The sequence below is a fragment of the Pogona vitticeps genome, chromosome 3, assembly GCF_051106095.1.
Source record: "Pogona vitticeps strain Pit_001003342236 chromosome 3, PviZW2.1, whole genome shotgun sequence".
NCBI lineage: Eukaryota > Metazoa > Chordata > Lepidosauria > Squamata > Agamidae > Pogona > Pogona vitticeps.
This window is the reverse complement of record NC_135785.1, coordinates 70501083-70573019: the sequence shown is the minus strand read 5'-3', so window position 1 is coordinate 70573019 and position 71937 is coordinate 70501083. Positions and strand designations below refer to the sequence as shown.

General features: G+C 40.2%; 3 protein-coding genes and 1 long non-coding RNA gene across 8 annotated transcripts; 1 reads left to right on the top strand and 3 right to left on the bottom strand.

The window, feature by feature from the left end:
• Nucleotides 1–27067: 27067 nt before the first annotated feature.
• ACADSB (acyl-CoA dehydrogenase short/branched chain) lies at nt 27068–44570 on the bottom strand. Its single transcript, XM_020808745.3, has 11 exons — nt 44414–44570; nt 39807–39966; nt 38302–38402; nt 37674–37880; nt 36555–36725; nt 35109–35234; nt 34425–34517; nt 33175–33264; nt 32211–32348; nt 30703–30802; nt 27068–29533 (listed from the first exon to the last, which is right to left on the bottom strand). The coding sequence occupies exons 1-11, from the start codon at nt 44480–44482 to the stop codon at nt 29463–29465; spliced, it is 1326 nt and encodes a 441-aa protein (XP_020664404.3). The 5' UTR covers nt 44483–44570; the 3' UTR covers nt 27068–29462.
• A 368-nt stretch (nt 44571–44938) lies between these two features.
• IKZF5 (IKAROS family zinc finger 5) lies at nt 44939–57659 on the top strand. 3 transcript variants are annotated; one of them, XM_020808747.3, is made up of 6 exons: nt 44939–45067; nt 47150–47212; nt 51118–51235; nt 53801–53964; nt 54182–54361; nt 55123–57659. In XM_020808747.3, the coding sequence occupies exons 4-6, from the start codon at nt 53832–53834 to the stop codon at nt 56052–56054; spliced, it is 1245 nt and encodes a 414-aa protein (XP_020664406.1). In that variant the 5' UTR covers nt 44939–45067; nt 47150–47212; nt 51118–51235; nt 53801–53831; the 3' UTR covers nt 56055–57659. The 3 variants fall into 3 exon arrangements, with proteins under 3 accessions (XP_020664406.1, XP_020664405.1, XP_072851531.1); XM_020808746.3 differs by having other exon boundaries at nt 54179–54361; XM_072995430.2 differs by lacking the exons at nt 44939–45067; nt 47150–47212; nt 51118–51235 and adding an exon at nt 53611–53631 and having other exon boundaries at nt 54179–54361.
• Nucleotides 47405–49277, bottom strand: LOC140705947 (uncharacterized). The gene is made up of 2 exons (XR_012085583.2): nt 49078–49277; nt 47405–48330 (listed from the first exon to the last, which is right to left on the bottom strand). It is a non-coding gene; the product is annotated as an uncharacterized LOC140705947 (long non-coding RNA).
• Nucleotides 57660–59927: 2268 nt separating the features above from the next.
• PSTK (phosphoseryl-tRNA kinase) lies at nt 59928–69560 on the bottom strand. 3 transcript variants are annotated; one of them, XM_020808749.3, is made up of 7 exons: nt 69422–69560; nt 68504–68961; nt 66500–66794; nt 64406–64604; nt 63628–63703; nt 61919–62012; nt 59928–61694 (listed from the first exon to the last, which is right to left on the bottom strand). In XM_020808749.3, exons 2-7 carry the CDS (start codon nt 68723–68725, stop codon nt 61492–61494), a joined length of 1089 nt encoding a protein of 362 aa, XP_020664408.3. In that variant the 5' UTR covers nt 68726–68961; nt 69422–69560; the 3' UTR covers nt 59928–61491. The 3 variants fall into 3 exon arrangements, with proteins under 3 accessions (XP_020664408.3, XP_020664410.3, XP_078247319.1); XM_020808751.3 differs by having other exon boundaries at nt 69136–69511; XM_078391193.1 differs by lacking the exon at nt 69422–69560 and having other exon boundaries at nt 68504–69376.
• Nucleotides 69561–71937: the final 2377 nt, after the last annotated feature.

Genomic DNA, 71937 nt, shown 5'->3' with positions numbered 1-71937 from the left:
AACTCTCTTCAAATACTGCATGTTTATCACTGTCAGGGATGAAAACATTATTAATGACAGGCAAGTCGAACTGGGGAAGATGACTACCCTTTAAATTCTTTTTCAGCTGACTGGGCCAGAGCAACTCAGCTGGTTAGAGGTGGCTCCGATCGATAAGGTCAGAGTTCAGTCACTGTTCCCATCACTTCTATCATCCCCATCATTGCCAGCTAACGATGCCTGCAGGTGGAGCGTTGCAGCTTTCTACATTTATGAATTGCCTGGCTTTATTCAGAAGTCTCATCAGCCCTACAGGACTTAAGAATACACACACCACATATTGCTATAGAGACACTTGATCTGATGTGTGTCACAAGGGACAACATTGAGTTCAGTAAAGAGAAAAAAGGAAAAAAAGAAAAGAAAGCCAACACACTGTAGGAAAGGTGTTCTTGCACCTTGGAATGCAGCACAAAGAAGTGCTTTGGGAGACAGGGCATGAAATGGAAGTAGCCAAGGCATGTTTCCATGTAGAGGAACTGTGTGATTGCTCACCCTCAAGTACAAATTGTATAGGAGGTACAGATGATGATGATGATAATGATGTTTTCTATTTGTAGCCGTCGCACTTCTGCTTCGTCTCTTTTCTTCCATATATCTATATCTATATCTACATCTATATCTAACATAAATAAATAAATAAATAAATAAATAAATAAATAAATAAATAAATAAATAAATAAATAAATAAATACACAAACAAACAAACAAACAAACAAACAAACAAACAAACAAACGCATGCATGCATGCATGCCATTCAGTGATATTCTGTAGGATTTCTTCAGGTTTGTCCAGGATCAGGCTGTGATCCACACTGCTGATACAGTTGACTCCAGACTTTCCCAGATCTCAGCCTTTAAAAACACACAAACCCGGCTCCATCCAAAAAAAAAAAAAAAAAAAAAAAAAAAAATATGGCAGTGCTAGGGAGTACATGACCCTCCAGATGCGCTGTAACTACCATTTTGCTGGACTGCAACTACCACATTCTGTGCTAGCTGGGGCTGGTGGGAGTTGCAGCCAAACATTTGGAGGACCACACAACCCCTCCCCAACCTCTGTGCATATGCTTGATCTTCACTCTTGCAAGTGTGAGAAGGAAGCAGAGGGGAGGAAAGCAGAGAAGTGAGAGAAAATGCTGGAAAGGAAGGAGGTTGTCTATTATAAGACATTCATATTTCTTCCCTACCAGAGACCAGGTGTGTGCATTTGTTTAGGTAAGAGCAGATAGTGACTGTGGTGCAAAGCAGCGCTCTTTCTGCACTTCTGTGATGAGGGAATTTTACAGGAGGGACTTCATACTTGGGAGGGAAAAACAATGGCATCTGCTACTGCTGGCTATGTGATAGGAAGGAGGAGAAGAAGCAGGAGGGGTGGACGGGAGGGAGTGAATTCTGAGAGTATATGTAAAGAAGCAGGAGAGCAGACAAGATAGAGAAGGAACGCACTAGGAACGCTATCTGTCATTAGCTCTGTTGATCCCTAGAGGAGCATGGTCAGTTGTGCAATTATGGCTGCCCTTTTCCACTCTGAAGAGTTCGTTTAACTCAGAATGTCACTTTTTTTACAACGTTTGAATCCCCTAACCAAGAAGTCCCATTTCCAAGCTCTGTTCCAAATCTTGGGCTTTATGAAGAAAACACTCTCCATTTATCTGCTGCCAATAGGAACTGGCCTTACTGGCTGCACAAACTTGCAAAAGTCCAGCACAGTCAGCTCCACATTTTTCAAACAGTTGTTTTCTCTACTAAGCTTCCCATGAATTTTCGGCTATGACTATAATGGACGTTGCTTGTTTTACAGAAAGAAACTGTAGTACAACAGCCCATGCAAAGTATTTAGTTCACTTCCATCACTGGTAAGAAGTGTTGTGAGAGGCAAGGCTGCTGAGCAAAACACCAAAATGGGAGCCTTTCTTCCCCTGAAGAGCATATTGGTTCTTGTGCTCTTATGGGATGCAACATTTGAATGCTGAAGACAAGTACAGTACTTGCCAGGGATATGTGGACAGATATCAAACAAGATGGCAGGGATGCTCTGCACACCCCTGAAACAATATCAAGAGAGAGAGAGATGTATGGACAGACGGACAGCCAAATGTGATGTTCTTCTCTCCAAAGAAACTCAGAAAGGCACACAACACAAGAACAATGCATGTAACACACACAACAATAAAATATTCCATATAAATGGTAAAATGCAATAAAACCTAGCAAGAAGGTTAAGTACCCATTAGTAACCTAGTTGTCATGTGTTGTACCAGTTGTAGCTTTAAAGGTACTTCAAAGGTACTCCGATGTAGAGTGTATCTTGAGGTTACTGTTGCATGGATCAACATGGTCATATCAGCCTTCTGACGAGGAAAAAGCAAAACAATGGCGCCATCAAATGAACATGCAGCTACTGGATCTCTCCATGTTTTAGTAAGCGTCTGTGTACATTTGCCAGAGGATACTGCACAGCGTTCCGTGTCTAAATCACACTGGCCATGTGACCACGGAAAGATTGTCTTCGGACAAACGCTGGCTCTATGGCTTGTCCCAGCTCCCGCCAACCTAGCGGTTCGAAAGCGTGGAAATGCGAGTAGATAAATAGGGACCACCTCGGTGGGAAGGTAACAGCATTCCGTGTCTAAGTCGCACTGGCCATGTAACCACGGAAGATAGTCTTCGGACAAAAACTCTGGCTCTATGGCTTGGAAACGGGGATGAGCACTGCCCCCTAGAGTCGGACACAACTGGACAAAAATTGTCAAGGGGAACCTTTACCTTACTGCATAGCCTGGCCAACATAGTTCCTGGATTTGTGGTCCAAAGCGGTAACATTGTCATCTCTCTGTGTCCCCAAATGGAGCAAACCTTTCTTCCTACAGAAGATTTGGCCTAGAATTCCCATCAGCCACACCCAGCATGCCCGGTGGAAAGATATTGTGGGAGATGTAGTCCAAAACACCTCTGCCATCAAGTAAGAACAGGAGTTTGTGTAGGTAGAGTTCCTCTTTTTCCCCCTCTCTATAGGTAGGTCTAGGTTTGAAAGTGGATTATCTTGAACACTTCTCTAGTTGGAGGTGACAGCAGAAGCCATTGGAGGTAGGGAAGAAAGGAAAACATTGCCCAAACCAATTTATTACTCAAACTAGCTGCCCCCACTCATCTCTTTTTCTTCTGCAGGTTCCCAAACAAAGTTGAGCAGTGGGTTAAGATATGGGAGATCCCATGAAACCAATTAAGTGACCTTGTGTGAGCTACACTCAGGCTGACCTACAGTACATCACAGGACTGTTGTGAGAATAAAGTGGAAAGGAAAAGAGCTATATAGGATGCCATGAATTCATCAGAGAAATAAAAGTATCACCCATAAATAAATAAGTCAAAGAGTCAGCAGAGGACTGGACAGAAAGTGGAAGGCTCTCCATTAGTGAGATTGGTCCCTTTCCAGATGTTGAGACTCTACATTGGTGGTGAGATGGAGAGGAAGAGAGAGAAAGAGATAATTTGCAACACACACACACACACACACACACACACACAGAGAGAGAGAGAGACACACACACCCCTAGAGCCTGTAACACTAGAATTTTTTTTGGGAAAAGTGGGCTTTTTGCTTCTATTCTGGTGGCATTCAGCCTCTTTCATAGAGTGATTTTAATGGGATATAGGATACTGAAGGTTCAGAACCATGGATCTAGTCCAACCTGCTGCTTGGAACTCCAGCATATGCTTCAATAGTCAGTGAGATTACTCTAGAGTAGTTGTCATGTATACACATGTGCAGTTGTGCCAGGATATCTCTTCATTTCCCCTCCTCAATCTCTCCCAGTGCCCCAAGCATACCTACACAGATTAGTGACAATAACCCTGCGACTTAATTACCAGTAAAATATATATGCTGACAAAATATATCTATGTAGCAGCTTAGGAATTGCAGTAAAAGTCACATTAATTTCAAAATCATACATTTCTAGAGGAAGTCGAGTTCAGATTTATGAGAGATAATGGTTAAAAGGTGGCTGTAAATGCTTTATGAGTTCAGTAGGTTGACATGAGAGGCAACCTTGTTGGGGGGAAAAATACATTTTCATTCAGGCGGCTTAAAATAGCTTCAACAAATATTTGGTAAGATAACATAGCCTTGTGTTTTATCTTTGGGTGTTGTGTCTGAGACTTTATTTCTACCTTGTGACATTGTTTGATTATTCATGATCTAGTGGTATATGTGTGTGTGTGTGTGTGTGTGTGTGTATAAGCTTTATATTCACGGTATTATTTAATCCTAAGGGCTGAAAGAATCATTAGGACTCTGTGCTTCCCAGCATGGATCTTAATGTTGGCAACTGCAACATAAAACCAAGCCATAGACATATTTAACCCGATATCTATAATTCTGACAGTGAAATAAGCAACACAAGTGCATATGATAGTTTGTGACACACAATTTTAACTTCATTCTGTCACTTTGCTTTTGAGACATGGTTACCTGCAGGATAGGGTCATAAAATAAGGATGTACAAGAATGTGTCAAATGTAGGGCTTCCCTAAATTACACTCAGAGGCACAGATTAATACATTTAATACATTCCAGTCATGAGTGAAGTACTTACAGCAGCGCGATGGGCTCCTTCAGTGATATCATTCATGGGAATGAACTACAGCTAACACTGACAAGCTGGAAAAATGCTCCCACTTTTCAAACTGTACAAATGGCATTTGGACACAGTAACTCAAAACTGGACACTTCATTTCAAGTTTAAAGCTAGTGGCCCAGTCAAAAGCTATTACTCCATCTTCTTTATTTGTAGGCCATGGTTTTGTGCTCTTTAAGAATCAAATAAATACTGGTGTAATGGTTAGCAACTGCCACTTCAACGAAAAATACTGCTAAATTCACCAATAAGTCTTCGTTCTACACACTCAAATTTATGACACAAGAACTGGAGTCATTCCTAGTATGATGCCCAGATAGGGGTTTCTCCCCCCTCCTTTTTTTCTAAAAAAAATGCAGAAGGAGGCTAACTTTAGTGATAGGTGCTTAAACCCAATCTACTTCTTCTTTGTTTCTTTATAATACATCTTGTCTCCCTCCCACCCTTCCTCCCTCTTGCGTTCTCTCTGGCCATGAAGTAAACAATCAATACATGTGAGTGAAGGCATAGAAAGATGATCTGTTCCCCTTTAAACATTAGTCAGAAACACACCATCTCATTTGGCTAAATCCAGTAGTTAGTCTCATCTAGAGAAGCCCCATTGAATCAATTGCTAATTCAATGCTTACATAAGTCTCATTGATTCAATGGCTCTAATCTAGTTGGGACTAAACATTGGATTTAGCCCATTGTTCAGAAAACAGTTTATCTCTCTCTGGTGTTCATGTAAAGTACACATTATCATCCTGATCACAGAACTTTGAATATCCCAATGACCTAAATCTAAAAGAATATTAGCAGAGGAAAACAATGTGTTAAGAAGTGACACATCTGTGATCCTTAGGCATGCTATCTCTTGCACAATCAGTTACACACCTGGTTCTATAATCAAGTCTTCAACTGGTAGTGCAGGAGATTGTAGAACTATTTGTGCAACTGGTTGGACATGTGGAAATCAAGCAGGATGCCCCCCATGCAGGTAGGTTCAGCAGATATTTTGAGTGTTGGAGTGTCCCCTTCAATGCACTCCAGAACTAGAGGTTCACAAGAGCAATATCCTTTATGCTAAGTAAATGGCATCTTTAAATACTAGCCATTGTCTTTAATAGTATCCTAAAAGGTTGCAAACTATTAAATGGGAATAGAAAGTGAGAATCTTGCAGAATTTTAAAGACTAGCATGTTTCTCAGAGCACAAGCTTTCTTCTGATGTCTGAACTCCATGCTTATTTGAAACTCCCTTCTATTGAGCCAAACAATTACTCATATTGGATCTCGGAAAAACTACTTTTGAAACCCCCAGCCAGAAAGGGCAGTCCTTAGGTTCCTAGAGTTATAGTCCAGAAAAGTAATTTTTCCAAGCTATACTACTTGGTGGTATAATTTGAAGATAGGTTTGTTCTGGTCACATGTATTGCATAGCTTCTGTTGTTTTATATGACACAATATTTAACTATGTGTTACATTTATATCCAGCATTCCCTTTAGTGAGTCCACAGAACATATGGTTGTTCTCTTCCCCACATCATCCTTACAACAACTCTCTAAGATAGGTCAGGCTGAGAGAGAGTGATGAGCATATAGTTATGATGAGTTTCTAAGCTTATGAGATGGATCTCGTGAACAGTGGTGACTCCTGAAGCCATGAGACTTCACTACTTTTGATCTTAAACATCAAATACATAAACTGAGGGGGGTCACTCATTTTACTTATTTTCTCACATAGGTGGCATGTGTGAACAGCTCTGAGCAATTTAATATCCCTGTGACTCACTTAGCCATCTGAGAAATGGCCACAAATGGGTTCAGTGTCACAGAATTACTCCGTAGGTGAACATTAATACAGTGATAAATGGAGCAAAATGCAGGAGATGGTCCTCTTCTAACTACATTCACATCTCCACGAACAGGGGACTTTTTTTTCTCATTTTATTCCATATTTTGGTCACATGTCTTTTCTCTGGTGAGCTGTGGAAAAGGATTACTTCAAACTTATGTAATACCTAGTTTATTTGGGTGTCTGATATGTGTGTGTATACTGTATATATACAGTACTGTATACATACTCTCTCTGTGTATACATACATACATACATACATACATACATACATACATACATACATACATACATACATACATACATACATACATACATACATACATACATACATACATACATACATACATACATACATACATACATACATACATACATACATACAGTTTATAACAGTTGTTTGTGAGGAATCTTTAGAGCATTTTGCCATTCGGCAATATTGAATTGAATTGAATTTACTTTATTGTCATTGTACTTCTGTACAATGAAATTAAATGCCATCTCCAGTACACATAATGATAAAACACACTAGAACATAGCATCCATTACTTAAAACATAGCACCTTGCACATAAAAACACATCCCTCTCATTCACATCCACAACCTTCACATTCATTCATATTAATATGCAGAAAAGTACTTCAATGTTTAACACTACAGTTTGTGGTGTTGTGCGTTTGTCCTTAGCACAATGCACTAACAGTAATGAAGCCAATGTTGACCTGAGTCCATATCAAAATTTGTTCAAGAAAAAAAAGTTTGTTCCTATAAAATTCAATTCTCTGTGGTTGTAGATTTTGGCACAACTAATATAACTAGCTATACAGTCGTGAACTAGAGAGATAGTGAGGTTATAATGATTTTAGAGTATTTGTTGACCATAAAAAGAAAAGGCCCTTCAGTGGCTCTCATGTACTCAGAATTAATCAAAGACATGGTGTTGTGAAGGAGCAGGTCAATACTCAGCTATAAAAAGCCTACAGTGAGAATAGTTGGGAATAAAGGCACTTAGCTTGAAATTCACAACGTGAATTCATTGATTACAGAAGGAGGTGTCTGAAAGGGTGGCAGAATATTGCAAAATGTGTTGACATTATTACATGACCAACATCTTGTCTTCTCTTCATATTTATGCCAGTTCATTCAGATTCATCCCACTAATTTATTAGTCAGTCTAGTAGCCTATCAATTCTATATTTCAAAAATGAGGGAGATATGGGAGAACTTGGGTGTTGGTGAACCTTCAAAACATGACAAAATTGCTATTTTTCCTTTCTACTAAAGGGCATAAGGGGGGTTGTTAAGGAAATTATTTGAGAAAAATATTTCCTTCAAAAATATTTGGGGGGCATGGGGGCTCATTGTTGTTTGTTATGTGCTGTCAAATTGGAAACAACTTGCAGTGACCCTAACAGGACTTTTGAGCTAAGTGAGATATTTAAGGAGTGGTTTAACCAGTTCTATGCCCTCCCTCAAGTAGGTTTCCATGGTGGAACAAGGACTTGAACCCAGGTAACCAGAGGTTTCGTCCATCTTCCTATCTATTATACCATGCAGTCTGTATACTAACCACCTTAATTTAGTTGGCTGTGTTGTCACTAACACTTGGATTTCACACTGTAACTGCATTTTTAAAATGTAATATTTCATGGTTTGGTTTTGTAGAGAGTCTAGATTCATCGGCCCTTTTACACTAGAAACATTTCTACCTGATGACATTTTCAGAAGCAATAGACCCAGAGAAGAAATGATCCTGAACTGTTTTTTTTAAAGCACCAACACAATTCAAAGCCCTTTGTGGAATGGCTTTTTAGGGTGACATGAAAATGAAATAAACTAAAACAAACTGGAAATCAAAGAAGAAAGAAGAAAACCAGGTTTCAGATTTTACCTCTGAGAATGTAGATTGGAAAGTTTATTCTTTTAGTATGTTCTATATGCTTAATATGGTTTTAATAATATTTTGTAAGACACCCAGAATAATGGCATGTTCACTAAATGGGTGGGGTATGTTATGTATATATAAATAAATAAATAGAGTCCCTCCCAATTTTATTAGTCAGAGCTGCCCGTAACTCAGCACCTGGATTCGTGGTGGTGGACCATGCTCAGTCTAATGGGGCCTCCTGCAGGAGCCAAAAGCTAGATTCTGTTTGTGATATTTCAGTGGTCTAACAAAGGTATCACCTACGCTTGTCTTGAAAAAATAAATAAGACACTTTATTCTATGACAACGAATATGTATTAGAATTATGAGTTAATTTATAATGTGGATTGACTGCTGATTGATTGTCTGAATGTATTTTCATAAAAAGTGATATAAACTGTTTTTTTTTTAATTAGTTCATCTGGAATCCATTTGGCCTTCACTGAAGATAAAAACTGGCAACTCCTCATCAGGGCCTAAGGCTGAAATATTTCAGATCAGCTTGTCCCTGATTCTTGGGGATGAAAATGTAAGAACCTTTTGTGTACAAGGCATTCAGCCTACCACTAAGCTACACTTTCCCCAACACCCCCCTTCCTGCAATCCATCTTGGAGCAGAAGTGGTTCACCTTCATAGCAGCCTTTTTTTCATTAGAGCACGTCCAGCTTCAATTTTGATGGGAAAAGATCTTGAGGTTTGCAATAGGGTTTCTGTGGTTATATGTGCAACTAAATTCAGAAATTGATTTTGCCTTGGGGCCAGTCAACTTTGAGCTCCAGCATAAACCTGCACCCCTGCAAGCTGATACTATTAGAACACTCAGAGATGGTGAAAGTCCCCTTTTTTAACCACCCTTTTTAGCCAAGGGCCCATCTAGTCCGACTTCCTATATCTCACAATGGCCCCACCAGATGCCTCTGGGAGCACACGAAACTAGATACCTGTCTCCTGATACCCATCCCCTGCATCTGGCATTTTGAAGTACCTTTTAAGGCAGTGGTTCTCAACCTTGGGCCTCCAGATGTTCTTGGACTTCAACTCCCAGAAATCCTAGCCTGCAGAGATGGTGGTCAAGGCTTCTGGGAGTTGTAGTCCAAGCACATCTGGAGGCCCAAGGTTGAGGACCACTGCCTTAAAAGGTACTTCAAAATGCCAGATGCAGGGGATGGGTATCAGGAGACAGGTATCTAGTTTCGTGTGCTTCCAGAGGCATCTGGTGGGGCCATTGTGAGATACAGGAATTTGGACTAGATGGGCCCTTGGCCTGATCCAGCAGGGCTCTTCTTATGTTCTTATGTAATCCCTCACTCAGCATGGACACTAGTCATGGAAGTTGCAGTATACACTAAAAACAACGTTCCCCCTCTTCAAGAAGCATCAAAACAACATAATGCACAATTATTGGATCTGTGTCACTCATTGCCACTGATCCCACAGGAATTACACATATTTGCTCAGTCACTTTCTACAAGAATGAGGTCTGCTAGTTGGGTCAACATTTCAAAATTTGAAACCTGCTGTCAACATTTCCCTAGGAAAGACGTATTATGGTCCAAATGCTACAAATAATAAATGTTCCTCATACAAAGATGAGAAAGCAACTGTGCGTTTGTTACATGATAAACTGGAAAGCCCTTCAGAAGTGATATGTGTAACTATCAAAGGATAAAGATTCAAGATAAATCTGAAAAAAAAAGATAAATCTGAAAAAGAAGAGAAAATGTTAAGCCATGTTAGTTCAACCCATTTTGTAACATACTTTTCCTCTTCTCCTTACATAAGCACAGGAACAGAGAACATTGCTCTACATTGACTCCTCCATGGCTTCATCTAGCCATGCGTAATTAACACCACGTTTGGAGTATATATTGAAGCCCGAATTCCCTTTAGACCTAGCTAGCCTGGCTGGTGGTTGAGGCATGATGGGAAGAGTAGTTCATCAACATCTGGCGGGCTGAGGATGTCTCACCCTATAGAACAATGGGTGTCAGCAGCTTCACAGGGATTCAGACAGACTCTCATCTGGCAAAGATGGAGAGTGCACTTGGGAATTTTTACATGCAAATTATATGCTTTACTAATGAGTAGAAATGGGCACAAACTCAACTACAAATCAGAAAGACTAACAAATCAGGGTGGTTCATGGTTCAGTTCATGCCCACCTGTCCCCTTCCCACTGGCCCCATTGCCTTCCTACCTGGTCCTGTCTCCTCCTCCTCTTCCTTTCTCCTCCACCATCCTCATAGACAGCCGCAGTGGTAATGACTGCAGGACCAGGTAGGGAGGTGATGGGGGCAGTGGGATGGCGGTGGGCAGGCACCAGAGAAGGAGGCAGGAGGAGGTAGGTCCCTCCCTAGGCATGAACTGGAAAAATGAATTGCAAATTGGTTAGTTTTTCCATGAGATTTTGATGGTTTGTGATTTGTGCTCATCTCTACTGCTGAGTTGAACAGACCCCCCAGCAATGAATTCACATCATGGATTTGAGATAAAATGCCCTCATTCCAAAATATTTCCTCTGTTTTGCCTTTTGATGAGTATATATTGAAAAACTCATTCATGACCCCATGCCTTTAATCAATCTAGACTGTATGAAAGAACCCATAGGGCCTTATATTTTTCTCATGGAAGGAAGGAGCTCATGATAAATGGAAGGAAGGAAGGAAGGAAGGAAGGAAGGAAGGAAGGAAGGAAGGAAGGAAGGAAGGAAGGAAGGAAGGAAGGAAGGAAAGGGTGCTGTGGGCTGGGATGTGAATCACATTGCATCCATATCCAATGAATCAATCCACAGCGACTTCAAATAGGCTGCAAATCAAATTGCTCTGACTGGGCTTTTGGGTGTAGTTCCACCCTTATTTTAATGTGAGCTTTCATGAATCTTACATTTTATGGAACTTATTTTGAGATATTTATACTGTGATATAACAAACATTACTTTTTTCACTTGCAGCTCCTAAAATCTCACAGTCAACATGGCCACCAGATAGGGGTCACATGATGAGCAGTGGAGGTATCCCAGAGTGTAACAAATGTGTGATGTGCAATGAAGAAAGATTTCATGAAACTTACTTCTCAGTAAACCAGATGCAGGAGATTATTGGTTCTGAATAGAAATGAGGATATTCATATACGAATATGCCCGCACAGGTGGAAATAACGAGGGCCCACTCATGATTTTGCCGCTACTGCCAGCTCTGTGAAGGCTTCCTATCATGCCATTGTCCACAATCGATTACCCACTCCTGACAGGAGGCAGGATGACAAGCCTCTCTGCTAGGTTGGAGAATGGCTAATCTGTTGTGGAGAACAGCACGACAGGAAGCCTCCATGGAGCCGGCAGCAGCAGCGAAATTGTGAGTGTTATTTTCACCTGTGCGGGGATATTCATATTCATATATGAATACAAATACCCACATCTCTAGTCTTGAACTATAGTCACAGAATTCCACAGTGGCTATGCTTAGTGTGGAACACTGGAAGTTGTGGCACCAAAGAACAAAGATGCCTTGTCTTTGGTGTCAACATATACAGAGTTGTGGGACAACCAATCAATGAGGAAGAATGAAGCAGGGAGCAAATGTAAGGTGGCTATATGTTCTCTTTTAGGGAGGACAATTCACCATTTGAAAAACCATTCTCCTTTTTTGGTGGCCCTCCTGTCCAGTAAGTTTCCTTGGCCAAGCAGGCCAATACAATACCCTTGGTGTTTTGTTTTGTTCATAATTTGTTGTCAAGTCAATCCCAAATTATGAAGACTGTTTCCAGGATTTCTGTGATACAGAGTATTCTGAAGTGGCCTAACATTTTTTCTGTTTTTAACCTTATTGTGAGCAGTCTAGAACCCCAGTCCTAAGAGAAAGGCAGGATGTAAGCAGAACAAAAAAAAAAATCAAACAAATTTGTTGCTCCACCTCAGGCAGCAAAATATACTGGACTGCCTCTGAGAGGACTGCACTGCACAAGCCTTAAGATTTATATAGTCAATAAGAAGACACATTCCTTTTTGTGATGACATGACTAATGTGGCTAGATCAGGCTGGGCCCAGTGTACCTGCATTGTGAAATTTCACAATGCAAAATTCTATCTTTTTAATCATCTCATTAATTGCAATAATTTGTGAGCGACACAGCTATTTCTCTGTGTTGACTTTTTAACTGCAGTTAAGAGCACAACGTAATTCCGCCTTCCCTCTATCCTTTTAAAAGCATAGATCCCTTTTGTCTCCCACACCCAAAATAAAGGGCTAGTTGTCTAAAACCCTACTAACCATGGGACAGTATCTCAGTAGCTTTGATCCCAACCTCATTGAGGACAGCAATTTAACACCATCCTGTCAGGCCTTGATAATGCCTGCCTCAGAGGTAGTTTTCTCCTGCTTTCTCTTTGAATGACTCTTCTCACCTTCCCTCCTTATCTTCCTCTCTTAGGGCCTGAGGCTAGGGCAGTGATTTGGTGAGCCAAAGAAGTTCTGGCTGAGTGGCTGCATCCAGCATTTGAGAGATCAGACACAAATGAGAGGGCCATGAAAATGACGAACCACTTGCATTGCATCATATGCAGCTTTGGGATATTGTAGACGAATGAGGCAAATGCTGGATTTAGACACATCTTAGTAGTTTCCCCCAAATTCAAATCATGATTTTGAAAGAACAGCTTTGTGAAGGATTGATCAAACAAGTCAATCAAGTAACCCACCAACCATTTCCAAAACAGAGGCATTGTCTAGACATTTGTTAACCATTTACCAATAAATTAATAAATGCATTTAGGAAAAAGTAAAGCAATGTAAAAAAATAGTTGCTGGATTTCCAACAAAAGATCTAGAAATTTTTAGGTATCCAAAAGCTGTAGAAGCACCTCAGTAATTGTTGATAGTGAATTTATATTTTCATTTGTAATTTCTACAAGAGAATGGTCTAAAGAGAGGAACTCTTCAACACTTGGCATGATTATCTGATCAATCTAGGTATACAGGCTGCATCGGGATGGAGATGGGTAGTGTGTTTGCCCAGGAATCACCAGATTTTTCTATAATGTGGAGTGGGTAACATGGAACTTCTGTGTTGCATTGGGCCTTTACCCTTTTTATTGCAGCTCCTCCACTCCCAAATTGTAGTGTCAGAACAATCTGAAACCAATGTCCATGTTATAATCAGCACTTCTTTGAATGATCACTGAGGTTACAGTGGTGCCTCGACTTACGAACGTCCCTACTTACAACCATTTTGACTTACAAACAGCTCCGGTCACAAACAGCTCCTGCCCTCTTTTTAACCTAAGTCATCTTAAGTTAAAAGAAGAAAAGTTCTCCCCCTAGTGGTAGAGGACAGATTAACCGCTTCAACTTGCAACCAGTGCCTCTAGATACAACCCCCCCAAAAAACAGCCAGAACAGATGAATCGGTTTTCAATGCATTTCAATGGGAAATGCTGCTTCGACTTACGACCATCTTCTGGAACTGATTATGGTTGTAAGTCGAGGCACCACTGTATCATATATTCATTTAAGCTTTGGCATAACTAGCACAGGGCATATATTCTGCATTTGTTTTGCCAGCAATTTCACAGTTTACACTTTTTCTCTATATTCAAGCCATTCAGTGTGGGTGAGCATGCAAGGAGAGAGGAAGTAGAAGACAAAACTGCTGTTGACAGAAAGCATGTGGTACCTTAAAAATAACAGACTAACATGTTTTTGGGATCACAATCCACTTCCTTAGACATACCACTTACATTCATAATGGATTCTCATCTACTTGTAAAGATGAAATATGTTAGCTTTAAGTTATTTTTATTATGACAGACTGGCATGGCCACTTCTTCGAAAATGGCTTACAGTATTACTTGCTGCATCAGATGAAATGGAATCCCGCAAAAACTTATACTACAATAAATGTATCCATTTTAGAGATCGGCACAAACCACTGTTTCTATGGCTTGGCGTGAGTTTCCCCACCCCCCCAATGATTAGCAGAACTGTGTTTTGGCACCCCACCCCCTTCCGGCAGGCACATATTCATCAGCAGCACCTGGAGGGGGGCAGGTGCTGTGGAGTGGACACCTGTGGGATGGGGCAGGGTGCTGAACAGTAGGATCAGCTGTTCAGTAGGAAAACAAGCCATGTTGATCCACTGAACCAGTGGTTCATGCCCATCTCTAGTACATTTTAATGTGCCACAAAAACCCTTGTCTTCTCTATGTCTGCAGGGTGATTTGGAGCAGTGCAAGAGGTGGAGGGGGACAAAAGGTTAAACACCCTCTTCCTTGTTTCTTCTCTAGTGATGCCCTACTTTGCTATTTAGTTTTCCTTCTAGTGGAGTTGCATGTTTATGCAGTTAGCTCAAAGCATGGAAGTGCTACCTTTTGTTAGACTACAGAAACCCCCAGGCAGCATGGACAGTGCTATGTGAGGGATTCTGGGAGTGGTGGTCCAAAAAGTAGCTTTTCCACACTCTGGGTTGGTCTTTGTTTAGGCATCCATTCACTTCTTTAAATGTGAGTGACTTGCACCTCTTCATGCTGCTGTGCCTTGGGCCAACTCCATGCCACGAATACTGACTTAACCCTAGTAGAGGGTGAAGGGCAGTTAAGGTTATCTCATAATCTTCCCTGAGCTCAGTCCTCTGTTTGCTTTGGAGCATATTTCCTTCTGTGGAGGGACATTTCTTAACTTGATATTAATAACAGATTTAATAAATAGAGAATTAGGCTTAATTTTGGAAGGCCTCTCTTCTCTGCTCTCTGCTTTGGAAGAAACCCTGTGATAATTTCTCAACAGATAATGAAAGCCCTTCCTGTCTCCTAAACTGGTTGATTTATGTGCTGTTTGCTGTTTTTGAGAACACAAAACAATTAATTTATGTGTGAAAAGAACAGTGAATTAATCCTACGGAGCCCTGGAGCTTTTAAAGACCTGCATCGTATGTTAAGCTCGTTTAAAACTTGCATAAGAAATTAATGTAGACTCAAGCCCTTTCATTTAAAAAGTGCAGCTATAGTGGCTTTCCCTGGGATATCTGCAGGATCATTATTCAGAAAGGTTAAGGGGACTTTATTATTTTTTTTAAACCATATTCAGTATGTATTTTCCAGTAACAGCTCAACATGGTGCATTTCTACTTATTAAGAGACAGATATTTGAAAAAAGAGAGAAAAGAGAGAAAGAAAAGGAAAGAAATGGGAGAGCTTTTTATTCATCCTCCACTTAATTTCCTTGCTGCCATGCCAGTCCTGGCTTAATGAATGTAATTGCTACCTTTGATGAAAATACTATTATCAAGATCACACATTACATTGGAAAACAGTTTTTCTTTAAACACAGCTACCCGAGGTCTCTAATTATGCATGTAACAAGTGGCTCCTGAACAAAAGACCATGTTGTCTACAATTGCTAGGAATTGGAACAAGGCAAATTTGAACAAAGGACAGATTAGATGTGCTCCAAGCGGCACAAAGCCCATTCCCCTGATTAATTTCCTGGGGAAAAAAAAACTAAAACAATTCTCTCTTTAAAAAGAAACTAACCCTCAGCTCTAGAATGATCCATATGCCGTTTGTGTCAGTCTATAGGATGATAATGGCGGCAGATTTTAGCTTGTCTAATAGTTAATAATTTAAAAGAGGAAAGCTCTTTTATAAACTTCTCTTTTCATATGTAAATAAGCACTACAAGCTCTTCAGGAATAATGGACAAAGGAAAACTGACTTCTCTGCAGAAATCAGGAGCCAAAGAGCACTTTCACTATCTGTAAATCTGTATTTTTGCACGTGGAATCCAATTATTTTATCAATGCATTCCGCATACACACTCCCGTCTCCAGCTACAAAGCTACTGGTATGGATAGATAGCTTTTTAAATTTAGGAAATGTTTTGTTGCCTCTCTACAGTGAAACCTCTCAGATCCAGTAAGCATTTTGTTTTATTATACCCGTCAGTGAACATTTCCTGGTTAAAACCAACATCTCTGATTATATATTAGTTTATATTTTTTTTTCTCTCTCTCTTTAGCAAAACAAAGGAAAGAATATAGGCAATGCTGGAGAGTCAGTGCAACTAGCCATATCAGGCTACATTACGTCTATGAAGTACTTTTCTCCTTGTTATGAACATGTATTTTAAAAAAAAGTTTTCTGGTCAAATGCTTTGGACATTCTACCAGTAGCTATTTCCAGTTAGAGTAGCTTTTTTCAGCCTGGTGCTTTCAGGATGTTTTGATTTACAGCAGCTGTCACCCATTAACCATTGGCTAGGGTGTTATGGGTGAAAACATCTGGAAGACTCCTGGATAGGAAAAGCTTAAATTATTATGGGATGTAGTGGCTAGCATGCTAGATTGTAATGTTGTGGTTAGTGTGTAAGGCTCAAATGCCCTTCAAACCCAATGGTCACCATGTTATTCTGGAGTGATCACTAACTCTTGTACTTCACACCATTCCAGAGAGCAGGGAAGAAGTACAATAATGTACACTGTGCTGAGTTCCATGGAGCAAATGTGGGATAAACGTGAACCATGAAGAAGTATGCAGCTGTAGGAGAGGTTATATTATGACTTTAAAAAATTAATTGTAATCTACTGAAGCTCACACTGGAATACACTGGTTAGTCATAAAGACGAGTGGGTTGCCTCAGCAGGCTTTGGGACTGAAAATCGTGCTCTCAAACTCCATGCAGACCACACAGGGCATCGAAGCAGCTATGAGAAAAAACAAGCAAGAAGTACTCGCTTCAGGCCCCTGTACTGAAAACTACACTTGCAGGCCTCCAAGAGAATAAATAGGCCCTTTGAGGGCCTCCCCCCCCGCCCTGCCATATTTTTGGAGCCGGGGGGGATGCAGAAATGCCCTTGGTCTTCTGTTTTCATTGCTTAAGATATCACACCAGTTTAGGTTATCAAAACTAAGATGCCTAATAAATGGCAGAAATTGGAAGTAACTGGTTATAAAATAATTACATCTGATTAACTTCTTCATTGCAACAACTAAGGAATAACTATGCACTATTGAAACAAGATATACCCTCCTATGTGTTACAGTTGTTTTCATTACATTTGTATTGATAGGAGGTGTGGCCTGACTATGTTGGTGTTTTAGGCACCATAAGCCAGTGGTTTGTAGCATTCAGATTTGTTTTTTAACAAAGGCAGTATCTAACAATGGTGTTTTGCTTATGGAACAAAGGGACCATCATACCTGGGAGAGGGGAGTTTTCCTCCCTTTAGTAGCTTCTAATACACCCCCAAAAATAGCTCTGAAGGGCTAGCTGACCCTTCAAAGTCAATGTTCAGGTAGCAAAAGGGAAGAAAAGAAGGAAATGTTCACGACAACTACTGGCTTCAAAGCATTCATATCTCACTTTACCCACTTGGCTGGACCTTCCAATTGTCCCACATTTATAATCCAGGTGTAGCATACATTCGGAGATCCTCATTTCTGCAAGGAAACTGCTTGCATCCTCAAGTGGTGAAACATGAAAACTGTTTTTGTATCACTGGACAAGCACGTGTCAAAGTTATATCCAGTGAGCCTGGATAGAACCCAAGTCAAAATGGACCCTGGCATTTTTATCAGCAGAGTGTCATGCACATTGTCCCTTGGTCTACTAAGGGGTCAATATAATATTCTCATGGGCCGGAGCATAATAGGTTTTTAACCACACAACTTTCTGAAGTTGCAGTGGGAGCAGCTGAGAAAATTTCCATCACTGGCAACACTCCTACGGAGTAGGCCTTCAGGTGGGCTCTAGCGTTTTCCTGCCAGTATCACTTTAGTGCTCATGCAATTTGCCTAGAAAAACAGGGATAACTGTGTTTTCTCTGTACCAACTATAACTAGAAACATTTGTCTAGAGGGGTATTCATTGCAAACGGGCATAAAAAGAGTATTGAATTTTTAATTATTTTCTTGATTGTTGTAGTTTTTTCACTAACAAGGATGAGGATTATAGTGGATATTCTTTCTCATGTGGTCCTCCTCCCCGCAAAAAATTCGGTGGGCTATGGATATGTTCTACTTTGCTTTTGGTGAATGGGGAAGAGACGTTTGTCACTCCGTCTCTGGCAAAATATCTTGGAAAGTGTACCACTGGATTAAAATATTGCCACACAATAGGAGTGAGATCCAAGCTTTAATCGAACAACTTCAGAATTCTTTTGCGGCCTCACAGTCACAAATAACCCCTATAACAACCACTGCAACCAGCTTATGTTGGTGCCAAAAGGAGATAAACCCTTATCTTTGCTTGTGAAGAACAGTTCAGCCAACATGATTTAGGATAAATTTTAAAGATTATCTGGGGCAGAGGACTTTGTTTTAGTGAAGAAGGATTGAGCTGGCTGACCTTCAAGTATTTTTTGATGGCTATCCTAGACATTTATAAGATTGACAATTGGGGGGGGGGAGGATGTATTGCATGCAAGAGGATCCAGGATTATGGCCTTGCTTTGCCAGGCAGAGCTGCGGATGTTTGCTGGAACCCCTGGAGAGTTGGTGGCAGTCAACAGAGCTGGAAGAACAAGGAAGCACGTTTAGATCATCAAATGTGGATTGTGGGTGGGTGGAGAGAACTGCAGAATTTGTTGTTTAGTCGTGTCCGACTCTTTGTGACCCCATGGACCAGAGCACGACAGGCCCTCCTGTCTTCCACTGCCTCCCAGAGTTGTGTCAAATTCATGTGGATTGCTTCAATGACTCTGTCCAACCATCTCATCCTCTGTCATCCCCTTCTCCTCTTGCCTTCACACTTTCCCAACATCAGCATCTTTTCCAGGGAGTCTTCTCTTCTTGTGAGATGGCCAAAGTATTGGAGCCTCAGTTTCAGGATCTGTCCTTCCAGTGAGCACTCAGGGTTGATTTCCTTTAAAATGGATAGGTGCATTACAGAAGCCAAACCAGCAAAATAAAACAACACTTCAGTATATGAAAAGTCATTTCACTCCAGTGCCAAAGCCAACTGTTTACTAACTATAAGAAGAGTTAACTCTGGAAAGCAAAACATTTAATTATTCTTGCATGGGTAAATTTCCTTGACGTATTTTCCCATGTCTTTTTCTCTTAAGACACCACAGAGGTTTAGGTATCCTTTTACATATGGAAGAGCTTCTGTGCCCTCTACTGTGCGAATCAGAGATGTTCAGTCCATTTGCTGTCAAATGGATGGCCCTCTAGTGGCTGGCTTTAAAGGGGTTTGGAGAGGGAGGCTAAGGAATCTCACCGAAAAGTAAAAAGTTAGGGGTAACTCTTGTTTAGCATTTCATTCTCGTGCAGCAACTTATCATGTGAGACAGAACATGGAAATACTACATCAGAATGATCTATCAATGCAATTTCCCCAGAAACAGACAACTTCAGAATTGAAGGCAAAAGGCAATTACTGTATTATTTTTTAAAAATGTTTTTCCCCTCACTCTTTATGCACTTGAGGTACCTACCCAATTTTAGAACCAACACAAACTAAAACTGTTATGTCTTCTTTGTATTATGTAAAAAATAATGTGCTTACAGGCATATGTTTCTGAATAAGCTAGGAAGAAAAATCTAAAACAAATCTGTTTTCCTGAACAAATAATAAATTCAGACAGATATAGACTTAACCCATATCTGACCTGAATTTTCCTTTATAGGTGGAGTATAGGATTGTAACTTAGTCTCCCGTTTTACATGCTACTTTTTATATGTAGGGTTTTAAAGAAAAGTACACACTCATTCACATACACGGTTTTTCTTAAACAGATATTGATGTATATGAGCATATATATGAGCATCCATTTATGTGAGTAGTTTGAAGTGGGGCAGTCTATCCACAAGTTACCCTTTCTGTGAGACTATGCCCTTAACATAAATATTTAACTGCTGAGGGAAGGAAACAAAAGACAGTGGATTTAGGATCAAAGTTATTTCTTCAGGTATTTTTCATTTCTTCTTAAAATATCTTCCCTCCCCCCCCCACCCCGGAAGAGCCCTTCCTACAAGTGATCTACAAAGCTATCTGGAAAAAAAACAACACTGGAAAGCATCAAGCAGTCCCCAGACCCTTAAAAGAGGTTTATCCTCTATCTAGACAGCTGTGCCAGATTGGAAAGGACAGCATTGGCACCTATATAAGGATCTAGAACAGGCTGATCATCAGGTGATCACTAGAATACACTTCCACAATTGGTAGTACCTCTCTTTCAGATCTTTTCAGAGTGCTGGACTCTGTGAGGACACAGAGCAAAACCAGACCTTAACAATAACATCAATTCCTTTTCACCACTCTTCATTTCACCAATGCAACCAATCTTTTCAGGATGGTGGTGTTGGTACACATTAGTTTCATTGTTGTTGATAGTACTATTTGATTTTGTATTAGTAATACTAAAACTGGATCTATTATTGTTATAGTATGGATCACTTATGATACAGTGCAGCAACACTAGTCCTCTACCTGAAACTGATATCTTACACTTGTTGTGGGATTTTAAGCCCAAAATGATTCCTTGCTGGCATTATTGTGTCACTCAGCTTGCATGTTTTAATGCGATGTCACTGCTGTATTGGAGAGGTGTAGTCTCAGGGTTTGTTTGTTTGTTTATTTATTTATTTACTTATTTATTTAATACCCCGACTATCTGGTCATTTTGACCACTCTAGGTGGCTTACATGGTTCCTTCATGCACATATGGTGAATCACCAAAGGTACTTTCCTTTCAGAAGCAAACCACTGAACTGCTATATACAGTGGTGCCTTGCTTAACGAGCACCCCATTTAATGACAAATCTGGATAGCTATTAGGTTTTTGCAATCGCAAAAGCAATCGCATAACAATGTTTTGAATGGTAAAAAATTGCTTTGCAATGATCGGTAAGCTGTTTTGCTTACCGTTTTTCGAATAGCGATTTTTTTCCAACAGCTGGTCGGCGGTTCCAAAATGACAGCCGGAAAAAATGGCCGCCCGCTCTTTTTTGGGACAGATTCCTCGTTTACCGGGCAGCGAAAATGGCTGCCGTATGGAGGATTTTCGCTTAAAGGCAAGTTTTTACCCCATTAGAATGCACTGAAGGGGTTTCAATGTGTTTCAATGGGGTTTTAAAAATCGCATAGCAATGTTTTCGGTTAGCGCGATTTTTGCTGCACCGATTAACATCGCTATGCGAGGCACCACTGTATAATGTGACCAAACACTACATATTACTTAGAGATGACTCCTCTTAGTGTTCATGGGGGAAGAATGGATCTCATCTCCATGTTACTTGCAGCTGCCAGAATGGAAATCTCAGATGAGGACTTGGACAATTTGTCAATCAGGGCCTGTTTTCACTAGACATCATCTCATACTTTATGCACTGCATAGTTTGCTTTTAAACATGACATATAGAGGACGTACCAAAAAGGGGGGGGGAGGACAATCTGCTAGTCGCTTGGTTGTCATTTATTTGGTTTTTAACAATTAAAATTTCAGATAAAGAGTTCTTATACAGCTCAGAATAGTTCTGTATTTGTCCACCAAAGGGCTTCTGCTCAACCAACAGTCCTTTGCATTCTTCCCTGCTTTTTATCCAACTACAGTTTCATTTTTCTATGGTCTGCAGTTGGTGGTTTGTCTTTGCTACTTTTTGTGCTTAATAATTGGAGATATTAAAGGAACCTTTTGTGCAAAGATGGACATGATAAAGGACAAAAATGGTAGGGACCTCACAGAGGCAGGAGACATCAAGAAGAGGTGGCAAGAATATACAGAGGAAGTATACCAGAAAGATTTGGACATCCCAGACAACCCAGATAGTGTGGTTGCTGACCTCTCCAGACATCCTGGAGAGGGAAGTCAAGTGGACCTTAGAAAGCATGGCTAGCAACAAGGCCAGTGGAGGTGATGGCATTTCAGTGGAACTATTTAAAATCTTAAAAGATGACGCTGTTAAGTTGCTACACTCAATATGCCAGCAAGTTTGGAAAACTCAGCAGTGGCCAGAGGATTGAAAAAGATCAGTCTACATCCCAATCCCAAAGAAAGGCAGTGCCAAAGAATGCTCCAACTACCATACAATTGCACTCATTTCACACGCTAGCAAGGTTATGCTCAAAATCCTACAAGGTAGGTTTCAGCAGTATATGGACCAAGAACTCCCAGAAGTGCAAGCTGGATTTCAAAGGGGCAGAGGAACTTGAGACCAAATTGCTAACATGCGCTGGATTATGGAGAGAGCCAGAGAGTTCCAGAAAAACATCTACTTCTGCTTCATTGACTACGCAAAAGCCTTTGACTGTGTGGACCACAGCAAACTATGGCAAGTATTTAAAGAAATGGGAGTACCTGACCACCTTATCTATCTCCTGAGAAATCTATATATAGGACAAGAAGTAACAGTTAGAACTGGATATGGAACAACTGATTGGTTCAAAATTGGGAAAGGAACACAAGGCTGCATATTGTCCCCCTGATTATTTAACTTATATGCAGAGGGTCACAAAGAACCGGACACGACTTAACGACTAAACAACAACAATAACTATAGACGAATGGCAGGGAAATACCCCAGAAGAACCCTATCCCCAGCATCCACTTGCAGTGACAGTATGAAAGGAAAATATGCAGACAGAAAACCCCTAAGGGACAGTAACCTCAGATAGTGAAGAGCCCACCCCGGCTGAAACCCCACCATCCAAGACTGTGAACCGTATCACCATCTATAACTGGCCACTAAGAGAATCAAATGGCACCTGGGCTTCCAACTCAGAAATATTGCAGACGGTAACAGAAATCCTGGGTGAGGATTGGGATGCTTAAACGAACACGAAATGCTACTGTATATATCCCAGTAAGCCCAGGCAATTAAGAGGCAGAGTGCACATGATCTTTGCCAATAGTAAACAGGCCCATCATTTTTGGAGCCTGTTATACAAGTTTGAAAAAACTCTGGTATCAACGGTTCTGAAAGTGAAATCTACAATGAAACCCCCCTTGAGACAGCTGGCCATGGCAGTAATACTAATAGGGGGTATGAAAACCCTATTGATCATTAACATATACTTACCTCCTACATCTAGAAAAGCAGAAACAGAAGGAAACTGGACAGACCTTGAAAACTATACAAGAGAGCTTATCATGGAACATCCAGACACCTTGGTCCTGATTGGTGGGGATCTAAACACCCGTATGGGACCAGCTGATGGCTATCTGGGAACCAAATTTAAGATGATAGCCAATATAAGAAATGATAGTGTGGGGACCCTGAATCAGGAGAGGGCATCTAAAAATCAACATGCAAACTATGCCGGGGCCTGTCTGTACAAATCTGCCTAAAGAATGGGCCTCTCAGTTTAGAATGGCACAATCACAGATTATACCCCAGGAAAATTCACATTTATGGCAGCATCCAAAGCTAGCACAGTTGACTACATCCTGGTGTGCAGGGCTCTCTTTTCCATGGTTGAAACTCTCAAAGTACCATACTTCCTTACATGGAGGGGGGATCACTTTCCCCTACATCTAAGTTTTCACCTAAACATTAGAAACCTAAACACAGAACCAAGATATCATACTGAAATCACAGCATTAGAAAGAGTGGGCTGCTGAGTAAGATGGTCACCTAAAATGGCATAAAATTTAAAACAGCTTCTAACCTCGAAAAATCTGATTGACTTCCTTAATCCAGTAGGAAGCCAGCCAGTCCACTGGAACCCTATATATATATATATATATATATATATATATATATATATGAAATTCTCCTATAACAGCTAAATCCACACCTTGTCCATTCATATAGTAGAAACCTTCAGAAATCATATAAACAATCCAAACCTTCGTTCAATCAAAACTCAAAGGTAGCAAAACAATTAGTAAACCAGACACACCAGGAATACGTGAGAGCAGAAGACCATGTCAAAAAAGATGCCCTCCTAAAACTATTGATACATAAAAAAAGAATACAAAACAGAAGATACACCACAGCAAAAAAGAACACATGAGAGAACTACGGAGGAAGGTGATAGAAGCAGCAAAAAATAAAAATAAAAAAATCCATCCCTTTTCTGGAAACTAATTTCAGGCAGACTATCGGAGCCCAAACACTCATTATCCTCCTGTATCCCAGATAAATGGGTATCCCACTTTACAAGTATGTATGAGGATGTCATTGTGCCCCTCTCTCCACTAACGCTTGGAAGCACTTCCAAATGGCCCCCAGTAACCCCCAGATGAAATTATAGCTCGTATAGATCAGCTGAAAAATGGCAATGCCCCAGACCTTGACGGCATCCCACCAGAACTCCTAAAAGAAAATAAGACATGGTGGGGCTCCTTTCTAGCACCTCTTTTCACACATATCAGTGACACAGGTCATATCCTGATATCATGGAAAACAGCCATAGTAGTCCCATTCTACAAGAAGGGGAAAAGGGAAGACCCAGCCAACTATAGGCCAATAAGTTTGCTGCATATTATAAGCAAACTATACACAAGACACCTCCTAGATAAACTCCTGGATTGGTTCAAAGTAGAAAATATCATTGGGGCAAAACAAACAGGCTTTCGGCCAGGGAGACCCACAATAGATGAATTCCTATTTATACAACATCTTATTGAGAAATACTCGGCCATAGGAGCAGCTTCACTCTATGCCGCCTTTGTGGATTTTAAATCAGCATTCGACTCTATATCTAGAATACACCTCTGGGACAAATTAACCAACTCATCTGTAGACAAAAGACTTTTATATTTATTCAGGGCCCTACATAAAGAAATATACCTGAGAGTCAGGTGCAGCAGAGAAGGGTACCTCATGGAATCTGTGCAAATGCGCAGAGGTCTTAGGCAAGGCTGCCTACTGGCACCAACATTATTCATCTTTTATATAAATGATCTATCAAACTGGCTTAACACCACTGATCTCCATTCCCCTAAACTTGGAGACAGAACACTGCCAGTTCTACTCTATGCTGATGAAACAGTAATTCTATCCAGAACCCCCATAGAGTTGAGGAGGGCACTTAAGAAGCTCACCTCATACTGTGAAAACAAATCCCTGACTATTAACTGTCAGAAGACCAAGATAGTTGCCTTTGGACGAAGACCCAAGAATCACTCATGGCAAATAAATGTTATCGAGCAGGTGAACAACTTCAAATATCTGGGGGTAGTTCTACAGGCCTTGGGATCTAGGCTTCAGCATAGTAAACATGCGACAGATCAGGGAGAAAGATCGGCAAATAATATAATTAAATTCCATCTCTCCCAAGGAGGGTCCTTTATACCAGCAGCCCTCAAACTCTTCAAAGCAAAGGCTTTAGCTCAGCTGTTGGTATAGCTCATTCATGGGGCCACCCAGCTCTCACTTTGCATCACAAGAAATGGTTCAATCTAAATTTCTAAGAACTATACTCCAGGTCCCAAGATGTGTGTCAAATGCAAGGATAAAGCTAGAAAGAGGATGTCTTAAAGTAGGAGCCTGGATTAGGATCTAATCTATATATGTGGCTAAAGGGACAGTTAAACTCCAAAGGCCTATTTTCTTTGATATTTAACAATAATTATCAATCCAAGTGGGTCAAATCCGTCTAGGGTTACTTGGGGAAAATTGGCCTCTCGCCCCAGGCACTTATATCTTCTGGAATAGAGCAGACAAAACAGATAGTCAAACAAAGAATAGAGGACAATGAATATCAAACAGATCTCTCTAGCATTCAAAACATGGCAGTAAGGAGTTACATCAAAAACTGTATGGAACAGGCCAAATACTTAAGGTCTCTGGAAATTAAAGAAACTAGAAGAGCCTTTACGTTGTCAAGGTGTTTGGCCCTCCCCTCTGCTATACTAGAAGGAAAGTATAAAAATACTCCTTTTGCTGAAAGGTTATGTTCCTGCCACCTGAGGGAGATCAAGACCATACAGCATATGTTTTTCACCTGCCCATTGTATAATGTAGCACACAAAGAGACTATTACCCCTTTAATAGAAAGAATCCCAGGATGTTCAAACAGGTTTGAGTTCCTTCTCTTGGATATTGATATGCACATCACCTGCCAAGTTGTGAAATTCTGTGCAGCAATACTTTGATTACGGAAGTCAAATTCCAACTAGATAGTAGCTCCCAGCTGTATGCATGCTAAAATGTTCTAATGGAATATTGAAAGTTAGAAATTACAAGGTTTTATAAGGTTTTTATACATATGTGACTGGTCAAAGGACTGTAAATAAATTATTCACCCTGTTTGTTACATCATGACCCTTCTGCAAACAGAAGATACTTAACCACCCAGAGTAGACCTTTGGTCTAGATGGGTGGGGCAGAAATCCAATAAAATAAATAAATAAGACCATAAGACAAACACATGCAAAAGCAATGAATCAATGATGAAAAAATATAGCAGGGCTGGCTGTAAGAATAATTTCAAAATTCAAATTAGTGTCATACCTTTACTAGGGCAATGAAGAGGGCAGAACAGTTGAGTTGATGAAAGGTTTTTGAAATTTCCATAGTCAGAAAACATTCTCCTGCAGTATTTTTACCAGGCGGGAAAAGTTACCTGCAGGTATATTTATCAGCTGAAACCTCAGGGCCAAATTAGACATGCCATTTGTAAATTTACCTTTTTTAAAGAATAAATAGTCAGCATGGAAAATAGGTAAAAGTGACACTGTGTATGTTGGGAAAAGGGCTTGAACTCTTTATTGTCATTTATAATCATTCAGTCCCAGTAGTTTTTCCTCCAATCTCATTTCCTTTAATTCACTTTTTTTCAGATTCACAGTTCCATTTCAAAGCTTTCAAATGTGGTATGAGAATTTTTAAAAAAGCATGTTTAAAACCCAAGCCCCCAATGTGCATGCAAGTTAGATCCCCCCTTATAGATTTGCAGTATACAAACTGTGACTTTAACTTGATAAGGATCACCATGGAGACTGTAAATAAACAAATAAAAACATTTGACACAAAAAATCTGATTACAATCAGTTGTATACAGCCCACAACAAAATAATCCAGATCCAGATCAAGAATGTGATATAATGCATGTGTGATACTTGCAATAGAAATTATTTTAATTCAGAGCTGGGACTCCATACATGAAGCAGCCCATCTGCTGGTGGAGGTTATGGTGATCCAGCAGAAATTCCTTGCTAGGAGAATGGAGTAGATCAGGGCAGCAATTTCCATGAATTTTCCGTTTACCTTGCAACCTTCAGCAATGTATCACAGAGTATGATTCAGAGGGCATAATGGGTTGGGGAGGAAAGGACAGAATTGGCAAACATTGCTCCCTCGCCCTGCAGTTTGAGAGCTCTGCTCGAAGTTACTCTGAATCCAATACATAACCCCTACCCCCTCTTTAGAAAATGCTTTGTACTTTTAAAAGCTCCATCAGAGGTAGAAACCTGAGAGAGAGCTTTCCCAAATATAGAGATGCAATGAAGAGAAAAAAGCCTGCACCTCTCAATTTCTACTTGAGGTGAAAATGTTAAAGGCCCACAGCTGCTGAAAAGAAAGAGGTGGCAAAACTGATTCATGTACATTCATAGTAAATGCAGAGACATAAGGGCCAGAATCCTAGTGGACATTTATGCCTGCATAAGTTTAATTGCACCAACCACAGTGGTGAACTGCCACTACTGTAGTTATGAAGTTGCCACTAGAAGTTGCCCAACTGACACATGGCCAAAAATGCCACTGGCAACTTGGTGATTAACAGCAATTCACAGCTGCAGTTTATGTAAATATACTTATGCTCATGTAAATCCCCAGCAGGATTCTGGCCAAGCAGTATGATGATTCAAACAACTGCATAATTAATATAGGCATAGTGGTATGTATTATAGGATAAATGTGGCATAATGAAACCCGTTCAGATGTAACAGATATAAGCATTCCAATATACAAAACTGCAGCCAGCTAAGTATCATCTTAGATGGAGTTACCCTTCACTGTCAAAGAGGAAAGTATGCCTTTTCTTAGATGAGAGAAGTAAACAAATTCAGTATGTGCTTGTTCAAATCAACATCCATGGGTTTCTGGTCTGTAGCACCACTTTTGGGGGTATCTTGATGAAATGAAGACACATCCAAGTATCAAGGAGCACAGCTTCCAGGCCACAGTCTTCATGTCAATTTTAATGATAGTATCATGAAAGTTCATGTATTCCAAAGCACACTGCAAAAGCTTATGTACCAAAATCAACAGAATTATTCAAAAGCAGAGGTTTCACTGATTTCTGGTTGTAACAAGTGCATCAAAGTGCTATTTTTCCACAGAAGAATATCATAACTATTAGCAATCCTCTATAAAAGGCACTCCATCAGTCATATCATGTCTCCATCTTAGCATACCATTGAGCAAAAATATACATCCTGCCAAGTCCAATTTAGAAAATCAGTCCAGAAGACTGATTATCTATGGCATTAACCTATTTAATCTTAGAACTGCAGAGCTCGAAGGGGCCCAATGCATCACTGAGTCGAGCCCCTGTCAGAGAGGCACAGTGGGGAACTGAACTCCCAACCTCTGCCTCCACAGCCGGACACCTAAACCACTTTAATCAAGCTTAGCCCAATGGCATGCAAAGTAGTGCAGAGTATTCTGAACTTCCCTAAACTATACTTCCCTAATGTGTTTTATGTGAGTAGAAGTTTAGAAATTTCCTGGATACTCTGTTGAATACTTCTTCATCATAAATTTACATTTAACATTGTGCGTGTTTATCTGAATAAGCACCCAAAATTAACAGACACAAAGTTTCTAAGATACCATGTGGTTAAATAGAGCAGCCTTGTATATTCCACCAAGCCAGAATCAATTGAAGTTTTTTCTTCTACATATACATAACTGGGGTGTAATGCATTGTAGTAATTCTTCTTTTTTTAATCCCTCCCTCTCTCTGTGTGTACTGTGATGATGTACAAATGGTTGCAAATGGGGCTACAACTTTTTACCCTATGGCCCTTTTGTGCTAGAAAAATAGGAATAGAAGGGTAACCCACAACCCCACCAGTAAAGGCACGCTGTTTGTAACTTCATGTGAAGTACAGTAATTAAATCTTTTACATTTTAGTATTCTTGAGCAATGCATTTTGCAATGGCGTTCAACTGGATATTTGAAGTTCCTTCATAGATAGTGCCTGAAATAAACCATCAGGGAAAAATCAATCATGCGTATAAACAGTGATTAAAGAACTTTTCAGTAAACACCCAACCATGAAACCAAGATTCGATATGCAATCAAGCCACAACCAACAATTCTATAACCCATCTCCAGCTACTGGAATGGAAGTAATTTTTGTCATCAGTGATGTATTAACCACTGAGCAGAAACTTTTACCATCTGTCTGAAGTTCAAACACAGAGAAAATTTAAGGGGAATTTTTCAAAAAACATTAACCTGAATGTTATTTTCAATGGAGATATTTCATACATTAAGCTGTGAGACATTGACATAGCAATATCTGTACAGGCATGGGCTTGTATTGAGATCTAATCATACTTAGAGTAGACCCAATAATTCCACTGGAACACAAGTGAGTCATGAGTAATTTCAGGTCACATTGGTTTCAACAGTATTCAATGGATGACCGAGACAGGATCTCATGCATTATTAGTCCTATATTAGCCTATGCATCATATACTCAAGATCCCACAGTGTATTTCCTAATAGGTCCATTAGTAGACAGACATTATTATTTCAGGCACACAGATTGACATCCTTGGATGGGACCAGTTTTTCCATGAAGCAATCCTATGTAGTTGGTGTTATCACGTGAATCACATAAAGGAGCATCACTTCATCCGATCTACATTCTAGTCCTGGCATCTTAACAAAGTATGGCATGCAGTCATTTTTCCTATAGCAACTTAAGTTGGGAATGGGAAGTCAGGAATTTCCTGTGGCTAATTTTAAAAACCTGGATAGGCACCTTCTGAAAAGTAGTGGGGCTGCACATGCCTCCCCCCCCCCGCAGGACACTGAAGGGCTGCGCTAGCTCCACCACTCTCCCACTTCCAAAACATTTTTTTGTTCTTCTACATAAGACCAACATCAGATATCATTTAAGGGAAAAAGGGGGCGGGAATGGACTATGGAGCCATAGGCTTGTATATAAAAGGAGGATATAGGGCCCATGGGGGAGTTGTCCATGGGCCGTATACACTCCTTTTATATACAAAACAATCCGATTTTCAGATCCCTGTATACTTGAAACCAAGAATCAGTAGGAGACATGTGGACCATGAAAAATACTCCATCAATAACTTTCTGATCATCCGAGCTCAAACTTGAGAAACTGCTACTTACCAATCTTGCAGTCCCTGTAATATTTCTCAATAGGATAATCCTTTGTGAATCCAACTCCACCCATCCATTCAATACATTTACTAGTTGTTAGAGTTGCAACCTAAAAAAATATACAATAGGCACGACATAACTTATTTTAGGTTTAGATGTTTTGATGAGAAGAAACAAAGAAAAGTATGTCTATATCCAACTTTAGCAACAATGACACATTTTAATATTTTCACACAGTGGTCAAAGGTCTGCTGCACAGTGTTATACCACACAACTCAGATGACATCACAAGCACTGCTTTTTAGAGGAGAATTAAACGTTTCCTATTCTCTCCCTCCATCCAAGTTTCTGGAGACCCTTACAGATGTTGTTCATCCTGGGGAAGCCTTTGGGAGCCACAGAACAAGGAACAGAACTCTTTGATGCCTGAAAATCACTCCCACCAGGACCATTACATTCTATTCCTTTATGCAAATAACTTCCTTAATGAAAGCCACAGTTTTATTCACTTCATTCTCTACCAGTGCCATCAATCCAATGACTGCAGTATAAGAAGCAAGGCAGTAAATTTTAGAAGGTAGAGTTTATTTTTGCAATTTCGAGAAGCCTTCAGCACCACATATTCTGGCTGGAGCTTCTGAGAGCTGCAGTCCAAGAACACCTGGGTTACCCCAGGTTGGGAACCACTGGTGTGTATGATTGGTGTGATTCAGGATTGAGGGCAGTTGCACCTTAGGCATTCGAAGAAGCCAGACTGCCAGGCAAATAATGAAGGGTTTGAAGGCTTCTTCTTCCTCAGACAGTTGGGAAGCCTGCCTCATCTCACTGCAAACCACTGCTGAATTCTGAGATGTTCAACAGCCATCTTCAGTATAGCATGGAGCATATTTGCTGTTCAGAGCCAAAAACCTGCTTAGCATGTCTCAAGTCATCATACTGTAGAAGAGCTGTTTCAGTACATACTCTGTGAGACTAAAATCACTGTTTAGTTTTCCAGTTTGAAAATACGCTTCCTATAAAGGTAAAGGTTCCCCTTGACAATTTTTGTCCAGTTGTGTTCAACTCTAGGGGGCGGTGCTCATCCCCGTTTCCAAGCCATAGAGCCAGAGTTTTTGTCCGAAGACTATCTTCCGTGGTTACATGGCCAGTGCAACTTAGACACGGAATGCTGTTACCTTCCCACCGAGGTGGTCCCTATTTATCTACTCGCATTTCCATGCTTTCGAACCGCTAGGTTGGCGGGAGCTGGGACAAGCGACGGGCACTCACTCTGTTGTGTGGATTCGATCTTACAACTGCTGGTCTTCTGACTGTGCAGCACAGGCTTCTGCAGTTTAGCCCACAGCGCCACGCTTCCTAGTACACTTTAAATGTATGAATGATTTTCAGTTAGTACAAATCTTATTTTCACACTGGAATTGTGTTGAGTGCTTGCAGCCTTACAGAGCATCAAAATAAAAGCACAGTGCCTTTCCGAGTAGGCTTCACAAGTAACCAACACTCACAACAAGGCTTACCTCTGCTGCATAATACTTGGCCATGCTTGCCTCTTTTATTAAAGGCTTTCCAGTTTCTGCAAGTCGGGCTGCATTATAGGTCAGCAGTCGTGCAGCTTCAATCTGGATGGCCACCTGAGCAACCTGGTGTTGCATGCCCTTGTAAGAATTAAGCCCACATTAGAGGAGAACTTACAAGACACAAAACAGCCTTTCCTCCCACTGTCAAAAACACGGTTAGTTCCTGAACCTGTAACTGGCTGGCACCTCAGTCCTTCCCATGTTTATCCAGATACTGTACAGGTCAATGGGGCACACTTTCAGGGAAACAAGCAGACGATTGCAGCCTGCATGGCCCACAACAGAGTCAAACAATATCTAACCAGAAAAGGCAGAGGGAAATTATTGCTATCATTTTCATTTGTAAACACAGACTACGGCAACTACAGTGCATAAAGTGGTACAGTAGTTCCAGTTGTTAACCATATTATAGTATGGGTTTTAAATCGCCAATGATTTCTGTAGCAATCCCATCAGGATGCATGAAAGAAATGAAGGAGAAGCTGCAAGCCATTCATGCTGCAGCATGTTTTGCTATGAAAGACGCTGCCTCTTAAAATACATCTTTTATGGTAACTACTAAAAGATAACCCTTCCAGTGAGAAATGTCAGAGGACAATTGTAAAGCGACATCCTACTTGACATTGTAGCAACAACAAAGAAGACTTTCACCAATAAGCATTTTTCATTTTTGTATAAATACATTGACCAGAATTGGCTATTTATGCATCCCTGCATGTAGCCCAAACCTGTCATTTATTAATGAAGTGCTGGTTGTTTTCCTAGGACTGTGATAGGATACATGCTTAGGGAGACAAGTAGTACATTATTAATTAGCGGCAATTTGCCACTGCAACTTATGCAACTTCATTTCTCCCATATAAATTGCCAATAGGATCCTGATCATTTTACAATCAATCAATACCTGAAATTCAAATATAGGTTTTCCAAACTGGTTTCTCTGTTTTAGGTATGGGATGGTGTGGTCAAAACATCCTTGAGCTAAACCCAGCATCTGTGAACAATAAGAATGCAAACATTGTTATGGTTAATAAGAGATCTCATTCTCTATAAAGTTCAGGTGAACCTTCCAATAGATAGTGGTTCCCAACCTTTTTTGAGTCATGACCTTCTTTTATAATAGCCAACTAACCTGTGACATCCCACCCTGTCATGTTTGCATAAAGATGCATTTTTAATGGGGTAAAGTTTTTTATTTTCAGAACACAGAGGCTTCTTTCTCCCCCAAAGGGCCTGTTCCTCTTACATACACATACACACTAACTTTAATATCTGGCCCTGAAAAGTCAAGGGAGAAATTACTTAACAAGGACTACAACACATATAAGGCAACCTGAGAACTCCCCAGAAACCACTTTGATACACCCAGGTTGGGAAACACTGCTCGTATAGACTTAAAGAGTAAACATTGTTGAGCACTGTTCCCCAGTGATGTGAGCACTGCAATTCACTAGAAGTGGAAGAATGCAGCATCTTGTAGTAGAGAAACCTACAGGCTCTGTCACAGGCGAAAGGCATGGTAAAACTGGATGAACGCCACAGGTCTGCTACCCCCCTCAATTAAATAAATGAAACCACATTTGTCCAAGACAAGGGAAGGATGCGAGATGGGATGTTCGGGATCTCCAGTCCCGCCTCCCTGAACCAACCTGTTCACTTATGGGTTGCTATTCAGCACGCACGGCTGGGCATCCTGCACACTGCGCCAATCTCGGACTAAGTTCAGATGGCACTTCTCTGCCTTCTGCTCTTCTGGCCGCTCATCAGCTGGAGTGGCCAGAAGAGCAGGAAGGTGGAGAAAAGCCAGCTGGGCTTCATCCAAGTTTGGTGCAATGAGCAGGATGCTGGTCGTGTGCGATGTGACCTGTAAATGGATCAGTTGGTTCAGGGAGGCAGCACTGGGGATCCTGGCCACCTGGATCTGGGATATTTATATAAGAATACAAATATCCCATCTCTAGGCAGGATCCCCCAGAGTCTGAGAGGACTGGGAGCACACAATGTGTTATGTTCTAATGTCTTCCACTGCAGTTATGGGAGACCTTTTACTATAGTTCTGTTATGTCCTTTGGGAGCTGGGGAACAGCAGGCAGAATTCTGCACAGTCTATGCTATGGGCTGTTCCAGCCTCAAATACTGGGCACTATGACTCACCTGAGCAGCTATCCCAATTCTTCCCACATTGAGCATTTCAATTGCGCATTTATATCCCTTTCCAAACTGTCCCAGCATATTGGTCTCAGGAACCTGAGAGATGAAACAAAAAATTAGCCAATGATTCTTCGATCTATTTTTTTTTCCAAAAAATAGAAATAAAAAAGGCAAGCATGCAATTAATTCACGCTACTGCATTCAGGAAAGTAAACAAAAGCAAATATTGTGTAGCTTTTGGTTGGATAAAATACTGAATATGTATTAATTACAAAAAAACCCTCTAAAGTTATTTTCTTGTGCGATTTATTATTTTTATTTATTTATTTATTTTATTTCTATCCCGCCTATCTGGCCATACTAGACCACTCTAGGCGGCTTACAATCGGAGCAACAATAAAATTATTAAAAACATTACAAATAGACAAAAATGGAAATCAAAGAATATAAAAGAAAAATCGTCGGGGATTATCTGTTGGGAAAGCCTGCCTATACATCAGTGTTTTCAATTGTTTCTAATACCAATAAAAATATATTTAGAAGCTAAGAATAAAAAGCTAACAAAAATCCACACCTGGAATATGGCATTAATCATGCAAATTGCTTATACAACTGTATGCTCATTGACCAATACTATTATAAGAACAGAACCAAAGTCTACAGGTGGCTTGGGAAGAGTTACTCTACCTTGACATTGTCAAATGTTACAGGACATGTAGATGTTGCTCTGATTCCCAGTTTATTTTCCTTCTTCCCCACATGCACCCCTTCTGTGTCACGGTCTACTATGAAGCATGTAATGCCTTTATAACCCTAAGAAAGTGATATATATAGAAAAATTAATGTGCTGGTAAATATTTATTTCTTATCATGACAGGCAAGGAAGTATGTAATAATTTGAGCAGCAGACTTCAACTGACTTGTAACAGTGTTCAGGATAATGAGACCTTCTTATAACAGTTCAACTAGAGCAGCGATGGTGAACCTATGGCATGCGTGCCACAGCTGGCGCGTGGAGCCCTTTCTGCTGGCACGCGAGCCATAGGTCACCAGATCGCTACTCCCCCTGCCCCCCACGCAAAGCCAAATCTCAGGAGGTGGCTGCAGCTGGTGCTGGCACTTTGGCAGGCGGATACGGAGCAACTGGTGCTGGCAACAGAGGGGCCTTGAAGCACCTCCATGCCAGGATTCCCCCTTCCACCGCCACTTCTGTTCCGGGTCCACACTTCCGGTTCCGGATCCTTCGGGTCCGCTGCCGCCGCTGTTGTGGAGGCGGCACACTGCCCACTGTTCCCCCCCCCCCAAGTTTGGGCACATGAGCCCAAAAAGGTTCACCACCACTGAACTAGAGGATAGATTCCTGCCTTAGCTGTCATGTTGCAACTTGCTTCTGCAGTTGACCTCTTCTATTTATGTCTCAGGAGACCTGCCTAGAATATTCACATTAGTGAGAACCCTCTAAATTCACACACTTGGATTAATAACAGTAACAAACCAAGGTAGCAAAAGATAAAGAGAGCCTTGTAGCATCTTAAAAGATGGACAAGTTTCATCTGACATACAGTGTTGTAGACTGCAGCCCACTTGATCAGGTGGACATGAGGAAATGGGGTGCAGTCCTAGAAAAGCTATGTCAAATAAAAGCGGTTAGCCTTTAATGAGTCACCAGGCTGGTTTTGCTGCAACAGAACAACACAACTTCCTCACTGGAAAAAGCAAAAGATATCCCCTCCCCAACCCAGATTAAAATAGAGGCAAGAGAACGAAGAAGCATTCCTGATTACTTGGTATGTGACAACTCCCCTTTGAAATAACCCTTGTGGTGGTGGTTGTTCCTAGCAATGGCTGTGAATGCAGAGTCCAGTCTAAAAGCCCAACCAGCAGCATGTTCAAAAAACCAAAGAAGACAAACAGTATCTTTACAAGCAATAGTAAACATACAATTAGGAACGTATTTGTCACAGAATTAAGTATCTTACCATGTTTCAGTGTTATATTTATGTTTCTGCACATGTGCAAGAGAGAGCAACCAAGTACATTTTCCCACAAGTCTTCATATATGCCTGAAGGTTTTTAATGTTTGATCATGACTGACCTTCATGGCACCAGACAGCAACTGTTTTACCTACTTACAGCAGAAGGATTTGCATTTGCCATCACAAAAAAGACTCCAGCTTGTTCAGCAAAGCTAATCCACATCTTTGACCCATTGATGATATAATAGTCCCCTTTCTTTTCAGCATGAGTCTTCATGGAAAATGCATCACTGCCAGATCCAGGCTCTGAAATGCAGATGCTGCCCACCTGCCATTGAAGATAAAGTCATGTTAGCAGGCATTTTCACGGTATCATGTTCCTGACAACACATGCATAAAACAAAATCCAAACTGTTTAGTATACATGTCTACATTTACAGTTGACGATACACAGTGTAATGTCTCTTGATTCATACAGAAAAAGTAACCAGATGAGCCACACATAGAAACAACATCTTGGTTTGGCTAATACTTTTATTGGATTATTAAAAAATTATAAAACTGCCTAATGTGGTGTACTGGATGGAACTAGAACCTAGGATACAGTGTGATGCCTCGCATAGCGACGTTAATCTGTGCAGCAAAAATCACTGCTAAGCGATTTCATCGCTATGTGATTTAAAAAAGCCCATAGAAACGCATTAAAACTTGTTTAATGCGTTCCTATGGGCTTAAAACTCACCTTAAAGCGAAGATCCTCCATATGGCAGCCATTTTTGCTGCCTCTTATGCGAGGAATCGGCGTGAAAACACAGCAGGCGGCCAGCTGTTTAAAAATCATCGCTTTGTGATGATCGGTAAGCGAAACAGGGAACCGATCATCTCAAAGCGATAAAACCGCATAGGAAACATCGCAATGCGATCGCTTTTGCGGTCGCAAAAAGTTAATCGCTATGCGGTTTCGTCGCTAAACGGAGCACCCGTTAAGCGAGGCGCCACTGTACTTTCTTTTTACAATTGTTTCACTGTGGAGCTAACTAGGCAACAGTAAATCAATCCTTGAACATCTCACATACATTGAAAACTCTATTCAAATCCCCATATAACAAGAAGTGCAAGTAACCAATTATTTAATTAAGCTTTGCACAATACAATGTAATTTACTGTGTGGAACTATGAATAGACCTGCATAGAGTTGTGGAGTTAATTCCTTACGAATTTGAGAATACTACTAATTAAACCTGTGTTTAATAAACTTGCACCTTATTTCACCTACCAGGTTTTTTGCCATCCTGGGCAAATAGGTTCTCTTTTGTTCTTCTGTGCCATAGCTCGTAAACAATTTGGTGGAGAATGTATTCTGGAGTTCACAGGCAAGTGATACCGATGGATCAACTTTGGCTAACTCCTCAACCACCAGAATGACAGAAAAAAAAGAAGCTCCAGTTCCTCCATATTCTGGGTCAAGATCAATACTCATCAACTGAGAAAAAGAAAACAAGCTTTTGTTAGCAGGAGGGGAAAAGGTCCATATATTTTAGATCTGTACTGAAATTCAGTTGGAAGCAAAGGCTATTGATTTAAAAAAGGATACTGAAGTACCTCCCCAAATGCAGCCACAGCTGAGTAAAGTTTAACTGAATTTTTAAAGAGAGTATTTAACTGAACACGCTTTGTTTTCCTTTGCTTTGAACTATTTGACCGTTCTATGAATGGGCTCAGGTACATAGACTAACAGGGACCTTTGTGCTGCTGTAACAACAAGTCTTGGAACTCAAGTGTGTGTTTCTAAACACTTTTGCCATTTGTAATATATTCCATTAGAAGTTAAACAAAATCTTCTGTGCACAAAGACATGAAACTATACACTCTGTTCCTAAAATGTATAAAAATACTATACAAACCCCTCGTTCAAATAGCTCTTGTAGTAAAGATTCATCAAATTTTGCCTCCTCATCCATTTTTTGTACTAACGGTGCGACTCGCTCCTGAGCAAACTTTTTTACTGTAGGAAAGGAAAAAGATTGTGAAGGGAAGAGAAATCGAGTTATCGTTATTTATGGAATCATTTGCTTATGAACTGTCTTTTAGTGCTGAAAGCCTTAAAAGCTGCAGTAAAGCCAAAAATTCGACAGATGTAAATTTCAATAGCATCCCACGCAACAGCTGACTTTAATCACAGAAGCATAGAATAAAAGAGTTGGAAGGGGGCTAGAACACTATCAGCTTTGGCGCTCCCTCCCACAGAAGGCCCCACTTTACTATCCTTCCACAAGCAGGCAAAGACCTAAGTGACTGGCTGCCTGAGTGGGGTTGTATCTTAAAAGTGTTTTGGTATTGCTTATTATTTTTTGTATGGCATTTGTTTGATCCATTTTGAATTTGCACATCCACAACTGTTGCCTTTAAATACTCTCTTTAAACAATTTAAACTGCCTTAGGTCTTTTTAAAGGAGAAAGGTAGGATAAAAATATTTCAAATAGATAATTAAAATAAATAATAGAGTCCAACCAGCTGCTCAGTACAGGAGTCCAAAGTCTTCTAACTGAGTTTGACACAGGCGTCTTACATAATGGAATGTACTCCATGAATAGGATCCCTTCTACCTACACAACGCTAGAAACTGATCTGTAAAAATTTTCAAATGACATTAAATGATAAAGGAGTTGGGTTTCAAAAATGAATAACCATTATAAAGAAAGTTTGAACTCCTTGTGCATCGGAGTGAATGAGGCACATGTGGCCCTTATTGGGATAGCAGCTTGAATCATCCTTCACTACTATGCTGTCCTGGACTGACAGGGAAAAATGGCAACATCTGGAGGATTATCAAGCATACTCATTTTGTATTAGACTGAGCCATCTTTTAAATATGCAGGTGTACATGTGTTTTAAAAATAATTACCCTGCCTTTGCAAATTAACAACTAGCCAGCAGAAATGGATTCTCCATGCTATTTGGGACACAGTCAAGACTTACATTGCAGCCTAGGAAACAATGCCCAGTTCTTGTTGCTCCAGGAACTTATAACTTCTTCAAGCGTTTGCACATGTAGCATACAGACATCAACTTCACATGGATAGCTACCTATATGAGCATTTGGTCATCTTTTACTGATTGGTGTATGTGTGTGCATACAGAGAGAGAAATCAAAAAGCATTTTTCCATTTAGTTTTTGTGTGTGCAAAAATTATACTAAAAGAGAGAGAGAGAGACGCAGTAAAAGAATCAATTTTTAAAAACACACAAAATAAAAATGAAACAATTTTTTCTTAAATTGAATCTTTTACTGTTTCTCTCTCTAGTACAATTTTTCCACAACAAAAAACTAAATGGGAAAATGCATTTCGCTAACTACAAATAGTTATATTATAGCAAGTACTTTAATAATTAAATAAGATACATTACCCATTTCTTTAATCATCAACTCCTCTTCCATAAAGGTCTGAAGTGGGGCATATGTTAATCCATCTTTGGCTAGGTTTTGTAAAGCTTCTGGTTTAGAAGATTTAAAGACACAAGGGCTAGCCATCCAAGAATTTCTGTAAGGAGTCACATTCCATCTTAGCTGTAGATGAAGAACATTTTAAGAAAAGAAATATTACTGAAGAAAATAAACTTCTCCTGAAAGTTCTGGAAATACAGCAAATAGTGTATCCTGGTATGCTACAGGGAGCAAGAGCAGACTCAGGAATCCTGTTAAATCAGTGGTCCCCAACCTTGGGCCTCCAGATGTTCTTGGACTGTAACTCCCAGAAGCCTTCACCACCACCTCTGCTGGCCAGGATTTCTGGGAGTTGAAGTCCAAGAACATCTGGAGGCCCAAGGTTGGGGACCACTGTGTTAAATGATACTTCGTCCATAGGCACGGCTGCCAGATGAAGATACTGGAGAAAGAAGAAATAAAGAGGAAAACAATACTCACAAGAGCACTATAGTGCTTTATCAAAAACTTGGGGTTAAAAACAGATTGTGATCCACTCCAACACTGGAGTAAGGAAACCATGACCCAGATGTTGCTTAAATGAAACCGTTATTAATCACAGTCAAGGGTGAAAGATGATGGGACTTACCTTCCAGCATGTGAAAGGCCACACATTTTCCATTCACAAAAAATTTGGAATGGCTGCTGTTGAAAAGGCTAATGACCATGTCCGAGTCAATAAAGGAATGTACATTACATACGTATATCTGACATGAATAATTCACACCCATTAGCATCTAATGGAGTCATGGGAGAGGACTTTCTTGGTTTGAACCTCTCCTCTGGCATGCATTTGACCCGTCAAGCGATTGTTCCTCTAAAACACTGCACTTCACCACAGTCCCAGCTCATTTATTTTGAAAAATTTTGTTGGCTATCTTCATTTCCTCTCAGATTATCTTTATTAATTGTTGAGAAAAGAAATGGCTTAGGAATCACCAGATTCAAAGTCCTTCCATACCTCAGAGAGCCCTCAAAATTGGGCTTTTCATTTGTAACAGCTTAGACAGGAATCTTTACCTCCTATTGCAATCAGCGGGAGGGGAAAATGTTAAATTCACATTGGGGGGGGGGGGAAGAGAGGACTACCACGACTTTGTACCCTGACCAGCACAAGATGGATGAAGTGGTACATCTCTGCTTTACTTCTCATCTCTACCCTTGTCTCCACTTTGGATTCTACTGTTTGTAATCAACTGATAATGATGTAAACAAACTATTTCTCAGAGGGAAACAGTGTGCAGGAAATGTTTGTCTCTAGGATGAGACTTTAAATCTGATTTTTTTAATTTAGGAAGTTATCTTATTTTTCCCTGTAGTTTACATGTCCTGTGGCTAAGAACACAAGTCAGACACAAATGCTAAGTATTTATTTCAATGAATAGCTGTTAAAAAATTGGCACGGCCATAACTTTTTGACTTATTTAGACTAACCAATATATATACGCAGAGTTTGAAAATATTACTTTTGAGCTGTAGCTCCCAGTATCTTCCAGCTGACATAGGCACCAGCTATATTTATTTACAAAAGACACTCACCAAATATTATTCCAGGATTAGTTTTGAATGGTTTCAAAAGAAGATTTGCATTTTTCTGCTGTTACTTCAGCCACATAGAATCTTTCTGATTCTGAAAACTACTACAGGCAGTGATGGTGGTAGTATAATAACCAAAACAACTATAAAAGATAATCTGGAGTGGATTGGCCATGGAAATCGTAGGGGAGTGACAATGATAGACCCACTCCTTAAATATTTCTCGTATCTCAGAAACCTTATTTGGATCACCATAGGGCAATTGTAACTTGACAGCACATAACACACACACAGTTACATAATGCACCAACCAATGGTGAAGAGCCTTTTCAAAATTAAAAATGATTACTTTTTTTACCATCTTCTTTGCTTCAACATATCAAAACATGAGCTATTTACTCCCAATCAAACTATTGTTTATCACTTGTTATGTGCCATCAAGTCAGAACATACTTAAATAAAGCAAAAGTCTTCAGCACCAGCATAGCAGAGTACAGTCAAATCTTAAGGAGCTATATTGAAGACTATTACAAGAGAGGAGGAGGAAACAGAATCAATTTCTTCAACCTAACCACTGTTGATTTTGGCTTCTTTTCCATTGGCTTCTCTGCCTTACTAGAAACAGTGGCCACCAGCTGCCTCTGTCTCCAACTTTCTTGGTCAAAAGTTCCAGTTTCGTGAACATGGAACTTATAACAGAGCAGACTTCACCTCCGGTGTAGTCAAATGAAAGGGAGACAAGAACGCCTACACCTTTATCCATTGCGTAAAAGGAGGCCATTTCAGCAAGCAGAGCTTGCATGAGAGCCAAAATTCTTTCTTCTACAAATCAATTTTGGTGCAAACACGCCATCCCAGCTTTCACCTGGTCAAATTACTCATTGCTTCTCATCCTCTTCCCCTCACAACAAGTTATTACTTTCTAAAGAGATTCTGTTCCTTGCTGCCTCCTTGCTTTTTATCTTTTTGAATGTTTTGTCCAGCTCCTTTGCTTTTTTTATCTAGCTTCTCTTAATTTTTTCATTTTAATAATTTTTATCTAATTCCTGCTAAATAGCTTTTATACAGTTTTTTTTAAATGTAAGGCTTTTGGCCAAGTGTGTTTTATGTCTCCTACTACGATTTGAGATGCTGAACTAATTACTAGGGAGTTACAGTGGTGCCTCGCATTACGATGTTAATTCGTTCCAGTGAAATCACTGTAAAACGAAAACATTGTAAAGCGAAATTAAAAAGCCCATAGAAATGCATTAAAACCTGATTAATGCGTTCCTATGGGCTTGAAACTCACCGTCCAGAGAAGATCTTCCATAGTGCGGCCATTTTCGCTGCCCGTGCAGCGAGGAATCCGTCCCAGAAAAGAGCGGGGAGCCATTTTTTAAACCCGGTGGCCATTTTGAAACCGCCGATCAGCTGTAGGAAAATCGGCGTTTTGCGAGAATCGGTTCCCGAAGCAGGGAACCTATCGCCGCAAAGCGAAATTTCCCCATAGGAAACATCGTTTTGTGATCGCTTTTGCGATTTCATCGTAAAATGGAGTGCTCGTCTTGCGAGGCACCACTGTACAACAATTTCCAAGATTTCAACTTTTTATCACCAACTGGTTTTTCTAAATCTGATAAGGGTAGAGACAACAGCTGTACTGTTTACTGTTGCGTCAGACTGAAGTGAACTGCTTTGTGTCTTTTTCTGCTGAAACTGAAAATTGGACTGAAGAGCCCTTCACTAGGGGGAAGAAGTAGAGGCAGAGGACTCCTTCCAGTTGAAGTCTGCCAACCAATGCAGCCAACTCTGTCTTGACAACCTCATGGTATGGACTGAAACAATAAATGAAATTGCAACACTGGTTTTTCCAAATACATACACAACTTTAAAATCAGAGAACTTGGCAATTATAGATAGCGACTTTGTTGCAACTGTGAACACTTCTGTCTTATCTGCTGAAATTCCATCAGTGGCTGGCTCCTCCTTCGCAGCCAGCAGAAAAATTACTGCAGGAGTACAAACTCCCTTACAACCCAAGCTTCTGTTAAGTCCAAAAACAGAAATAACAAAAGGATTAATGTCATCTACCAGACAACTACTAAACACAGTGGGGGAGCACTATATTCTGACTGGGAAAACAGTGTTGGCCATTTTCCATGAACTTAAACAAATACTTCAACTGGAAAAAATCCAGGATTCATCACATGGGTGCTCAAATGAGAATCCAATTCTGCAAAACCTTACTTGCCTAGGAGACAATAATGGGGCCACTGGGGCCACCGAGTCCACGACCGGAAGGGGAGTATATACAAGTCCTGCAGCCACACAACACTTGCTAATTGACCAAATAACCCCTAAATAAATAAATAAATAAATAAATAAATAAATAAATAAATAAATAAATAAATACACACACACATTTGGTGGCCAAAGAGCAAAAGTGTGATAGACTGACTGCATGATTCTCTCACACCCAGTGCTGCCTCACTTCCAAAGTCCTTAAGCAGGTCTGAGAGTGATCATATGCCAATCCAATCCTCTCTCTCTTTTCTCTCTCCCCCCCCCCCGCTTTTCATGACAGATGCTGGGGATTAAACTTCTGCACAACACAACATTAGGGTCTCCTCTAATGGGCGGGGATCATCATCTCCCCTCTCAGCAGCAGCTGATGAATGCACTGGAGCCTCACGCTGCTCATCACGGATTCGGCACCGCCACGCCTCGGTCAGTGCACTCTGTGCCCCTCAACATGTGTTAGGGAAGAAGATCTGGGGTCCGCTGCCCCACATACTCTTTGATGTTACCTGTTAATGAGGGAAAACATGATCTGATATACAGTATTCACCAGCTGCTCCATGGTGCTTCTGACACGAGCAAAGAAAGTACAGAATCTAGCTTCGGGTAGTGTGGGCGGCATATAAATTAAATAACTAAATAATAAATAAATAAGGACGGGCCGCCCCTCTCCAAAGAGCTGAGCCCTATAAAGGAGAGCCTGCCTCCAACTCACCCTTCCTCCGCCGCGCTTCAGCAAAGCTAGCAGCGCACCCCCGGCTGTTGCTGCCGCCGCCGCCGCCATGGCTCGGACCCCCTTCTGGCCTCTCTTCTTCGCCCAATGCGAACCGGCCACCTGCGGCCCCACCTCTTCAAGGCGGCCCGCTAAACAAACCTGAAACCCTAAGGGCGGGGCTGGGGAGGACGGAGAGAGAATTCCAAGAGATACATCAAGCTCGTGTGAGGTTGCTCACTTCCGGCTCCTGTCCAACTGCGGGGCAACCATTACTGGAAAAGGGAGTCATTTCTCCCTTTTCCAGCGTCGCCTTAAGATAAAAAATCCAATTCAAAAAAAAATTATGCGATCTCTTCAGGATAGAATCCCTTAGACCTGCATTCGTGGCCGCCAACGTACGGGAGCAGTGCGGCTGCAGTTTGACAACCGGAAATGTCTATGCAAAAGCATTGTGCGCCTTTGGAGCACCTCCGCGTCGTACTCTCCTTGAAGAGCCAAGCGCTGCCCATGGAGCTCTCGCGGGACTTTGGAGGGGGAGGACGTGGGTTACGCCTGGGCTCTGGGAGACACAACAAACATGGAGGCGGCGGCGATGGCGGCGGCGGGAGCAGCTGCGGCGGTTGGGGGTGCCGGTGGCTGCCCGGTGCGGCGGAGGTGAGTCGGGGAGAGGCGGCCGCTTGAAGGGAGGGTTTTTCCTTCGTCCGAGGGGAGGGGACCGGATGGCGTTTCTCGTCGCCCCTTAACTCCTTTGCTTCTCCGCTTTTAAGTTTTAAGGGAGACCCTGGCCGAGAACCTCTTGGGTGGAGGCGGGCAGGGCCGGGACGGGCCAGTGGCGGGGTCGCCCGTGAAGAGGAAAAGACGCGTGTTGGGTCGCTGGTCGCCCTCGGAAGAGGGATCCTGTCGCTCGCCTCCCTCCCCCCCCCCGGGACGGGTGGGCTTTGGGGTCCCGGGTGAGGAGCGTGGCGGCGGCGGCGGCTTATTCTCGGGTCACAGTGGCCGCTTATAATGCCCGAGGAACGGTGAGGGGGAAAAAGCAGCGCTTCTCTCCCCCATCCTTCGGGAAAGGCACGCCTCCCTCCTGCCTCTCAGCCTCCCGACGGCCATCTAGACGGGCTGCCTTCCCGCCAATACTGGCTGTGACTGTGGAGGCCACGAGAGGCGAGGGATGCCTGGAGGGGGGTTTGGGACCTGGAGCCAGAGGCTGACGGTTCGGTTCCCCTCCTGGGCCTCCTTGACGGATCCATAGAAATCCCTTCCCCGCTCTCCAGTTCTAAGATGATGGGGAAGGGTTTTCCAAGCAGCTCCTTGCTTCCCCACAAACACTGGATTTTACTCACTGTCAGAGCGACTGCCGCTAAATGTTTTCGTACTGTTATTGTGGTCCAGAGTCTCTCTTTCTTCCTTGTGGGCTCCAGCTAATAGGGATAGTGAGGGTTAAATGATCCTGGGTGTGGAGGCAGGATGAGAATTCAAGAAAGCGGCACTAGAGAAGAAAAAATAATAATTAATTGTTATTGTTGTTATTGTTGTTATTGTAATAATAATAATAATAATAATAATAATAATAATAATAATAATAATAATAATAATAATAATAATAATAATAATAATAATAATAATAATAAGGAACGGGTGGCATGGGGTGCCCAGGGCAAAAAGGCACAGAGATCGGAAAAGGAGATGGATGAAGGGCTTACTGTAGATAGGTTTGTGTAATGTGGGGAGGGATAGAAAAATATGTGTTTGTAGTCATTTTAAAGTATACATTTTATATAGCTAAATGTAATAGGTGCAACAGGGCAAAGCAGTGGGGAGCTGAGATTATAGGACTTGGTAATCGACACACACAGTATTTCTCATCATATGCCAAATCCCACAAGTAAGAGTGCAACAAGAAAATACAAAGTATTCTTCAAGGCTTTCACTGTGTGTAGGATTGTTGAGTATTTGTAGCTGTGGGATCAGCTTTTTGTCTTTTCAGGAGATTGGGTGATTATGGTGATCAAGGTGGTTTTTTGTTATGGGTGTATTGTTGTGATAAGGGGGGGAGATGATTTTTCACTGTGATTGATGGGTGTTTTTAGCTAGTCTTTTGTGTATAGTGATCACCAGTCCATCAGTCACAGTGGCAGATCATCCCCCCCCTTATTAGAACAAAAGACCCATAACAAAAAACACCCTGATCACAGGAAGCACCCATTACATATCCTGAAAAAAAACAAACCCTGATACCACAGCTAAAAATACTCAACAATCCCACACACTATAACAGAATACAGACAGAATTCTAGCTTCTGTCCTCTGACGATGCCAGCCACGGAGACAGGCAAAATGTCAGGAAGAAAATCTCCAGAACAAGGCCAAACAGCCTGAAAAACCCACAACAACCATCGGGTCCCAGCCGTGAAAGCCTTCGAGAACACATTAAATATTAAACTGCGATTTTATGGCTTTCCTATATTGAGTTATATTGGGAATGTAATTTACAGCTGAAATGGCAAGTACCATGCTCTGCTGATTTAAGACAATATCTAATATTACCAATTCTGAGAATACAGAACGTCATTTCCCTTAAGTGGTTTAAAATGTTTTAATACTACCAGTGTATTGAAATTTTAGATTTTATGTGTAATCTCATATTTAAATGTACAGTACCTGAAGTATATGTGCACAATTTCTTATCAGCATTACATTTTCATTTAGCATGGCAATTTATGTATTTTTTTCCATCTGCAGTGTTCAGCTAATGGAACCCAAGTTAACTTAAACCTTTAAGAAGCTGAAGAGGACACAAAGAAGGTAGGCAGAACTCCCCTTTAAAAACAAAATGTCTTATTGGTCAAGGATAAGGCTAGACCCTACCTAAACCAGGGATGGCCAGGGCTTTTTTTCAGCCTCCCATAGAGCAGTACACACCCTGCATCATGATATATATTCTTTATTGCCATTTAAAGCTATTACAAGCTTCAAGTCTGTTTCATTTTTTAAATATTTTTATTTTCTTTATAAAGGTAGGGTAAGGTAAGGTAAGGGACAGCTGGGATGGGGTACCCTCGGAAGGGGTGGATTTGAACGGATACATTACAGATCAATATTTTTCATAGTAATTCTATACATTTTCTTCTAGTAATAGTTCCACATATCAGAAAGAAATATAAACAGTGAGCGAGAGGGAAAAATCAAATTCAGACAAATATATTATTATTTTGATTATTGAATATGTAACTGATAGACTTTATCAATTCTCATACATTTTCCTTTTATTTCTCATTTCCCAAGGGGTATGTTTCAGTGTCTTGAGATTCCTTCCTTCTCTTTGCTTGTCTTGCGTTGCTTTCAGAATTTTGTCTCTATATGTGGTTTTAATGAATCTAATTTGGATTTCTCTTGAGAGGTGATTTTTTTAAATAAATACTGAGGAAGTTCTTCTGGCCGCATCTATATTCCACTTAATTTCATCCTTCTCACAATCCGCCCAGTCTGATAATAAATTGGTTGTAACTTCTAAGAGGTCTTTTGAGTTTCTAGTACTCAGAATATGTGATGCATTCTTCATCTGGATTTGAGTTCTTGATGTCTCATGTTGGTTTTGTCTTGTTTCAACTTTTCCTAAGTCTTTCTGAAGTTCTCTTACTGTCTTCTCCATTTTCTTTGCTAATCTCACTTTCTTCTGTATTTCTTGATTTTGCTGCGTCACATCCTCTTTCATTTGCCCTGGTTGTAAATTTATATCTTCCTGTTGTTTGGAAAGGTCAGACATTTTAGTTTTCAGGGCTGAAGTATCAGACTTAATTTCATCAAACTCATGAGCTTCTCAAAATATTATTTTCTTAATAAAGTAGACTGAGTTTCTTGCATCAATCTTAGTGGTGTAGTTTCTGGTGCCAGACTTCCTTTCCCCACCTTAGGTTTTGCAGCTGTTTTTGTATTTCCAAAAAGAAAAGAAAAACCCTTTATATAACAGTTCTACAGTATTCTCCACTGATGTCTGCCTTTTTCCCCTCTTCCTTATATAGACTTAAATAACCTAGTACATTAGGGATATGAAAATATGGAAGGATATGAGAGCAACCAACAAACAGATCAAGCAAATAACAAATGGGGATTGCCCAATATACGCTGAATTTAAAAAAAGTCCATGTTATTAATGAAGAGAAACTTTCCTTGACCACTTCCAAACAAGGAGAATATTTCCTGAATATAATAAGTATAGCAAATATTACTCCGCTTCAAGGAAGCTGTTTATGTCTAGATTTGACAAAGAAAAAAAAGAGAGACAAGTCAGCATGTTCAGACTTCTGGGCACCTTTCCAGACTTTGAGTAGAAAAAGATAAGGTGAGATAAAGTGGAAGAGAAACTCCTTGTCTCTTCTAGTGCCACCATGGATTTTCAGGAATTTTAAAATTAAAATAAAAAACTCCCAAGAAACTATTTTTTCAAACTCCTCCCCCAACCATGCTCAGCAAAATATATAAAATCAAGAAGAAACAAAAATAGAATCCAGTCTATTTCCTTTTGTAATCCACATGGATGTTGCTTTGTTTATGAACAGCCTCGATTTTCTACTTTCATCTCTGTATCAGACGTATTGGTTTCTTCAGGCATACACACACACACATATAAACATATAAACATATAAACATAAACAAACATGCATACATACCCTCACCAAAGGCTGCTGAAAGAATTCCACAGTCCAGGGGATAAGAGGGCAGGTGCTTTTATGGATTGAGAATTCGTGGAGAACCAAGAAAAAGAGAGGAGGTGTCAATGGGCAAATTTTCAGCATGGCGGGAGGTGAAGAGCGACGTGCCCCTGGGATCTGTCCTGAGACCGGTGCTTTTCAACCTGTTCATCAGTGACCTGGGGAAAGGGATAAGCAATGAAGTGGCCAAGTTTGCAAATGACATGAAACTTTTCCAGGTAGTGAAGAACAGAAGGGATTGTGAAGAGCTCCAGAAGAATCTCTCTAAACTGGGAGACTCGGCGGAAAAATGGCAAATGTGTTTCAATCTCAGAAAATGTAAAATAATGCACATTGGGGCACAAGAAACTAGGCCTTCTCTGCAGTGGCTCCCTGTCTTTGGAACAATCTCCCCTCTGGGATCCGTTTTGCCCCTTCGCTTGGAATTTTCAAAAACCATCTTAAGACCTGGCTATTTAGACAGGCCTTCCCTCCGGGCACACTTAATTTATCTTTTGTTTCTCTATCTTGAATGATTAACTGCTGTAAATTGCTGTAAAATTGTTATTGTATATCAATTGTTCTATACTTTGCTTGTTGTGAACCGCCCAGAGTAGACAACGTCTAGATGGGCAGCATATAAGTCCAATAAATAAATAAATAAATAAATAAATAAATAAGCATCATGTGGGTGTAGGCACAATCTAAATGATTAGTATTGTGAGGCAGTTCAATAACATTCAATAATGTTCAGCAGGTCTCTAAGTGGGAACTTTGCAGACAGATAGTTCAGCAATTCATCAGGCTAAAAGTCTTGTTTAATTAACTTCTGTGTTCCTTCCCGTACTCTTGAGCTGTTTGCTTCTGAATGCTTTCAGTGTTCAGTCCTACAGCCTACTACTCCCACCTATCTTCATACATCACAATAGATTTCCAAGTGTTCAGCTTAAATGTAGTAATGAAAATAAATTTGCTTATGGTGATGTCTGTAAATCTGGAATATAGTTGTGTATCTGTTCTCCAGCCTTCTGGACTGCGTCAATTTTTCAGACCTGTACGGAGTCCTGCCAAAGAGAATGCCGAACTTCTGGGATGGGGAGGTAGCACCAGGTTCCCCCCACCTTCGCAGATGGCACTTTTCTTCGGATAAATTTTTCTCTCCTGGAAAATTTGATTAGGCTATCTCAAGCCTACAGAACTTCCATCAGCGGTTACAGTGGAGAGAGAAAGCTCTCAATTTGCAACCTCTGTTCATATTGGCCCCGCCTCCCTCCCCTCAGACTTGAAATAGCATTTTTTAGAATGTCAGTTCTGGTTTCTAGAACGGCTGTTAGGGTTGTCAGTAGACATGGAGGTATTCGTGTACAAATATGCATATCCCCGCACAGGTGGTATTAACGAGGGTTCAGCTCCCATAGGGCCAGACAGTCCACTCATCAATCCGATGTGGTCGTGGATGGCGTGATTCTATGAATGGCTCCGCAGCCCGCAATCCGCTTGCCACTCTTTGACATTGCAACAAGTCTTGTCTTCCCACCTCCTGCCAGGAGTGGCGAGTGGATTGTATGCTGCGGAGCCATTTGTAGAATTATGCTGTTTGCGTCCGCGGCAGATTGGTGAGTGGACTGTCCAGCCTTATACGAATACCCCCATCTCTAGTTGTCAGTCCCTCAAAGGCCCAAAACAACCTTCAGATGGTAAAAATAAAGCACCACTTGGGATAATAAAGGGATTTCAATAACACCTCTCATATTTTTTAATCTTTTAAAAAGAAAGATAGGGTAAAAATATTTTAAATAAATAAATGTTTGGGGCAAAATGTATGTTTACCCGTACATATACAAAGAGATGCTACAGCAGACAGAGTCCCCCTTATGAGAAGGACTCCATACATGAATGTCAGTAAATATTTAGAGCATCTTATGATAGGTGGATATGGCATCAAGCTGTTAAAAGTGTTTTTAAACTATGTACATTTTACATTTAAAACAAATATATGTCTTTCTTTTAACTCCACAGATTGTTTGGAAAAGCATTAATAAAAAGATGCATATTTCCATAAATGATGGACCTTACATTTAAAGAATGGATTTTTTATATCTGTTTCAGTTACTTGAAGCTGATTTGGTTCATTAAGGTAAAACATGCTTTTATGTGTCTTTTTAAAGGATTAATTTCTTTCCTCATACATCAGTACACTGTAATGTAGGGATTCTCAATCTGTAGAACTCCAGATGTTTTGGACATTAATCCCAAGCAGGATAACTAACGATCAGGCATTCTGGTAGCTTAAAATCCAAAACAAGTGGAGGACCAAAGGTTGGAAGATCACTACTGTAGCATGTTTGGAGGGGATGCAGAAGAGGACAGAATGCTATTTATTGATTTCATTTATACCCTACTTCTCTGCTATAAAAATAGTGCTCAAAGCAGCTTACAAACTTCTTGAATAAATAAAAATGGATAAAAATCACACTTAGCTGAAAATCATTAAAATCCAACCACACAGAATGCCCTCCTCCATGTACTTCTTTGGTGGTCCTTTGAAACCATCTGTATTTTTAAGAGGGCCTTTCCTGAATATCATAGGCTGTCTTTTAGATAACCAAGTCCCAAGTCATTTATGGATTTAATGGTTAAGACAAACACCATGAATTGGGCTTGGTACAATCATCAATAATCACGATATTGTGTACGAGTTAAGCAACCTGGCTGCTACAATGCTTGTGGGGGAAAACTGGGTTAGTACTGAGAACATTGACAGTTGATAGCGATTCAAGGAGATTGGTTGCATAGGAATTGGCTTTGGACATTATTTGATCTAGTGTCTTCATCCTGTAGTTCAAGTGAACTTTACTGTTCTTCAGATACCTTGTCTGTTATTAATCCAGTATAACTGTAACTCATAAGGGACGTGGTGGTGCTGCGGGTTAAACCGCTGAAGCCTCTGTGCTGCAAGGTCAGAAGACCTGCAGTCGTAAGATCGAATCCACGCAACGGAGTGAGCTCCCATTGCTTGTCCCAGCTCTCGCCAACCTAGTGGTTCGAAAGCTTGCAAAATGCAGAAATGCGAGTAGATAAATAGGTACCACCTTGGTGGGAAGGTAAATGGCGTTTCGTGTCTAGTCATGCTGGCCACGTGACCACAGAGGATTGTCTGCGCACAAACGCTAGCCTATGGGTTGGAAATGGAGATGAGCACCACTGCCTAGAGTCGGACACGACTGGACAAATTGTCAAGGGGAACCTTTACCTTTACTAACTGTAACCCATGCTTAAAAAGTTCAAATGTACAAACCTGCATAGTGGTGATAGTATAGGAAGTCTTTGACCATACTAGTTCTAACTCGTCATTCTTCTTAATTATACTGAGTTTAAACTCTTGATGTACACTCTGTGTTTACAAATCTAAAACTGAGAGCGATTAAATGATTATCTTTGGTACAGAATTAAAACAAAGTCATGCTAGAGGGTTTTCATCCTTTACCAATAGTGCTTCTATAAGCTGGAGACCATGTGGAGATAACAGGAGCCGTAATCACCCTTGCAGTAATGACAAGCACACATAAGTGTCTAAAAATACATGAAAAGTGTATGTTCTAAATAAACCTTATACATGATTAATGTAGCTGAATATGGTGGAAGCATAATAGGCCACCTGCTGCAAGACCAGGAATAAATGAAATCAATTTATGCATGGCAGGACCTTGCAATTTTACTGAAGCAATATAGTTACTATGTGATCTTCTTCAGTGCTTCCTTCTTTTTCCAAGTCATGGAATTTAATTTATGGAGTTTCCTAAACTTTCATATCACCCTGTGCAGTCTGCTCATTCATGGAGGGGTTTTTTTTTTTTTTTTTTTTTTTTTTGGTTTTTGGTTTGTTTGTTTGTTTCTGGTAAAAATGGATGGCTTCTCTGAAGATTGCAACTTTAGAGAAGTCCTGCCCTGCATTTATGTGTAGCAGAGGGACTGCATTTTGCTTTTTGATTATCAAACTGGCTTCTGTTGTCACATCCTTGTATCCACCCTCTACAACCTTCTGTTTTTAAAAATAAATTGTTAAGAGGAGTTGTTCTAATCCATATATTAAATTTTGGTACTGAACAGTGAATGTCTCATACTATACCCTTCAATTTTTCTCCACCTTTAAAAACTTTTTTACAAAAGAGGTAAAAAGTCTTTGGAAGCTTTGTTTAAACTTTTCTTTCTTTTATGGTTATGATAAGAGAATCATGTACTCTAGTCTGCTTGTTGTACTTTATTAGGGTTATAGTCCCTGATTCAAAGACAATTACCAGGGTGATCTACACTTAATATAAAATACTTACCCAAAACGATGTGGAAAGTGACTCCTGAAATGTTCTGATTTATAAAAACTTTCATCTGATAGATTTTTCTTTATGAATTTTATAGGAGATGGAGGTTCTGTTAAGCAGTTGGACACTGAATAGAATTGGGATTCCTATAAACCCAGCTAAATATCTGGCCTACTGTTGTTAGATTCGATATGGGAAAGTGGTTAACTTCAAGGTATACTTCAGAAGTTAATAAGCTGGTCTCCATAAGTCACTTCATTTTTATTAAGTCAGATAATATCCTAATTTCAAGGATTAAAATGCTGCAGTCTCAGTGATAAATCACTGCAGATTGAAATATTGTGTAGCTTGTGTGTGAATCCTAAGTGAGTTTTATTTTTTAGGCCTGCAACATTGTGAAATTGTAGAGTGACTATGGGTGAAAAGAAACCAGAACCTTTGGATTTTGTAAAAGATTTTCAGGAATATTTGACTCAGCAGACTCACCATGTGAACATGATTTCAGGCTCTGTCAGTGGAGACAAAGAGGCAGAAACACTTCCAGGAGGTAGGTTAACTGCAATAGCAGTTGAATCTTTACTTTAAGTTATTAAATGAAATTCTGCATAATTTTTATTCATTTATTAAAAATTTAAAATTGCAACAAAATCTGCGTAATTTCTAGGAAGTCCTCTTTTGGTTCTTTCATAATAATCTGGAACAATTATTGAGGTACAAGTCATTTTTTCAGTATGTTGATATTACTACCTTACTACTTACAGCAGGAACAGAAGGAGATCAAAATGGACTAGATCATCCTTCAGTTGAAGTCTCGCTGGATGAAAATGCAGGAGTATTAGTAGATGGATTTGAAAGAACTTTTGATGGAAAATTAAAGTGTCGGTATTGTAATTATGCTAGTAAAGGAACAGCACGCCTCATAGAACATATCAGAATTCATACAGGTATGATTGATTCTGCAGATTTTTTCTCTACATTGTGTTACTGCATATACCTTTTTACTGTGTCTAACATGTTAACCTCGAGGCAAAATCCAGAGCTGGAGTCCCGAAGGCAGCTCATGTCGCTCTGCCAACTCCTGCGACGTTGCTGGAACCAGTTGTATTGGCTCTTGCCTTTCCATTGGACCATTTCAGCAATGTGGAGAGGGGGGATCTGCTGCTTGGGTAACAGCTTATCCTCCATATTACTTTACCCAGGCTTCATGCTCTGGAGAGGACACTCCTCAATTCAGAGTATGTTACCATAGTCTCTCGAGACTGAAGGATGCCTATATATAATATGCATGACTCACAGCTATCTGCTAATGATTTTTCTCCCTTACATTTCCAGTAACAAGCTTTGTAAGTTTTAGAGTCTTAACACTGAAGCCTAAACTAAGATAATGAAATACGAACCATATTTGATAGCTGATTTCACAGGTTTTATAGTTCTAGAAAGAAGTACACTAGACAGAGTCATGATGATTTTATTGTTGCCCTTGCTAAATTTCTTATATATGTCCACTAACAGTTGTTGAATGTAAGACACAGAGCTTCTTCATTAGATGGTTTTCATCTGGTAAGTATTTTCAAGGGCAGTTCTAGAGACTGCAGTGTTGTTTAATCCAGCTGGTTAACTTTATTTTTAGTTAATCCCTTTTTTCTCATTAAGTTTTTTTGCAATGAGCAATGATTTAAAAAAGCCTTTGCTTTTATTCTTTCAGGTGAAAAGCCACACAGGTGCCACTTATGTCCCTTTGCATCAGCCTATGAACGTCATCTAGAAGCTCACATGCGGTCTCATACTGGTGAAAAACCTTATAAATGTGAATTGTGTTCCTTCCGCTGTAGTGACAGAAGCAACTTGTCTCACCATCGCAGGCGCAAACACAAAATGGTGCCTATAAAGGGTACGAGGCCTTCCCTTAGTAGCAAGAAGATGTGGGGTGTCTTGCAGAAGAAGACCAGTAATTTGGGGTTCAGCCGAAGAGCACTTATTAACTTGAGTCCACCATCCATGGTGGTTCAGAAGCCAGACTACCTTAATGACTTCACTCATGAAATCCCAAACATTCAGACTGAAACATACGAAAGTATGGCAAAACCAACAGAGACTGGTGGATTGCCAAGAGATCCTCAAGATCTTATGGTAGATAATCCTTTAAATCAGCTTTCTACTTTAGCGGGACAGCTCTCTAGTTTGCCCCCTGAAAACCAAAACCCACCCTCACCAGATGTTGTACCATGTCAAGATGAAAAGCCTTTCATGATGCAGCAGCCTACTGCACCAGCTGTTTCAACCAGTATTCCTCAGAACTCATCCCCTACAAGCCCTGATCCTCGTCCTCCACATTCTCAAAGGAACTACAGTCCAATAGCTGGTCCCAGCAGTGACCACAGTGCTCATGCCAGCACCCCAAGTATCAGTAATAGTCAGCCAAGTACTCCAGCACCAACTCTTCCAGTTCAAGACCCTCAACTTCTGCACCACTGCCAGCACTGTGACATGTATTTTGCTGATAATATTCTTTACACTATCCACATGGGATGCCATGGATTTGAGAACCCTTTTCAATGTAACATATGTGGTTGCAAATGTAAAAACAAATATGACTTTGCTTGCCACTTTGCCAGAGGCCAACATAACCAGCATTGATTGAATACAAGTTATGTAATTATTTCATGTATTTGTGTGTGTTTAAGCACATTGCTGTCTGTTTCTTTACTTGCTAATGAGGAGGTCACTTGTCCCTCCTGAGGAATCCACACAGGAATTTTAATATTGGAGGCAAACATCTTCATACTGTCATGAGTTGCTAAGGATATCTTTGTTAGTTGTGGCATTCCTAATCTGGTTCTTAACATGAAGACAAGGTGTGTCGTGCAATTACACTTCTTAAAAGTACAGATGATCAATGAAACAAAACAAGGACTGACCTTACATAATATGGATCTTAGGACCAGCATTTGTCCAAGTGCAGCTTAGTTCCCTAAATTAAGCTGTGTACCAAGTAATCTATAACTTAATTCTGTCTAGTATTATTCACTTAATGTCAAAGCTGTGATTGTCTATAAATGGGTTATCACCAAAACTGATACAAAATATTTTTAAAGCTTAAAAACATAATTAGCATTTATAACAAAGCCTAACATCTACTATAGAAGTAGTTGCAGTGGGGTGGCCTTTAATAAGGTTTATGTGGTAACTAACTGGTGGGATCTAGAAGAATAATGTTAATCAGAGTACAAAACACATCAACTTGTTTTAAAAATATATATTACAAAAAAATAGTGCCTAGTGTTAAATGTCTGTGACTTTTAAAGCTGTGTCCAAAAAGAACACATGAGAGCAATGTTTCTAAAATAGATAATTTATTATAAAACAGTGCATCAGGGCCTCTGTGCCTAGCTTCCAGTGCATTACAAGTAACTTCACTGCCTTTAAATGCTGTTTTACTTTTGCCTTCTTGATAGCTATGTCTTTCTGAGGGAAATGAAGCAGCAAATAGGTTAGAATATTATGAGAAACCATTCAGATTAAGCATGAGTTATTTAAACTATAAACAGCTAATGCATTCTCTTTTGAAAACTATTCTAGTTACATAAATAGTGTGAGAAGGAATATTCTATGCTTTATGGGGTTTTACTAATAGTTCTGGACTTAGCAAAGCAAGAAGTGAATATTAAGACTCATTGACTGCAATGCTACTGCTCAGCATAAGAAAATTCATAACTTGCAGCTGATTTCTGCCAAATAAAAAGTCCCCACTGCAATTCTGGAAGGTACTCATGTATGCCCCAAGCCAGAGTACATGTGTGCCCCTGGGAATCACAGTCGGGACTTGTTATATGTTGGTTAGGAATGGACTGAAAGTTACAAATTTTCTTATGCTAAGCAACATGATTTTAACCACTGATTAATTGCAGTGGATATCATTACAAGAAAGATGGGAGTCAGCTGTCCTGCTTTCTTAAAACTATCTAGCAAATTGAATCAGCACTTTAAACAAACTATGCTAGCAAAAGCGATAATGCTAGCCTACAGCACATGAATCCTTAATTATACAGGGGAAAACACTTATTTTTCAGTGCACTTTTTATTGTATATGTTTTTTATTTCAAGGGAAACAAGACTTTATACTGTTCTCTTGCATAAGTAAATATGCACATATGTATTTCAGATTATTTTAGTGCATTTATTGAATTTACCCCTAATTGCCTTTGTGTGAAGAGTCTATTATACATATTTTCATTTTGAGAATTTTCAGTGGATGAGCACCTTTTTTAATAGTTGTTTCTAAAGGTCAAAATAGAAACATGAGTTAGAAAAGTGAGTGCAGTCCCCTATATAAGATGGTACCTAAATGTTACACGCAGAGAAGTATACTACAAACATTAAGCCTTTTCACCCCACAGCAGTAGCCTGCACTGCTCTCCTGAGAAGGACCAGAAAGACTCAGGGATGCCCTGGGTAGATTGAGTATCTAAAAGTTTTAATACAGCCTTATGGAGAGCAGGTATTTCAACAATTTGACCATAGCATTGCTGATGGTGACCTGATTTGGAGTTTTGTTAGTGCATCATCATCAGTGATAATGTTTGAAATCTCATAGTTTGGACACCTGACACCACCAAAACCCTAAAATAGTAAAAGTGTGAGGTTAGTGGTGTGTATCTAGATAAGCAGCTCAGTCAAACAAACAAAAGCTGCTAATGTGACTGCTGCACCTCCAGTCAAAATGAACTTTTGCCTTTTGTTCAATAGTTTTATTTTTGAATTAGTTTTTCAGAGGGAAAATTTTTCAAAGAAGCTGTGTTGAATGTCCTAAAACAAGTTTTTCATTTTTCCAAAGTACTAGACTTAAAATCAGTGCTTGATATCTTAATATTTTGGGTACTCATTCTGAATTCTGATAGAGGTACTGAAACAATATTAGAATTGCCTTCCACCTCTAAAATGCTGTACCATAGGATTCTAATTTTGCAGCTGTCTAGTGCACTGGCTCTTAACCTTGGGTTACTCAGGAGTTTTGGACTGCAACTCCCAGAAGCCTTCACCACCAGCTATCCTGACTGGGGTTTCTGGGAGTTGCAGTTCAAAAGCATCCGAGTAACAAAGGTTAAGAACCACTGGTCTAATGTATCTACTGCACTGATGTCAGTGGGAAAACATCCCGTTAATTTTTATTGGGACTGGATGCCGTAGAACTTAAAATATACTGTGTATGTTTTAACTGCAGTGCTAGACATGCTGACTTAACCAACACAGCTAAATAAAAGCTGAAGTCAAAAACATACATTCTAACTGGATCATCTTGATATTTTAATACATTAGTTGTGACAGTTTGATTTGCCTAAGATGCTGTACTGCAACAGTCAGCTATTGGTGACAGTGTCATTGTTACAATTTCCTCCTTTTTCAGAAATATGTCAGTTGGCTATGAACCAACAACTATACCACAAGTAGAAAGGCAAATTGACAACACATGTGAGATGAGTGCTTCTAATATGGAAGAGGACTTGCTTACATTATTTTTATTGAAGTACATAAAAAGACCTTAATTCAAGTATCTTCACTTTAATGTGCAGTGGCAAATCTCCACCTCATGTTCCCATACTCAGTCCTAAGCGTAATGGAAGACTCGATGTAGCTGTCTAAAAAAAAGTTTTAAAACATGATCATTCTAATTAGCAATGTATGCACCTCCCATTGCCCTGCCTGGACCCAGAACACTTGACTCACTGGGGGATGTCTTTCATTGGGGCTTCAGTGGTCTGCTTTGGTAGAGCAGCTGGTATCAAATACCTTTGCTCAAATTCCAGTATTTCTAATCCTTCAAATGCCAGAACAAATTTCAGATTCATAGGAGCAAACTGACCAGCCCGACTGTATCTGCTCCAAGAGCATACAAATATTCCTGCCTTGCATTGTTTAGACACTTTCTAAGGCATTGTACAACCCAATGCTAAGTATACTATTGACTTTACTGTTAGCAGTAGAAATTTCAGACAGGATCAGCATATGCTCTCTAGCAGTTGTGGGCTTCCACTTGACAAAAAACATGGTCCTGCAAAGACGATTTTCCACCAATGTTGTTTGCAAAATGTTACTTAAAACATTTTATGAAATCACTGTGGCACTGGTTCTATGTCTTGCATGTTAGCATTTATATACCACCCTTCCCCCCCCCCAAAAAAAGGCTGGTCAAAACACTTCATTTGTTAATTTAATTTGCATCAAAGTATAGGAGAACTGCCACAAGCAGATTTACCAGTCAGTTCTAAAATCAGCAAAATCTCAAGTGCTCTACTAATGTTTTAGCACATTTGGTTTAAGTTATGCCACCCAAGGCTTGTGTCAATTTTCTTCACATGAATTCAGTATGCCAGCTTGACCTACTTATTCTTGAATTTTCAAGCAGCACAATAGGGATTTTTTGCCTTATGTTGTTTTTAAGAATTTAAAGCCCTCTACTATCTGCAGATACTAACTGTTGTACATTGAATATTTAACACCAAATGAGACTAGTTATAAAAACATCAAACTTTAATACTGAACAGAGAAGGACTACATGCACAATGGGAGACAGCCAAAGCAAAGCTTTTTTAAACATTACTACTGTAATTTCAAAAGTGTTCTAGGCCACTTGAAAAAATTTCACTTAGATGAGTTGTGTCTTCAAAAGATTCTTTACTATGCGGTCCATCTTGATTCTATTTATTGTGATGACACTGCTAGACAGAAAGCATTCAGTCTTGGCCCCTTATGCCACATGTTAATTTTTTGAGCAAGGAAATGTAATTCAGCCAACCTTAGCACATTTTCCAATTTATCTGAACACCTTTAACAATTGTAGCCAAGAGTTTTTCTGCTAAAAAGCCATTCCGTTTTGTGCATTTCTTTGTGACCATTTATTGTTTGTGTGTTTCAAACCCATGCCACTATCTATTCCAGTGTTCAGAACTTATGTTGCATAGTGGGAATGAAAATTGGAACCAGAAAGATTTTATATAATGCTGTTGTATCCAGAAAGGAAAATTAAACTTTTGGCTGACCATTAAGACCATTGAACTTGATGATACTTGCTGGGTACATATGAAAAAAGACTGTGTTGTCAAGCATTCCACAATAGGAACTACACTAAACCAAATGTCTCCTGGGGAACTTTATGCAAGTAAAAGTACACTAGTGTCATCAAACACCAGATCATCTCTTCTATGTTTCATTTGTACAGTAGGACCCCAATATCTGCTGGGAATTGGTTCAAAACCCCTGTGGATATATAACCACTAGCTATATATTATGGTAAAAAGGGGAAAAATATTTTGACATGCATTACCAGCACTGACCACTACAGAGTGCCAGAAACCATGCAATGTATTCTTCACTAACAAGTATTCATAGCACAGTCTCTACCTCCATCCAGTGGCCTGTTCTGATAATACACATGAAAACATTTTTTTCTGGATTTTTTTTCTTTTAATATTTTCAGACTAGATAAGAGAAACCATGGATATGGGGGTCCTCCTGTATGCTAAATGCCAAGGTTAGAGGAGAGAAGGCAGAACAGCAAAATATATTAGCCTCAAACAAGAGTCCCCTAGAACCTCTCTCTGAACCAGCCTCTTCAAAGGCCATAGCCAATGTCAAACGGCCCCCAAATCAATCACAAACAATCCAGAAAACCACCATCCTTAAAGGTTTTGAAACATGTTAAAAAGCCATGTCTTATTCAGGGACAGAGTAGGCCAGGGTGTACGTGTGCTTCTGCACAGCACTAATGTGCATGCTGCTGTTTGGCTGCATGTGAGTTAAGGACCTGGTTTTATCAACATTTGATGCTACAGGTAAGATACATTGCAATTTTTGAGGAGGCTTTTATTTACAGCCATATTGAGGCTGAGAAACCACAGATCAGGAAGATGTCAATTACGAGCAGTCTCTTTCCTATGAATAGCACGGAAAATGTCAAATCCTAGTTTCTACACATCCTTCAGGGTAACCCTCCTACAAAGCAACACAATGCCTGGAGCAAATGGCTAAGTTCTTGATAGAATCCACCCTTCTCTGCTTTGCCAAACACAGAAAAATACTACTGTTTATTTACATACTTCTTAACAACAACATCTGCCTGCTGGCTGAATAACAATGCCACATTTACATTAAAAATGTTATTTTGTAGACAAGACTGATTTTTCTCATTGGACTTGTGTCGTAAATCTTCCAAAAATGCTGCTTTCAGCCTGTTTAGTTCTGTGGCAAAGCTCTTCATTTCATGGGGGGAAAGGTTATAGTCTGCAAAAACAAAAAGCAAAATTAAGCTTTATAGCCTCTGAAATTTGAAAGGATGGCTGTCATCCAAAGGGGCAAGAAAATCAACCGAAACAATATTACAGTAGGCTGTGTGTCTGGGAACGATGCATATTTGGAATGTAAACCCATTCAAAGCCACCTTGAGCAAAAAACAAAAAAAAAAACCCAACACCAAAAACCACAACATCTTGCTGAACATAACATACCTTTAGCATTCTGCATTATTTGAGACACAATTCTCCTGATGCCCTGGTCAGCTTGATGAAGAACACTGGCTGCACAAATAGCACGATCCATCTCCTACCCAAGATCAACAAAGTTACAAAATCGTTACATAATTTTGTCCAAAAAGATGGATTCAGACATGATGGCACTCCATGATTTCTGTTATGAGCAGCAGTTGGCTTTAGGCTCATGTGCTCGCTTCTCCCTTGAACAAGGGAAGGAGAGCCAAAGCTACCCATCCTGTTTAATGATTTGGAATCTTGGTATGTGGAAAAAACTTCTGGCAGACTTAAGCTGCTTAAATAAAAGCAAATTTTAACTTTCTATGAATTTAGCTAAGAACTTTCACATCTCTTCTTTGGCAGAGAAGAAAATGTCATGAATAGAGTTCCACAAACTATGAAACTAACATGCCTTTCCACTAACCTGCAAGTCAGAGCACAAATACCTCTGAATACGCACACAGTACGTTTGCCTCAGTAGGTGAATTACCCTTTACTACAAGGCTAAGGAAAGAGCTCAGATGGCATTCTGCCCTATAAGAACCACAGTCTACTACAAGCATTTTACTCAGAATTAAATGACATAACAAACATGCTTACAAAATGGTAGCCTTTTTCAGAAGGACCAGAATCCTCAAGAAGTGTCAAAAGCCACAGAGGGCCTATTAAAATAATATGAGCATATATATATTTAAAACCCTAGCACCTCAATGGCAGCCAGAATTTCATCCTAGGAGACAAGATAAATGTTCCTTAGCTGAGATGCAATTGCTAAAATTGTCTTCCTTTTATTAGCCACTCACTAGGGGGAGAGTTCAGAGTTCAGATAAATGATCTGAACCACTGAAAAGCTTTACATGGGGCAGGATGCTGCTAAAATACTAATATGAACACTACCATTAAGAAGGTGTGGTACAGGATTTCTGGAGGGAGCATTTTTAAAGCTAGATCTGCCTTTTGTCATAGTGCTATACTCAGACTATCATGAAATACCACAAAGGGTATGTCAGCTACTTGTTTTCAGTGAAGCTGCTAATACACCATAAAAACAATCATAATGTTTTCAGTGCTCTTGAACTTTGCCAGTGGCATTTAAAATCAGTAACTGAAATATATCCCAGGCAGTTTAATCTCATAATTTAAAATAATAATTATTTCAACAGCAATATATTTTATTTATTTATTTATTTATTTGATTTATACCCCACCCATCTGGCCTATAAGGCCACTCTAGGCAGCTTCCAATATAATATAAACAATAAAATAAATTTATAGTTTTAACCATTTCAGTTTTTCAGCTGTTCTACAGAATATAGTCCAGGGAACTAACAGATTCAGTGAAATATGATGGAAATAGAAAGTGGTTCTCTATGAACGGCTATAGTCTGCTTGTATTTTGCTGGCAATTTTCTAAATGAAACTGGCAATTTTCTACAATACAGTCATCAATTTTATGGTCTATAAATCTCTGGGAACAGAAACCAAATAAATGAAGTGGATGAGAGATATATGTATTGAAAACGTTTTGCTCCTGGGGATGCAATAGAGTGAGTTAACTCTTCAACTCTAGAAGATCAGCAGCAGGTCAAATGCCAGGTGTGAAATGAGCGTCCTCAAATTGCCTGTACACCCTCTTGTGCAACTTCAACACTATCAAATGTACTAGTTATATAGTCTCCCCATATTACCTTTGCTTCCATATTCTCTTCTAGGGGTTTCACCGGATGTTCCAGAGCAGTAGATAAGAGATCAAGCACCTGAAAACTGAATGTAAAAAATTACAACCAAAACTATTTAAAAGAAATGCTCCTGAGTTGAAACTGGAAGATAAATAACAGATCAGAATCACTCGCCAAAGGAGGCAACGCAAATCCAAGTGATAAAACACTTAAAGAATATAGCTTAGACTGCAGAGCCCAAGAACAGAATGATTAAATTGAGATGTTATAGTTCAAAATACAATTCAGCTATCAACAACAGCTTTATGCATTTTTGTCAAGCACTCTCCCTTTCCCTCATTCTCAAAAATTGTTTTGGTAACAATAACTCTCACACGGCTTTTGCTAGATTTTTTTTAAAAGGGGGGGCAGAACATTTGAGATGTTGTCATACACTCTACAAGTTTCTTTCTTCTGATTAACCTTCCTTCTTCTGTTACAAACCCCCTGTCTCAAGCAACAGGAGAAAAAAAGCACAACCAGCTACGGTTATTTCCAGTTGGGCTTAACTCTCACCTAACTCTCAGACACAAAGAGATGTTTACTGCTTACAACTTGAGAGTAAAAAGAGACAAAACACAAGGAAAGGGGGTGATGTTGCCAAGTATTTGTTCTGTGCTGTTGTGAGGTGCACAAGATCAATACTTTAAAAGCTGCATAAATTTACAGCTTGCATCAGCTCCACTACACACATGGAAGTCCAAGTAACCCCCGTTAATTAAATAACTGATTCCATTTCATTACATACTTATCTGCTAATGAATATTCTGCACTCTTCAGAATGAGACTATTTCGCTCCCATGCATATTTCTCAGGATTTGGACATTCCATTTTCTGTACCATTGCACATATAGTTTCTTCAGGTAATGGACATTTTCTCTGACTGTTTCTCTGCATACAAACTTCAACCTGACAATCCAGGAACAACTGACAGAAACCCAGTGTGTCTTTAAAAAAGAAAAGAAAAGAAAAACCATCTATGTATAAAAGATGGCCATTTTAAACATACCAGTGACATAACAGATACAGAAACTCCACATAAATTAAAAGCCATGGGGTGAGACTAAGAGTAAGAACAATTAAGAACTTGGCAGATATAGTTAGAACAACTGCTCACCTATTAGAAGTCATTTTATTTATTTATTTACAAGATTTTTAGCCACACCATTACCAGTGGTCTCTGAGCAGTGTACAACAATATTAAAACTTTAAAAACATATCATAGCATTCTTCCCCAAGCATAATTTTATTTGTATGGATAACAAAATATTTTAAATTGGTATTCCATCACTACTTCTTAACAAAGTTTTCAATGTAACAAATTTTTAAAACTCTGCATAAAAAGGTAGCAATAAAATAGCAACAGTATCAAGAGAAAACAAAACTTCAAAGAAGACTGAAAAAATAAGAAAGGTTGCTTGAGCAGGTTGATATGGAGGAATATGGGTTTGTTCAGGGTGTTCCAGATAGCAAACGGAACTCTGCAACATTCCTTGAAAGATACCTGTGTGTGTGCTGATCTGGTATCTGTTCCCAATTAGCAGCCCTGCAGCTGTATTTTGGACAAGCTGCATTCTCCAAATTTCATTCAAATAGCAGACCTACACATGAAACACTGCACTAAGCTAAACTGAAGGTTACAACATCATGGATAACTATAGCCGAGCTATTCTTGTCCAGAAAGAGTGGTCACCTTGTAAAAGACATCCTTCACCACACAAGCAACCTGTGCTTCCAGTGACAAGTTCAATGAACAACTGCTAACAAGCTGTGAACTTAATAGTTTGGGGAGAGTGCAAGTCCTTGTAAACAGTCTGGATATCTTCCTAGTACAAACTGCCTACTAGTGCCTCTATTTTTTCATGACTAAGAACAGACATCAGTTTAGGACTTTTGTTGTCTCACTAGAATTTACTTGTACAGAGAGCTAGAGTTGGGTGTTACCTGTATTCAGACATATAACTTCAGAACTGTAGATAGCATCACTTAGTATAGGCATTTCTCTCCTGGGAGTTGTCAAATTGGTTTCTATGCTCAAACCACAGCACTTAAGAGTCACAGAGCAAAGTTCCGGCTTCATCATCAATATGAAAAGCAGTCAATGGTTCTCAAGTTAGTTGAAATTCAGTAACAAAGTTATACTACATACATCTGGTGACATCATCAGCCACAGCTGTATTTTGTTAATGAAAAGTTTCCTATCTTCTCTTTCCAAGGTTCCTAGGCTCCCGTAGGTTTATATTGTTGCTGGGGAAGTCTTTGAGAACAGTAGGATCAGGGGACATTAAATGTCTGAAAGTCCCACAAGAGGATCACCAGCAGAATTTTTTGGACATTTAAGAGTCTCCATGCCCCAGTCACTGTCCGCAAAGGCTTCCTCGGGACCAAAGGGATCCCGGAAGCTAGAGGGCAGGGGGAGAAACAGGAAACTTACTAAGAAAATATAACCATGGGTGATGACATCACAAGGCTTATGCAGCATAACTTTACTGGGTTTCAGCCACTACCTACTAATGTTGTCATGGTATAGACTTCCTGTGTGATACTTTGGTGTCCATGGCCAAATGGAGCCATGAAGGGTTGCATAGGGCAGTGGTCCCCAACCTTGGGCCTCCAAATGTTCTTGGACTACAACTCCCAGAAACCTTCACCATCACATTTGCTGGCCAGGATTTCTGGGAGTTGAAGTCCAAGAACATCTGGAGGCCCAAGGCTAGGGACCACGGGCATAGGAGATACAAAGAAAGGATTCTGCCTGCTTAGATGTAGCTTCTCAGGTATTGGTTTACACTGCTGAATCACAGGGTTGAGCTGCCAATTTAAAATATAAAATCAAACTTACATCGCCGAGCTAACTGGTACACTTCATACCTCATACTCCGATAATAAAAATTGTCATCTAGAATAAAATATATTGGTGCGAGAGAGGGGGAATCTATTAAATATTGACAGGATGCAGAGTCTTCTTTTCCTGTAGATATTAATCCTTGCTCTTTCAAACTGCAGACAAAGCTTTTCCATGTTGTTTCAGTTCTGCTTGGAGGAGGAGAATAATAATGGCATCCTGCAATAAGTGCCTGAAGGAAGTGTTCAAGGTACAACAATAACTCATGTCGATGCAACCTCCAGCGAGAGATCTATGAAGGAAAAGGAAAATTATTTACGGTTAGTTTACAAGATTTTTGACTGCAGTCTGAAAGTGAATCAACAATGGGCATTTTGACTTCTCAGCATAAAATGAATAGCATTTGTCTTCCTCACATCTTAGAAATTCCGAACATCAGTTACATATTTTCCTGTGCACAATCCAATCATTCCACTGTCACAAAAAATTCCACATTCCTATATTTTGCTGAAAACCCCTAATGTACCAAAATTATTCTACTACTTGCCATCCCCAAAGTGCACAGAAATATTTGATTTTGATGCAAAACACTAACATAACTATGTTAGAATTTATATTCAGCCTTAATATCAGTGTAGTGTTGAATTCAAGATAGGGAGTGATGTTAGTCCATTGCAACAAAAACCATTAAGAGTTCTGTGAGGATCTAAAGGGAAACTTTTTTCAGAAGCATACTATTGTAGGCACTAGAGCAGTGGTTCTGCAATTCCCAGAAATCCTGTCCAGCACAGCTAATGGTGAGGGCTTCTGGGAATTTTAGTCCAAAAACACCTGTGGACCCCAGGCAGGGAACCACTGGATTAGAATGGTTAAAAAGTCATTCCACACAACCTTATGTCACAATAAACTATCAGAAAATCTTACAGCTACAGAAATAGGGAAGAGTTAATACTTATCTCCTATCACTTGCAATGACAGATGCCTATACTAGAGTAGTAGCTGTGGAAATCATAGCTCTCAAAACATTAGGGGTTATTTATATATCACTTTTTTATGTATCACCAGTGAACATTATATTAAAATGGATGCAAAAGACAATCCTACTGTAACTTGTGAACAAGCACTAAAATAGTGATCAAAACTATAGCTCAGTAAAATTAGAAAAAACATCCCCAGTAGTTTAATAACACTACTAGTAGTTTTCAATCAATATATTTTAAAATATGCAATTACTGTTTTACTTACACATTATGAAAAATATGGGGTTCGTTTTTAAAAAGGCGACTTTTTCCCATATTTTATTTTTGCACTAATAAATCAAACATTTCACAAAAAATCAGTTTGCATAAACTAATTTTCAAGGAAAAAAAAGAATCACAGAAACCTTCCGTTAGGAGACTGAAATAAGGTCAACTTAACCCAAAAAGGTTTAATACACAAAGGATCAGCAAATATGCCTTCCTAGCATACAGATTTATGAAGACATTAACAGTTTAACACACCTGGAGAGTGTTTATTCTAAGTAACCCTCACAGCTAATTTTTGCCAGAATCCTATTGTTTAGTTATGATGGGTTTAGTACAACAGTGTAAATTGCTGCTAGTCAACAAATTGCCACTTGACTGCACACCAATTATCAGAGTTGGCACAAAATAGGGAATGACAAGTTACTTGTTAACTGCGAGAAGTCTGCCGCTACATTTTATGGCACTGCACTTATGCTAGAATAACTAAGCAACAGAATTCTTGCCTCTAAAGGGAAAAGTATAGGATTATCTTCCTAAATTTGTCTGTAAGAACTCAAAACAAACAAACAAACAAAAAACCTGACACCAGCAGTGATCACAATGTTAAACTTAGTGATTGAGATGTGGGTCCATGCATCATTTACTGCTTGTTCAGTATTTACTTTCTGTCAATTTACTGGATTAGCATTGAATAAACCAGTGGCCAGGCAGAGAATTTTCGCTTATCAGTAAGAAAGACAAGGAAACTACTGACCAAAGGCTGTTGTGCTTCTGGTTCCAAGGTGTCCTCTGTTTGACTGAAGGCTTCCACTGGAATGAGGTCATCATAAGAAAGAAGGACACACTGCCATCCCTTGCACTTCCTTAAGGAGTGGCTTAAGGCCTGAGCCACAGTTGTTTTACCCGCTGCTGGTAAACCACAAAGCAGACACAATCCCATCTGGTGATCTTTGTCCTTCTGTTCTTGTTGTGCCATTTGGGCTTGAGTTTTTCTGGAGCATTCACTTCTGTGAGAAAAAGGAACTGTCAGCACAACCTCAGTATCTTCTGCCCACAGCACTGTGCTTGCCGATTTAGGGTTGTGCTGTAGTTACATTCTCTCTTCTGATCAGAGACACAGAGCAGTAAAACAGTTTGCCAGGACACCAAGTTTCCTGCCAGCTTTTCATGACATGGTTTTCCTTACTAGAAGGCAAGAAGTGGCAGCTGTTCCTAGAAAGCAAAGGAGAAATCCACAGCTGCATTACTGGGAAGGAAAATCGAAAAAGAAAAAGATGAGAAAAGAGTAAAGACATATATTATTAGAACTCAAAGAAGAAATGCAAACTGCCGACTGTCAAACTCATCGTTAATTAATGGTCGTTGTATTCATAGAGATGGAATTACCTATTTACAGACGAAATAATAAAAGAGTTATCCAAATGCATGCATGTATGCAGGCATGCATGAATAAATAAATAAAAGTTACGATTTCCAAGGTTCATCCGCCTCCCTCCAGTCCCTTCCCGACTTGCAAAGATGTTAAGGAATTCCTTTACGAAAACAAAAGGAGCATTAAAAAAAAAAAGAAATAAAGTAATTAAATAAAGAAGGCAAAAACGTGGTGGCCCCTGAAAGACTAAGGGCTATATTCTAATGCAAGCTTTCGTGGACGAAGCCCACTTCTTCAGACCTCCTTCCCACGAGAATGCTTTCCGGGACCGCGCTCCATTCAAGACGGTAGGAAGGCGGGCCCCATGGAAGGCCATGCCCTGCAAGAGGGACCTTGCTGGGCTCCAAACGTTGCCAGGGAAGCCCCAGCGGGAGCCCGAATTCTCCGGGAGAGCCCCGCCCCCCTCAGAGCCGCAGCGCCCCCAATGCGAGTACGCCCCGCCCCTGGCCCCCGCCCCTCCCATGCCTCCGTTCTCGCCGCAGGATTCCTTCGCTCGCGTCCCCGCCCTGGACGCTCGGCCCCACTCACCTCAACCCTGACGAGACCAGCCCATCTCGCCCGAGCAAACTTCGCGATAACCTGGAAATCCCATCTAGCGCGGGACTCGCCTCGCGAGACTGAAGTGAGGCGGTGGGGAGTGGTTTGGGTTGTGGTTCTTTCCCTCATGTCAGCCGCCAAAAGGAAACGTGGTGGGGTCCGAAGGGAGAAAAGCAGCAGGGATGGCGGTCAAAAACGGGCAGAGCGGGGAACAATTCCTGGCGGCGGACGAGCGGCTGTGTAAAAGGAATGGCCTGGCCGCATCCGTATTGCAGCTGAAGAGAGTTTTTGGGTGACTGGCTTGGTTTCATTCGGGGACAGGTTTTCATATCCCGGTTGTGGCCAGGTGGCAAGCCTGTGAGGTAATGGCCTCCAAAAAAGTCCACCTGACACTAATGGCCCTGCTCAGATCTCGCAGACTCAAAAGCCGTGGCTTTCTTTATGAAATCAACCCATGTCGTGGAAGGCCTTCGTCTTTTGTCAGAGTCTAACTATCCGAGCCTCCCCATCCCATCCTTGGCGTTCCTGGGGAACTTCTCTGCCCCCTGAACTCTTAACCGTGGGATACTCTGGTTTCTGTTCAGATCGTACAAATCTTTTGCCTTTTACTAGAGATGAACGACATCTTTAAAGCTGAAAGTTACGAGGATTGACTCTTAAAAATTGTAATCAGTCAAGCATCAGTAACCGTCCCCGTCCTAAAACAAATATGCTTTCTTTAGGTCTTGTGTGTCATATCTTCTAAATTGTAACGATCTACAATATTCTGTTGAATACATCCAAAAAAGTAGCCATGTTAGTCTGTTGCACAATGTTGGCAAAAAAAGGAAAATAAAAAAGGAAATAAAATTGTTACTCTCTAAAGTGTTACAGCGTTTGGTGGGGTTCCTTTCCACTCTTCTGCCTGTATCTTCCTGAGATTTTAGAAACGTTTACATTGTTGACAGGTAACCACTAGATGGCAGTAGCAGCTATGTTATCTTTAAAACTACCACATGTTGGCCTCATCCCTGTCGGAGTTTAAACTAATAAAGGGCGATTGCATAAATTACAGCAGTGAATTGCCACTAAATAATGAGATATTATTTGCCTTCCTAGTCATGGACTAGGTTGGATGACTGACCAGGAATGTGAGTCAGGTAAAGGTTCCCCTTGACATTTAGTCCAGTCGTGTCCGACTCTAGGGGGTGATGCTCATCCCCATCTCCAAGCCATAGAGCCAGCGTTTGTCCGAAGACAGTTTCCATGGTCACGTGGCCAGCGCGACTAGACACGGAATGCCGTTACCTTCCCACCGTGGTGGTACCTATTTACTCACATTTTTACATGCTTTTGAACTGCTAAGGAAGGTGAGTAGCAACTCATCAATTAGTGGCAATCTGCTTCCCTTCTGCACATATGCTGGCATAAATCCCCAGGGCCCTGGCCATTCTTTACATTATTTCTCTGCTAATAATTTAAGAGTTATTCCTGAAATATTACTGGCTTATTTTAAAAAGACATGACAGATAGGAGTACCATGAGTAAGAAGGATCTTGGAATTGTTGTAGATCATAAGCTGAATATGAGTGTGTGGCTGCGAAAAAGGCAAATGTTGTTTTAGGATGTATTAACAAAAGTTTCATCTCCAAATCCTAGTCCCCCTCTATTTGATACCGGTTAGGCTTCATCTAGAGTACTGTGTCCACTTCTGGACATTGCACTTCAATATGCCGACAGACTGCAGCAAGTTCAGAGGAGGACAACAAGGATTATCACAGAACTGGGAACCAAACCCTATGAAGAAAGACTGAAATAACTGGGCATGTTTAGCTTTGAGAAAAGGAGACTGAGGGGAGATATGATAGCACTTTTCAAATACTTGACAGGCTGTCATTCAGAGGAGGGGCAGGATCTGTTCTCAATCATACCAGAGTGCAGAACACGTAATAATGGGCTAAAGCTACAGGAAGCCATGTTGAGGTTCAATATAAGGGAAAAAAAATTTAACTGTTAGAGCAGTACCAACATACCCTCCAACTTTCAGCTCTCCTGGACAGAGTTCCACCTCTTGGGTGCACAACTCACAGCCCCCCCCCCCCCGCATGCAGGGTTCCGTTGCAATCAGAACCTAACGCAATCACTGTGCAAAGGAGGAAAACAGCTGTGCGCAGGGAGGCAGAGGTCCAGTTCAAAGGGAACCTTGAGTAGTATGATAATAGAACCAATTATTTCAGGAG

Coding starts and splice junctions, on each gene's coding strand:
- ACADSB (XM_020808745.3), bottom strand. CDS start 44,482: ATGGCGGCGGCGGCGGCAGCAACAGCCGGGGGTGCGCTGCTAGCTTTG. Junction 37,881..38,301: donor AAGAGCTATTTGAACGAGGG/GTTTGTATAGTA, acceptor TCTTTTTCTCAG/TTGATGAGTATTGATCTTGA. Junction 32,349..33,174: donor AACCTATATTTGAATTTCAG/GTATTGATTGAT, acceptor AATTCTTACAAG/GGCATGCAACACCAGGTTGC.
- PSTK (XM_020808749.3), bottom strand. CDS start 68,725: ATGGCACAACAAGAACAGAAGGACAAAGATCACCAGATGGGATTGTGT. Junction 63,704..64,405: donor GAATATTCATTAGCAGATAA/GTATGTAATGAA, acceptor TTTTACATTCAG/TTTTCAGGTGCTTGATCTCT. Junction 62,013..63,627: donor AAGAGAATATGGAAGCAAAG/GTAATATGGGGA, acceptor GATCTTGGGTAG/GAGATGGATCGTGCTATTTG.
- IKZF5 (XM_020808746.3), top strand. CDS start 53,832: ATGGGTGAAAAGAAACCAGAACCTTTGGATTTTGTAAAAGATTTTCAG. Junction 53,965..54,178: donor GGCAGAAACACTTCCAGGAG/GTAGGTTAACTG, acceptor TACTACTTACAG/CAGGAACAGAAGGAGATCAA. Junction 54,362..55,122: donor ACATATCAGAATTCATACAG/GTATGATTGATT, acceptor TTATTCTTTCAG/GTGAAAAGCCACACAGGTGC.